The sequence below is a fragment of the Macaca thibetana genome, chromosome 10 (assembly GCF_024542745.1).
Source record: "Macaca thibetana thibetana isolate TM-01 chromosome 10, ASM2454274v1, whole genome shotgun sequence".
Classification (NCBI taxonomy): Eukaryota; Metazoa; Chordata; class Mammalia; order Primates; family Cercopithecidae; genus Macaca; species Macaca thibetana.
In genome coordinates this window covers 11,722,391-11,793,263 of record NC_065587.1, presented here as the reverse complement: position 1 = coordinate 11,793,263, position 70,873 = coordinate 11,722,391, and the positions used below count along the sequence as shown (strand labels likewise).

The following is a 70,873-nucleotide window of genomic DNA, read 5'->3' as shown; positions in this document are numbered from 1 at the left end:
GTGAGCCATCATGCTTGGCCTTGATCTCTTAATTAAAAAATAAATTTACTGGAATAACAGACTTTTATTTTTCTTTTATCATGCAGGACGGAGATGAGTAAAGTCTCAATGATCCTCTTCAGGGTTGACACAGCCCCCTTTTTAAGTATTTAAGTGCTTAAGGAATATACAAAGATGTTGATTACAATATTATTACCAGGAAATATAACTATCAATTAGAACTGTAGGCTTCTTCTCAAAGGTTAAGATTATTTTCATACTGAGGTAGTTCAGCAGGGCTGGTTTCACAGGATACAGATCACAAGGACTGCCTGATAAAACAGGATGCGGTAAAGAGGCCGGGGCCAAACTTGTCAAATCCTCTGATCATCCTCACCGCTCATTATGTGCTAATTATAATTAATTCTCGTGCAAAAAGGCTACCGCTACCACCAGTGCCTTGACAGTTTTACAAATGCCATGGCAACATCTGTACCTTACCCTATATGGTCTGAAATGGGAAAGAGTCCTCAGTTCGGGGAATCCCCCACCCACTACCCAAAAAATTCATTAGTAATTGAATGAATAACTGTTGATAACCTTCGAGTCACATTTAACTGTAAGCAGGCTTCCAAAGTAATCCGCCTTGGGAGCGGTAACCCAGCCTATGCTACAACAATCATAAGATGTTTGTTACTTATTTTCCTCTCTGTTCTTTTCTTCCTCCACGTGCGGTCATTTAAGTAGAGGGTGTTCACCAATTCACTAATAATTGATTAACTTCACATTCTGCCCCCTGGAGGCTGCCCACAAGATTAATGAACTTGTTTTACTTCTAAAGAACGAAGATCCTGAGGTCATGCGACCTCCTTGGCGATGTCCAGAAGTTTGACTGGCGAAGGGATGCAAGCAGCTTTGATCATGGGGGACTCTCACCTCCCACCCTACCCACCTTACAAAGGCAGGTCAGATTCCAGAGTTTGGCTCTCCCATCCTCAGGCTGTGGCCAAACTGAATAAACCTTTCTCTGCTCCTAAGCTCCCATGTGTCAGTGTTTGACTTACAGCGTGTCAGGCACTCAAACCTACCCTTTGGGGTTCTGCAACAGTCTTTTGACGCGATGGTGACATTCTGTCTCCAACTAAAGAATCTTATAAATTTCTCAAATGACTGATGTACTGATTAGTGTGTAACCTGCAGACACTAAATAGGACACTAATTTCTTTTAAGGTGAGCTGAAGTCTGAAGTTCAACTGACTGTCTTGTGTGTAGACATTCTTAGCCTGTATGATGTCATCTGTACCCCATGAGGGTAACCTCTGTATTGTACCCTCTAAGGAAAGGACTCCCCCGTGTTGTTTTTTGTTGCAGTTGTTTTGTTTTTTTGAGATGTATTTTTGTTCGTGACACACCCAGGCTGTGGTACAGTGGCACAATCTCTGCTCACTGCAACCTCCACCTCCTGGGTTCAAGCGATTCTCCTGCCTCAGCCTCCCAAGTAGCTGGGATTACAAGCAGGCACCACCGTGCCTGGCTAATTTTTTTTGTATTTTTAGTATGGACGGGGTTTCATCATGTCGGTCAGGCTGGTCTTGAATTCCTGACCTCAGGTGATCCACCCACCTCGGCCTCCCAAATTGTTGGGATTACAGGCGTGAGCCATTGCGCCCAGCTCCTCCTCCCTTCTTTTAAACTTTCCTTAAAAAACCTTGTGACAGACTCTGAAATACCCCAAACCCTATTGATGTGTCTTCCTGGGTCGATCCTCACATTTGGCTTCCAACAAACCTTTATCAAATTATTTCTGCCTCAACAGCCTTAATTTTGGTGGACACGCTGGACTGCTTAATAAATGGTGCTGACACAACTGGCTATCCATTTGGAAGAAAATTGAGTCCTTTTTCATACCATATGCAAAAATAAATTCCAGATGGCTCAAAGCTTCAATGTAAAAAATTAAAATCTTAGAAGAAAATCCAGAAGACATGTACAAAACAGAAATTAGGAAAATCCTTGTAATTAAAAGAGAGAATCCAGAGACATTCAACAAAAATATAGATCTATTTGATTACATAAAATCTAAAATGTTTGTATGGGAAAAGATATAAATAGACCAACTAGGCCAGGCATGGTGGCTCACACCTGTAATCTCAACACTTTAGGAAGCCAAAGCAGGTGGATCACTTGAGGTCAGGAGTTCGAGACCAGCCTAGCCAACATGGCGATACCCCATCTCTACTAAAAATACAAAAATGAGCTGGGTGTGGTGGCGTGTGCCTGTAATCGCAGCTACTCAGGAGGCTGACGCAGGAGAATCGCTTGAACCCAGGAGGCCGAGGTTGCAATGAGCCGAGATTACCCCACTGCACTCCAGCTTGGGCAACTCTGTCTCAAAAAAAAAAAAAAAAATCTGCATGTGACTTTTTTTTTTTATTAAAGAGAGTCTCACTATGTTGTCCAGGCTGGTCTTGAACTCCTGGGCTCAAGCAATCCTCCTGCCTCGGCCTCCCAGAGATGTGGGATTACATGCATAAGCCACCATGCCTGGCCTTTTTTCTTTTCTTTCTTTCTTTTTTTGAGAAGGAATTTTGCTCTTGTTGCCCAGGCTGAAGTGCAATGGTGTGATCTCTGCTCACCACAACCTCTGCCTCCTGGGTTCAAGCGATTCTCCTGCCTCAGCCTCCTGGGTATCTGGGATTACAGGCATGGGCCACCAAGCCCGGCTAATTTTTGTATTTTTAGTAGAGATGGGATTTCTCCATGTTGGTCAGGCTGGTCTCAAACTCCTCACCTCAGGTGGTCCACCCGCCTCAACCTCCCAAAGTGCTGGGATTACAGGCGTAAACCACTGCACCTGGCTCTTTCTTTCTTTCTTTTTTTTTTTAATGGGAGAAGGAGCCAATGCAATGGCTAGTCTTTATTGGAAAGAAGAAACTTTGCAGCACATTTTGAGTAACTTGGTGCAGGCACACGTGTCGCTGGTGGGGCACCAGCTTGTCACGGATTCCATAGCTGGGGCATCGCTAGGTCTCGCCTTTGTGCACCCCAAAGCAGGTGATGGTACTGTTGTCCTCTACACAGATGCAGCCCACTATTCTCTTGTTGGTGATGGAGAGGACTAAATTAGGGTCTTCTCTGGTGTCTGAAGCTGCCTTTGGGAGTAGTATATTGTATGAGTTCAGTCCCTTCTTTGCAGCCATGATGACCTCCCTCTCCAACGCAGTTGCCTGCTTGTCATCAGTAGGAACACCACCTTCAGATGCCATGGAGCACACCGTAACCGTGCCACTGGGACTGGGAGCCCTCAGGACCTGCACCGCCAGCGCTCCAGCTCTGCGGAGTAACCTTGAAGCCATCATATCCATAGGCCTTTTTCTTTCTTTTTTTTTTTTTTGCAACAGAATCTCGCTCTGTTTCCTAGGCTGGAGTGCAGTGGGGTAATCTCAGCTCCCACCTCGGCCTCCCGGAGTTCAAGCGATTCTCCTACCTCAGCCTCCTGAGTAGCTGGGACTGTAGGCATACGTCAGCATGCCCAGCTAATTTTTGTATTTTTAGTAGAGACAGGGTTTCACTATGTTAGCCAGGCTGGTCTTGAACTCCTGACCTCGTGATCTGCCCGCCTCAGCCTCCCAAAGTGCTGGGATTACAGGCGTGAGCCACCGCACCTGGCCTCCTTTTTACTTTGTTTTGTTTTGTTTTGTTTTGAAATGGAGTCTCCCTCTGCCACCCAGGCTGGAGTGCAGTGGTGAGATCTTGGCTCACTGCAACCTCTTCCTCCCAGGTTCAAACTATTCTCCTGCCTCAGCCTCCTGAGTAGCTGGGATTACAGGCACCCACCACCACACCCGGGTAATTTCTGTATTTTTAGTAGAGATGTGGGTTCACCATGTTGGTCAGGCTGATCTCGAACTCCTGACCTCAGGTGATCTGCCCTCCTCAGCCTCTCCAAGTGCTGGGATTACAGGTTTGAGCCACCGCACCCGGCCTCCTTTTTACTTTCTATAGAGATGTGTATATAACTTTTGACTCTCCCCAAACTCAACTACTAATAGTCTACTGTTGACCGGAAGCCTTCCTGATACCATAAACAGTGGATGAACATATATTTCGTATGCTATATGTATTATATAGTGTATTCTTACAATAAAGTAAGCTAGAGGAAAGAAAATGTTATTAAGAAAATCATAAGGAAGAGAAAACATATTTACTATTCATTAAGTGGAAGCGGATCATCATAAAGGTTTTCAGCTTCATCATCTTCAGGTTGAGTAGGATGAGGAGGAGGAGGGAGAGGAGGGGTGGGTTTTGGCTGTCTCAGGGGTGGCGGAGGCAGGAGGGGAAGCAGGAGAACCTGGCACACTTGGTGTAACTTTTATGCAAAAGAATAGCTGGGCACGGTGGCTCACGCCTGTAATCCCAACACTTTGGGAGGCTGAAGTGGACAGATCACTTGAGGTCAGGATTTTGAGACCAGGCTGGCCAACATGGTGAAACCCTGTCTCCATTAAAAATACAACAATTAGTTGGGTGTGGTGGCAGGCAACTGTAATCCCAGCTACTCAGGAGGCTGGGGCAGGAGACTCACTTGAACCCTGGAGGCAGGGGTTGCAGTGAGCTGAGATCGCGCCACTGCACTCTAGTGTGGGTGAAAGGGCGAAATTCAATCTCAAAAAAAAGAAATCTGTGTAAGCGGACCCGCTCAGTTCAAACCCAAGTTATGGAACTGGTAACTATAATGATAATGCATTGCTGGCAAGCGTGCAGGGAAAAGGAAACTTCCAGAATTCTGCTGATGTACATTGTTATGAACTTTTTTGGAAAGGAATTAGAAATATCTATTAAAGTCAAAATTATAGATGTCCTTTGACCCAGCAATCCCACTACTGAAGGAATCTGGTTCACAGGCGTAAGCACTAGTACTAAAGATATATCTACAAAGAGGCTGTTGAAATGCTGTTTGCAGGGTAAATAAATTGGAAATAAAGTGAATTCCCACTGGTGGATGAATGTGTAATTTATGGTACATTCACACCATTGACTAGTATACAGCCAAAATTTCTACAAGAAATTATTGAGAAAAGAGACAGAATGATGTGTATAATCATGTGTGATGGTTAATACCAAGTGTCAACTTGATTGGATTGAAGGATGTAAAGTACCGATCCTGGGCATGTCTGAGAGGGTGCTGCCAAAGGAAATTAACATTTAAGTCAAGGGCTGGGAAAGGCAGACCCACCTTTAATCTGGGTGGGCACCATCTAATCAGCTGCCAGCGCGGCCAGAATATAAAACAGGCGGAAAAAGTGAAAAGGCCAGACTGGCTCAGCCTCCCAGCCTACATCTTTCTCCCGTGCTGGATGCTGCCTGCCTTCCAACGTCGGACTCCAAGTCCTTCAGCTTTGGGACTTGGACTGGCTTCCTTGCTCTTCAGCTTGCAGGTGGCCTATTGTAGGACCTTGTGATCGTGTGAGTTAATGCTCCTTAATAAACCCCCCTTCAGATAGATAGATAGATAGGTAAGTAGATAGATAGATAGATAGATAGATAGACAGATAGATAGATAGATAGATAGATAGATCCTATTAGTTCTGGCCCTCTAGATAATCCTAATGCATCATGTGATCTTGTTTTTATAACACAGTGAAAAAACCTACTTATGCTCATGCATAAGTACCTATGTTCCTTTGTAATTCTATGAGCATGGAGAATATTTCTGAAGGTTGTACTCCAAATCATTTACATGAGTTACCTGAAGAGCAGTGTGAAGTGAGAGAGAAGAAACAAGGGATGGGGGAAGCAGGGAGCAGTAAACCAAAAAGAAGGCTGGGCAAGGTGGCTCACGCCTGTAATCCCAGCACTTTGGGAGGCTGAGGCGGGTGGATCACAAAGTCAGGAGTTTGAGACTAGCCTGACCAACATGGTGAAACCCCAGCTCTACTAAAATACAAAAATTAGCCGGGTGTGGTGATGCATGCCTGTAATCCCAGCTACTCAGGAGGCTGAGGCAGGAGAATCGCTTGAACCCAGGAGGTGGAGGTTGCAGTGAGCCAAGATGGTGCCACTGCACTCCAGCCTGGGCGACAGAGCGAGACTCCGTCTGAAAACAAAAAAAGAAAGAAAGAAAGAAAAGAAAAGCCAAAAAGAAATAAACTGCATTCAAAAAAAGAAATTATACACAATATATTTTCATTTGTTCATTTAAGTGAGAGAGAGAGAGAGAGAATGGTCAGTAAAACAACAACATATTTAGGTAGGACGATGTAAAAAGTCAAGTCAGAGGTATATTTATATACTTAGAAATGCTTTTCTGCTCTGCCACCAAAAATAATAATAACTAAGAAGAAGAATCAATTTTAGGCTGGGCACAGTGGCTCGCGCCTGTAATCCCAGCACTTTGGGAGGTAGACGTTGGAGGATCACTTGAGGCCAGGAGTGTGAGACCAGCCTGGGCAACATGGAGAGACCGTAGCTCTATTTTGTAAAAATTAAAAATAAATAAATAAATATACAGAATAAATTTTAGGGGCCCTCTAGTGGCTGCACATCATTTTCCTCCACTCTGACAGGTACCCCAATAGCACTTCTATAACAAAGAGAAACTTAGTCCCGGATGCCACAAATAAACATTGTTATCATGATTTAAAGAGACTCAGCCTAATGACGAAAGGTCTCCGTTTAAGTCTCCTTGGTTTGTGCATCTCTGTAAAGAATCAATCGTTAGATTGCTCAGATCCCACCAGCCATCTCGATCAGTCTGAAATACTGTATTTGTGTGTGTCTGGCCTGCTAGTTAAGACGTCTGGAGTGTTCAAAAGAATCAGTCTAGATTTACAATACTAGATTTATAATTAATCAAATTAATAATGTTTACATGCTTAAGGAAAATTGATTTTCAGAGTTATATTACTTGAATAAATTGGGTAATAAAGTACCAATGTTAATGAGTGTTACTCTCCATACACAAAAATATCTTGAATAAAGCAACTATTTAACAATCTATTTTATTACTTAAAATTAAGATTGCCTGCAAGTAACTAAAGCCTCAAAGCCAGAGGCCGAAACCAGACAGAAGCAGGCCCTCCGAGGATGGCCAGGCATTTGTTCACCTTATAACCCCAGGTGAACCGGACATGCACAGTGTCGGCTGCATGATCAGGCAGACAGGGAAAAAGCGAGCCCCCAAATGGGCAGGTGAGAGGCATAGGCTCTTCCTCTCCCGCAAGGCGCCCTCCCTCCAGCAACGCAGGGACAATGGCCTGCACTCCTGCTGGCCTGACTACCCTGGCCTGGCCATGAACCGGAACCTGGCCCTCCTTCTCCAGAGGAGACTTCCCGCATCCCCCCAGCCACGTGGCTTCCTTGAAAGATTCCTGCCTCCTGTCTGTGGTGGGCAGGGGCCCAAATCCCACCACACCCTCCCAAAGTCAGAATGGACCCAGTGAGGCCAGGCGAGGTGGCTCATACCTGTAATCCCAGCACTTTGGGAGGCTGAAGTGAGCAGATCGCTTGAGCTCAGGAGTTCGAGACCAGACTGGGCAACATGGTGAAACCGCATCTCTACCAAAAATACAAAAAAATAGCCAGCGTGGTGGTGCAGCCCGTAGTCCTAGCTACTTGGGAGACTGAGGTGGGAAGATCACCTGAGCCCAGGAGGTCAAGGCCATAGTGAGCAAAAAAGGTGCCAACCAGAGTAATATTCTGCCTCAATAAATAAATAAATAAATAAATAAAATAATAAGAACGGACCCAGTGAGGTGAGAAAGCACCGAACAAGCGGAGGAGCACCGGGAGGAAGGAGGCAGGGGGTGCAGGGACAGGCGGGGCAGGGACAGGCGCGGCTCAGACCCCCATCGGATTCCATCCAAAAGGCAGGGCCCAAAGGTGCAGTCAAGAGGAGGACTGGGAGGTCCTGGGGGTCCCGGGGTCGGGCAGCTTCTTCCCCACTTTCCCATGGGATTTATTTTCAGGACAGTTGGGCTCTGTGGAGAGCAGGGAAGGCGGCACCTGCCCCATCCTAGGCCAGCCAGGCTGCCTCACTCCCCCGCTCCACCTTCCTGGGGTGCTGCTCTTCCTTTCCCTCTCGCTTTCAGGGCACCCGGTCCTTTGGGCCTGCATCCTCTGTGCTTCCTCCCTCTAAGGACAGTGGAAGAGGCGTCCGCCTTCCCCTGCCCCCAGCGCCGCCGTCCCCTCCTCCCCTCCCCCCCCCGCACCCCGTGCCTTCATTCCTTCCTCTTTCCTTCTGCAGCTTTTCCCTCTCGCCCCCTCCCCTCCCCTCCAGCTTCACAGGAACTTTCCCGGGCCTGCTTTCCTTCATATGCTGTATGGCTTTTCCTTCCAGGAGGCATCCAGAACCGAACGGTGAAGCGGCAGGGGGTGGGGAAGTGGGGGGAGGGGCGGGAGAGGGGGCGGTGAAGCGAGGGGGCGCGGTAGGGCGTGAAGCGGGGCGCTGACAGGCAATCTCCAGGCAAGGAGCTCTCCCAGGGCACCGGCCAGAAGCCACGCCTTCCAGGAGTGGACCACCGACGGCCTCAGGTGGCTGGCTGTGGCCACCTGCCCAGGCAGAGCTACAGGGAAGAAGGCTGTGGCTCCCAAATGTGTCCCCAGCCTTTTCAGGGCCTGCAAGGTCCAAGGTTCTCATCATTATGTTTAAGATGTTGTTTGTCTTCCCACTCTCATGTTCTCACAATGAAGAGCGGAATTTTCCAGAGGCTGCATGCCATGCAATATTGCAACAGGTTTAACGCAGGAGATATGAGAATCCACCTTCCTATTAAGCCAAACAAAAAAGAGGCAACAGGGGGTTGGCGGGGGGACACGGTGGGGGAGTAAAGCAACACCAACTCTCCTCACTGAATCTTTTTGTTTTGGAAAATATATTTGTCATAAAATACGTTACTTATGTTAATAGGTAATGGCTTCAGGCCCAGTGCGGTGGCTCACCGTCTGTAATCCCAGCACTTTGGGAGGCTCAGGTGGATCACCTGAGGTCGGGAGTTTGAGACCAGCCTGGCCAACATGGTGAAACACCATCTCTACTAAAAACACAAAAATTAGCTGGGTGTGGTGGCGTACACCTGTATTCCCAGCTATTCGGGAGGCTGAGGCAGGAGAATGGCTTGAACCCAGGAGGCAGAGGTTGCAGTAAGCCGAGATCATGCCACTGCACTCCAGCCTGGGCAACAGAGCAAGGCTGTCTCCAAAAAAAAAAAAAAAAAAAAAAAAAAATTCATATATATATATATATGAAATAAAAACTGAGAAATTTAAAAATATCTAATTCATTAAAAAATAATGAAGCCATTACCTTTTTTTTTTTTTTTTCCTGAGAGAGAATCTCGATCTTGTTGCCCAGGCTGGAGTACAGTGGCGCCATCTCAGCTCACTGCAACCTCCACCTCCTCGGTTCAAGTGAATCTCCTGGCTCAGCCTCCCAAGTAGCTGGGATTACAGGTGCCTGCCACCATGCCCAGCTAATTTTTGTATTTAAAAATTGGTCAGGCAAGCCTGTAATCCCAGCACTTTGGGAGGCCGAGACGGGCGGATCACGAGGTCAGGAGATCGAGACCATCCTGGCTAACACGGTGAAACCCCGTCTCTACTAAAAAATACAAAAAATTAGCCGGGCGCGGTGGTGGGCGCCTGTAGTCCCAGCTACTCGGGAGGCTGAGGCAGGAGAATGGCGTAAACCCGGGAGGCGGAGCTTGCAGTGAGCTGAAATCCGGCCACTGCACTCCAGCCTGGGCGACAGAGCAAGACTCTGTCTCAAAAAATAAATAAATAAATAAATAAATAAATAAATAAAAATTGGTCAGGCTGGTCTCGAACTCTTGACCTCAGGTGATCCACCTGCCTCAGCCTCCCAAAGTGATGGGATTACAGGCATGAGCCACCGCACCTGGCCTCTAATATGATAAATATTGATAGCTATAACCCACATACACAAAAGCTCTCTGGGGTTCTTAATAGTTTTTAAGAATGTAAATGGACTCAGCAACCAAAAAGTTTGAGAACTGCTGTAGAAAGATTAGTCGTGAGGTGTCTGGTGCCAGATACAGGTTCAAATCCCTGCTCTGCTACATCCTAGCCATGTAGCCTTGAAAAACTAACCACAGCCTCTCTAACCACTTGTCTCCAGTCACAGAAACAGATGCAACAATAGTACCTACCTCAGAGTCATCGTCAGCATGCAGGTAACATACACGAGAGCTATACTGAGCACGTGGACCAGGGCAATTCTGAGACTTTTCTTGTTTTTCTTTTTTTCCTTTGAGACATGATCTCACTCTGTCGCCCAGGCTGGAGTCCAATGGCATGATCATAGCTCACTACAGTCTTGACCTCCTGGACTCAAGCAAACCTCCTGTTTCAGCCTCCAGTGTAGCTGGGACTACAGGTGCCACCACACCCAGCTAATTTTTTCTATTTTTCATAGATACGGGGTCTCGCTATGTTGCCCAGGCTGCTTTCCAACTCCAGGCCTTAAGTGATCCACCCGCCTTGGCCTCCCAAAACACTGGGATTACAGGCTTGAGCCACCACACCCAGCCATGACATGTTCTTGGGGATTCAGAATTTGGGTTATTTGGGTTAAGGCTTAAAGCTAAAGACAAAGCATGCTGAGTGTCCCACTATTTTATTTTATTTTTTATTTTATTTTATTTTATAGACGGAGTCTTGTTCTGTCACCCAGGTTGGGGTACAGTGTCAAAATCTCGGCTCACTGCAGGCTCCACCTCACAGGCTCAAGTGATTCTCCTGTCTCAGCCTCCTGAGTAGCTGGGACTACAGGCGCATGCCACCACGCCCAGATAATTTTTATGCTTTTAGTAAAGATGGGGTTTCCCCAAGTTGGCCAGGCTGGTCTCAAACTCCTGACCACAGGTGATCCACCCGCCTCAGCCTCCCAAAGTGCTGGGATTACATTACAGGCATGAGTCACTGCGCCCAGCCCTGAGTGCTCCACTTCCTAAAGGAAATCACCAAGGAGTTGCCAGCAAGCGACTAGAGCCAGACTCTACCCTCAGTGCAGGAAACTAGGAGGAGGCAGAATCAGCCCTAGTGTTACTACCTGTGAGCATACACACGCGCGTGCGCACGAGTGTGCTATAGGAAAACAGCAAGAGTGACGCCACCTTGAAGTGTAACCGCCGTGAGGACCGGTGTCTAACCCTGCATACCAATGTGTCCTGCAGCAAGGTCTTTAAACAATACCCATCACGTAGATGACCCCTCGTAAAGATGCTTACCCAATCTCCCCAGTGCTCATGAGTCTTGAAAACAAAGTCTGAAGATGTGACCAGCTGCACATTTCACCCTAAAAGCTTGCTATATAAAGAATACTTTCTGGAGGGCGGCTACAGGGATCTGCCATCTCTCAGCTGCCAGCGACACGGCCTCTGTTCCTAAGTCCCCACTAAATGTTTCTTTCTCAGAAATTGGATTTGTCAACCTCTGTCTTTGGTCTCTTGGCTCCCTTGGTCTTGGGGGCAGGCATGCATAGATCTGCCCACCACCAAACATGGACACATCACCTTCTTCCTCCTCTGACCCTTCCCCCACCCCTGCGGCTTTATCTACCACTATGTGCCCAGGCCCCAGCCTCTGCATCCCAGCAAGTGTGGGGTAGCACTGAGGATGGTGGAGTCTGGGTGAGTGGTGCATAAGGGTCTTTATATTGCTGTCTCTACATTTGCATGTTTGGATTTTTTCATAATAACAAGTTTAGGCCAGGCGCGGTGGCTCACGCCTATAACCCTAGCACTTTGGGAGGCCGAGGCAGGTGGATCACGAGGTCAGGAGTTCAAGACCAGTCTGGCCAAGATGGTGAAACCCTCTCTCTACTAAAAATACGAATATTAGCTGGGCTTGGTGGCATGCACCTGTAATCTCAGCTACTTGGGAGGCTCAGGCAGAGAACTGCTTGAACCTGGGAGGCAGAGGTTGCAGTGAGCCAAGATCATGTCAGCGTACTCCAGCCTGGGCAACAGAGCAAGACTCTGTCTCAAAAAAAAAAAAAAAAAAAGGGCATGCGCAGTGGCTCATGCCTATTAGCACTTTGGGAGGCCGAGGCAGGTGGATCACAAGGTCAGGAGATTGAGACCATGTTGACTAACATGGTGAAACCCCGTCTCTACTAAAAAAATATAAAAAATTAGCCAGGCATGGTGGCAGGCACCTGTAGTCCCAGCTACTCGGGAGGCTGAGGCAGAATGGCATGAACCCAGGAGACAGAGTTGCAGTGAGCCAAGATTGCACCACTGCACTCTAGTCTGGGCGACAGAGCGAGACTTCGTCTCAAAAAGAAAAAAAAAAAGTTTAAAAAATAAGAATTCTACCAAATGTGTTTTTCTCCTCTAAGCTTCAGAACTCTTTGTGAACTGCTTGTGGGACCACTCTACCTGAACACCTGTATCATGGACTGAATGTTTGTGTGTGTGTCCACCGTCCCACTCCCCACTGCAAATTCTCCGTTGAAGCCTTAGGCCCCAGTGTGATGGTATTTGGAGGTGGGGCCTTTGAGAGGTCTTTAGATTTATTTGAGGCCATGAGGGTGGAGCCCCCATGATGGGATTAGCATCTTTAGAAAAAAAGAAAGAGACACCAAAGCATCCTCTCTCTGCCAGGTAAAGACACAGTGAGAAGTGGCCCTCGCCAAACACTGTATCTGCCGGCATCCTGGTCTTGGACTTCCCGGCCCCCAGAACTGTGAGAAATGAATGTCTGTGTTCTGGTGTATGGCACTGTGTTACAGCCGCCTGTACTGCCAACCTACACACACTCTGAACTTGGTGAAACCAGCCTGGCCACTCCTTCCTCTGCCAGGTGTTTCCACTTGCTCAGCTCTTGCCCTGCCATTCTCATCTCTGCCTTTAGCCATGGCCAGGGTCCTGTCTTCACTTTCTGCCTGGTGGGGTAATCTGGATGCCGGGTGGGAGCGCCTTGGCCTCTGCATGGACACAGCTGAGAAGTGTAGGAAGTCAACACCCCAGAGCAGCTTCAGCAATGGGATGGGGAGGATGGGAGGGGGCTATATGTTTCTATCCCCAGCTGGACAGATGATTTCGGGAGGTGTTTCAAACTCTTCCCCGAAAGTCCAGGTGGAATCGAGCTCCCGTTCCCATAGCACCTACCTCAATAATGTGCCCTTACCCAGGTTTTCCCTCCTTCCTGGCCCTGTCTCAACTCTTGCTTCCTAGAACCACCCCCAAATAAACTACCTGCACCCAAGTCCCGGCCTTAGACTCTGTTCTCATGGACGCTGCGTCAGCTTGCTGTGGCTGCTGTAATAAGCTCCCACAGACTAGGAGGCTTAAACAACAGAAATGTATCCTCTCACAGTTAGGAGGCTGAAGTCCAGGATCAAGGGTCAGCAGGATTGGTTCCTTCTGAGCTTGGAAAGAAGGCTCTGATGTAGGCCTCTCCTCCTGGCTTATGGATGGCGTCTTCTCTGTCTTCACACAGTCATCTCACAGCATGCGTCCGTGTCCAAATCACCCCCCTACCTTTTTTTTTTTTTTTTTTCCAAGATGTAGTCTCCAGGCTGGAGTGCAGTGGCGATCTTGGCTCAGCTGCAACCTCCACCTCCCGGGTTCAAGAGATTCTCCTGCCTCAGCCTCCGGAGTAGCTGGGATTATAGGTGCCCACCACCACGCCCAGCTAATTTTTGTATTTTTAGTAGAGATGGGGTTTCACCATATAGGTCAGGCTGGTCTCCAACTCCTGACCTCAGGTGATCCGCTCACCTCAGCCTCCCAAAGTGCTGGGATTACAGGTGTGAGCCACTGCCCCAGGCCTCTGGCATATTCTTGATTCCTCCCTTGCATCAAATCAGTGGCCACATCTTGACACTTCCACCACCTAAATCTATCCCCAGTCTATCTGTTTCTCTCTTTCACTGACACGTCCACAGTTGCGGCCACCATCCCCCTCCACCTGCACGGCTGCAACAGTCTCTTAACTCTTCTCCCCACAATCAGCCCTGCCTGCTCCGGCCCAGCCTCCGTCCTGCAGCCCGTGATGCACTGAAATGCGGACGTGCTCCCAGGACTTGCCCTTGGCTCTGACCACCTGTCTCAACGTTCAGACGTGTGTGCTAAGCCTGGCCGAACACATAGTAGGTGAGCGTTAGCCTCACGACAGTTGTGCGATCCAGAACCTGCAGTTGCAGAGACCTGGGATGCTCACCACTCCAAGGTTCTGGAACAGAGGACTCGAGGGGAAGCAGATAAAAGGTGCCAGAAGCACTTCCAGGCCTCTGATGACACACTACGGGCCACGGCGATGGCCTCGCCCAGAGACACTCCACAGTTTCCTCTTCCCGTCACCTCAGTGAATTCTCTGTCCATCTGGGGGGCTCAGCGAAGGGAAAGACTTGTCCGAGATCATGGTCAGTGACCAGCAGACCTGGGACCTAAACCCCAGGCGTCGCCAGGGACTGGAGCTCTTTCCTCAGCACAGTGGGGACACCACTGTCAGGCCTCTGAGCTGAAGCTCAGCCCTTGTAATCCCTGTGACCTGCACGTATACGTCCAGATGGCCTGCAGGAGCCAAGAAGCCTGGGGCAGCCCAAAAGCACAAAAGAAGTGAAACAGCCAGCTCCTGTCTTAACTGATTGACCAACCTTACGACATTCCATTATTGCTTGCTCCTGCCCTGCCCCAACTGATGGATCGATCAATCGACCTGGTGACATTCTTTTTCTGGACAATGAGTATTATGATCTCCCCACCAGGCATTTTGTGACCCCCTCCACTGCTGACAATAGATAACCACCTTTCACTGTAACTTTCCACTGCTTACCCCAGTCCTACAATACTGCCCACCCCATATCCCTTGGCTGACTCTCTTTTCAGACTCAGCCCACTTGCACCCAAGTGAAATAAACAGCCTTGTTGCTCACACAAAGCCTGTTGGTGGACAGATGCGCTTGACAACCACCAGAAGGAATGACCAGATGCCCAGGAACTTTCTTTTCTTTAATCATCTTTAATGTATTTTTAATAATTTTTTTTGCCTCATTTACCAGATAAATCATCTAAATAAATAGATGCTATACAGTCTCTTACCAATGTCAGTACAAAAATAAAACCGCGCTCTACATCCACTCTGATCTCCCAGCGCACACACACTCAGCAAAGGCATGTGTTTGGAGCCAGCTCGTGCCCCCGACCCCTCCCAGATACATTCATTTAGTCTGAACAAAGCTCGAAGCTCATTCTGTGCAAAGGAAGCGCTCTTGTGCTGAGACCTGGTGGCCGCGGCTGGCCACTTATGAAGCAAAAGCTAAACCACCTCACAGAAGCACAGCGCCTGCCCCCAGAACAAGGGGAGAGGAGGAGCTTGGCAACGAGGTCATCACCCTAACAGCAGTGATAGTCCTGCATTCCAGGCGGCCGTGCCAGGGGTAGGGGTACATCCTCCACACCCCCCACCACAAAAGGAAAAGTGCCCGCAGGTCTCTACATTCAAAGCGGGTGCGGGCTGGGGGAAAGAAAGGCAGGTGAGCAAATGCTTTCTAAACCCTCCCCCCACCCCCAAGAGTACTGGCCTTTTAAGGGGGCTGCGGGGGTGGAGGTCACTGTCTGCCTTACTCTACTGGGCCACTCTGGGCTGGAAGGAGGCCTGCCCGGCCACAGCCATAGGGTGACCTCATAGAGGTCACCTGTCCTGGAGGATGGTCCTAATGGTCCACAGCCTTTTCCCCAGGGAGCTGGCTCACTGCAGCCCCTGAGCCATGTGGCTGCCCTGAGCTGGGCACCTCAGGCACCACCTGTCCCAGGTCACGCCCCTGGAGTTCAGCTCTCCCTGAGCCACAGAGTTCCCCATGGGCCATAAAGGGCTGAGTAAGAGGAAAGACGTGTCTTGCTGCTGCAGACAAAAGCAACTGCAGCGCCCACACAGAAAGCCCCGTGAATCCACAGACCCAAAGATTGCGCAAATAGTTCTTTGAAAGTGACCAGGAAGCAGGAAAAAGGCCCCATGTCCCCTGGGGGATGGGGAGCGTGACTTCTGCTGGAAGCTGCCAGCCATGTTCCAAAGCCATGGGCCAAAACATTCAACCAGAGACCCCCCCACACCCCTCTATCACCTTCACCTCCGCTGGGCACCCCTCTCCTGGAAGAGTTCCCTCTGAACCCCAAGCTTCCCCTTCCCCTCCACAGGGCCCACAGCTGGAGATGGGTGGTGATTCCTGCCACCCCTTGTCCAGACCCACCCCACGTATTCCTCTAGATTCCATTCCCTGGGCTGGAGGTGAATCAGGTCACCCCGGAGGGGACTGTCCCCCAATGGAAGCACTGAATTGACCGTGGACAACTAAAGATCGAGAAGGAAGGAAAGAGAGACTCAGGGATCTGGGAAGCCTGTCAACAGAGCACCCCAAGCAGAAAGGGCTGCAGGCTGTCTTTGGTTTGGGAACTAGGGAAGAAGGGATCTGGGGAAAGAATCACCCTCTCCTCGCCTCCGTAGACTCTGTGACTTCCTGAGGACCCAGAGCAGAGCTGTGGGGAGGGCGGGCGGGTTTCAAACTCGCCGACCACACTCCACTCTTGGTGTGTGTCACCCTGACTATGACAGCCAAGGAAAACCAGGGAAGCCAGCCTTTTCCACGCCTCCCTCGGGCCCCCCAATCTGGCTTTTTCTCCCCTACAGAACTGGAAGAGAGGGAGAAGTCACTCCTCACTGGCAGGGAAGCCACTGGCCCCCAGGACACCTTGTACAAGCCACAAAACAAGTGCACCTTGCCAGGGGGTGGGCTGGGGCAAAGCCTGCCCATCACACAGCGCAGCCTGACCTCAGAGAGGCGTGGCAGAGGTCCCTCCACAGAAACACAGCTCAGCCCCAGCTGTGGCATTTAGGTTGGATGGGGAGGGGATGCAGAATGGAAGGAGGAAGGGGCTTAGGAGCCAAGGGCTGCCCTGAGAACGTGGTGGGACACCCCCTCCCTCCCTGACTGCCCACACCTGGACTGGCTGAGTTGGAGGGGAGGGCAGAGAAAGAGGGGAATTGGAAGGGCTGAAAAGTCACCTGAGTCAGAAAGAACAAGAACCCTTCGGGGGAGGAAGGACAGGGTCCAGATGTCTCAAAGCCTGTGCTGATACATCATACAACTTAGACGCCTGCACACCCGCAGCCTGAGAAACCACATCTGCATGCCTGGAGCATGGGGTGCCATCACACCTGTGCCAGACCCCTGCCCTCCGCTGAAAGCTGCAAGCACGTAGCAAGGTGCATGCAAGGTGGGGTAAGTGCAGGCATGGTGGTGAGTTCTTTTGTGCTGTGAACCACCCCACGTTCGCCTGGCCAGGGTTTCTAAACCAGGTTCGCAAGGCCCATGTGGACACATCTGTAGACACACATGCGTTCACGGGGCACATGGGAACGTACACGCGAAGGGTAACGCGTGCACACCTGTGCAGCCGGGTGTACGTGAGCGTTTCTGCACAGGCCAGGTGATGGGGGGAGGGCAGAGCTCTCAGCAGAAGGGTCTCAGCGGCGCCTCCTCCCTGGGAAGGGTAGAAGCCTCTCTGAAGGGGAAGGGACTTGCCCCAGCAACCTCAACCCTTCCTCCTGCCCCTTGCTCCCGCCCCACTCACTTTTGGTCAAAACCAGCCTCCACAGCCCACTGCAAAGCCAGAGAGGAAAGTTCAAGGTAAAGACCCAATCGAAATAAAAAGAAAAGAGGAAAACCAGCCAACCAGGCTGCGGTGGGCCGCTCAAGGGAGAGGGTTTGGGCCTTCCAATGCTCCGTTAACCCCCAGAACCAGCTGCTGCGTCACTAGAGGAGAATGATAACGGTGGTGTCCTGGGCAGGTGACCCTGTCCCCCTCCTGCCCTGGGGGTGGTGCCCCAACTCCCAGAGCAACTCTCTCCATCCCCAGCCTGAGGCCTCGTGGTAAACGTCCCTCAGAGAAAGGGCAGGTGGTGGGAGAGTAGTGGGATCTTCTCCCCTTTTGCTGCTTGGTATTTTTTTAAATAAAATAATTACCCCGCCCCCAACCCATCCTTATCTCTGGAAGTCCCACCCCAAACCCAAAAGAAAACAGTTTAAGAAGAGTAAAAATGGTGACTCAGAACTTCCCGCTGCGGTCTCGGAAGAAGCCCTCAGCCGCCTGGGCCTCACGGAAGGTGACGGTGATGGAGTTGGCGGTGATGTCGGTCACGGTCACCTCACTTGAGGGGAGCGCAGGTGTCCAGGGAGGGGGCCCCTCAGCCAGGTCGGCATCTGCTGCAGCGTGAGACACACAGACAGACGGGGGCAGCGTTGACAAGGTTGGAAGCTACGCAGACCACCCAACCCCATCCCAACTGCAGCTCTTCCTTTCTGCGTCTTCAGTCAGCTCAGGGCCTCACACAGGGCTGGACACCTGGGAGGAGGCAACGGGGTGCATCTTCCCCACCTGGACAAGAGCTCAGCCAGAGCGGGACGACAGGAGGAGCCCTGGGCTAGTGCTGGACCCTGAGCCCAGACCCGACTATCCCCACAAAGCACTACGGGCCCTCTTTCGACATTGAATCAGTTGGACCTGATGACCCACAGGGCCCTTTCCAGCTCTGAGGGTCTCTGGGCCGGGGCCGCCTTACCCTCCTCTTCGGGGGGCTGCGCAGCAGGCTCCCACTCGCCGGCCGCCTGCAGGACGTCTGGGGCCGGTGGCTCCTGCAGGAAGAGCTCCCGTCGATGGCTGTGGCTCTCCAGGTTGGGCCCGCGGGGCGGGAACTTCTTGCGTGAGAGCCGCAGGTACTTGTGGGCCTTTCGGGGCTTGCGGAGCGGGAAGGGCAGGGTGGGCACCAAGGGGCCCTTGTCCACCAGCTCAGGTGCCCCCGCCTTGACCACCCCCTCGGGGCTCCCGCTGCCGAGTGGGCACGTCAGGGAGAAGCAGAGCTTCTCCTTGCCCTTGGCCTTGTGGGAGCTCCGCAGGTCCATGCTGTACAGCCGCTGCGGGGGCAAGCCAGGGCAGCGCGGGTCAGCCCCACCCTCCCGCCCGCCATACCTCTGCTCATGCTGCTCCTCCCACCCAGAGTGCCCTTCCCACATCTGCCCACCCAACTCCTCCCCATGCCATGGCCGGCCGTCACCCCACCGCACCCCACCCCAGCCCAGAGAGTGGGCCCCAACAAGCCCCAGGCTCTGCCAGTTCGGCCTCGCCTCTGGGCCCCACAGAGCACTCTCACCTCCCCAGGGTTTACTTCTTTGATACCCAGCAGAGAAGCATACAAGAAGGACACATTGAAAACTGACCAAGAGAAACAAATCTGGATGCATTCAAGAGTTAGCCTTCGTTTTAGGAAAGGTATCTTTGCGTGCCAGAGCACCTCCAAAACCGACACTGCCAGCTCGCCCAGGAGACCGTGGAGGCAGAGGGCAAAGGTGTGCTCTTGGAGTTGCTTGGGGCAAAGCCAGGCAAGCAGCACACACAGCACCGGATGCCCATGCCACCTAGCCGAAGGGACAGGGCTCCACCTGGCCTGCAGATGCACCCCGACCCCTCCAGGGAGCTCCTGGGCTCTGCGAGCTGCCTCCTGCAGCTCCCCCTGCTGACTGCCTGCAACACCTCTGGAGCTGGAGGGCAAGTTCCTCCACCCCTGGAGTTTATAATTTCGGGATTTTTCTTATTTATTTGGGGAGAATTTACATGCATCTACAAAAGATCCATGGTGCCAAGATGTTGGGAGACTCGGGATCACTGGGACAGTACCTTCTCCTGCCACCTGACACCAGAGGCCAAGAGCTCCCAGGAGAATGCAGCCATCAGATGGGACCTGTGAGGTCAAACACCTCCAAGCTGAGGGAAGAGATGACATACGCAGGCCCTGCTCACAGTCATGCCTGCCAACGGCATCACATGTCCTGAGGCGCGGGCTGCCGCAGTGATGGGAGGAGGGCTGAACTGGGAGGGGACTGGGAAAATACTGCCGTGGCTGGGAGGCACGTCCTATAGGCAGCTGACTCAAAACCCACTCCTCCCAGTGGCCTCACAGGCCATCAGAAGCCCAGTACGGGCCGGGCGCGGTGGCTCACACCTGTAATCCCAACACTTTGGGAGGCCGAGGCGGCTGGATCACCTGAGATCAGGAGTTCAAGACCAGCCTGGCCAACATGGTGAAATCCCGTCTCTACTAAAAATACAAAAATTAGCTGGGTGTGGTGGTGGGCACCTGTAATCGCAGCTACTTGGGAGGCTAAGGCAGGAGAATCATTTGAACCCAGGAGGCGGAGGTTGCAGTGAGCCGAGATCACATCACTGCACTCCAGCCTGGGAGACAGAGCGAGACTCTGAAAAAAAAAAAAAAAAAAAAAAAGAATCCCAGTACATTCCACCATTCTGCGAGGCAGGTTTTTCTTCGTCCTTGGCAACCTCATCACGAAAGAACTACAGCGACTAGGGTCCCAACAGTCAGTCCTGGGGAAGCTACCAGCCTCCCTGGGCCTCAGTTTCTTTCTCAGCAAAACAGTGAAGAGACTGTAGGAGCCAGCCTCCGAGGAAGGCCCCAACCACACCCGCCTCCTGGCATTCACACCTACGCGCAGTCCATTCCCACCCCCAGTGCTGTGGTGTGTGACTTCCCAGGCCAGAACATAAGACACTGTGGCTTCTTCCCTGCTTTCTCTCTCGGGCCACCCACTCTGGGAAGCTGGTGGCTGCACTGTAAGGGCACTCAAGCAGCCCTCTGGAGATGTCCACACGGTGAGAAACAGTCCCTGTCAACGCCCAGCCCTGACTCCCCGACACGTGAGCTGCCCCCTCGGAGGCAGATCCCGCAGCCCTGGTCAAGCTTGCAGATGACTGCAGCCCAGACTAGAACCACTGAAGAACCAGCTAGCACATTCCCAAATTCCTGACCCCCAGAAGCCATGAGAAATAATCAGTGTGTATTGCTTTGAGTTGCCACGTTAGAGGGGAAGAGATAACGAACACACCTGCCCTGTAGGCTTAGTATGTGGATGGAGTGTGTTCATCTGTGAGGCACGCCAGGCACAGAGCCTGGCACACGGACGTCCGGGAGATGTTACTTTCCTTCCTAGGCTCAATTCATGCCAAACCCAATGGAACATGCCCACTGCATGAAGGGAGGCCCACCCGCTCTGGGGAAAGCCTCCGTGGGCTATAATCAGGAGTGGCCAGGACGCTTGATGTAGACCCCATGCAAATGAACCAAGAATCCTGACTTTCTGGCTTCCAATATCCTGCCTGGTGGCTCTTATTACATTAAGGAGGGTGGGTATTCTCTTCATCCACAACCACACACAGGCAGAGTATTCCTTGTCCAAAATGCTTGGAACCAGAAGTGTTTCAGACTTCGAACTTTTTTAGGATTTTGGAATATTTGCATTACATTTACTGGCTGGGCATCCCTAATCCAAAAATCTGAAATTTAGAATGCTCCAATGAGCACTTCTTTTGAACATCATGTTGGTGCTCAAAACGTTTTGGATTCTGGAGCATTTCAGATTTTGTGGTTTTTTTTGGTGGGGAGGGACAGAGTTTCACTCTTGTTACCCAGGCTGGAGTGCAATGGCATGATCTTGGCTCCCTGCAACCTCTACCTCCTGGGTTCAAGTGACTCTCCTGTCTCAGCCCCCTGAGTAGCTGGGATTACAAGCATCCGCCACCATCCCCAGCTAATTTTTGTATTTTTAGTAGAGATGGGGTTTCACCATGTTGGCCAGGCTGGTTTTGAACTCCTGACCTCAGGTGATCTACCCGCCTCAGCCTCCCAAAGTGTTGGGATAACAGGCATGAGACACCGCACCTGGCTGCATTTTGGATTTTGGATCAGGGAGACTCAACCTGTGACTGCACTGCTCCAAGATCCACTCGCCTGTCACTGCAAAGCACTGAGGTCAGCAAAGGCCCCCAAGACCTATGAAGCAGGTACTCCGGCATGCTGCAGAGACTTGGGTCCCCACCTGACTGAAGGCTGTAAGTTTCTTCCCACTCAAAAATGACACACTTTTAAGAGTCTGACATTCCAAGGCTGTAGTTCTACAATTCTAAGATTCTGTTTCTGGGCGGGCACGGTGGCTCCCGCCAGTAATCCCAGTACTTTGGGAGGCCGAGGTGGGCGGACCATGAGGTCAGGAGATCAAGACCATCCTGGCTAACATGGTGAAACCCCGTCTCTACTAAAAATACAAAATTAGCCAAGCGTGGTGGTGGGCACCTGTAGTCCCAGCTACTGGGGAGGCTGAGGAAAGAGAATGGCGTGAACCTGGGAGGTGGAGTTTGCAGTGAGCCAAGACTGCACCACTGCACTCCAGCCTGGGCAACACAGCGAGACTCTGTCTCACAAAAAAAAAAAGATTCTGTTTCTTGGATTCTGAAATTCCAGCCTCTCATGTTTCCTCAATTCTAACATTTATGTTTCTGAGGTTCTCAATGATAATTTTGTTCAGGGATTCTGAGCATCGAAAGGCTCAAAGCTTTCAAGCCTTCCTTACAGCAAGATTCTAAGCTTTGAGAATTCTAGGAGTCCACTGGCCATATGCCTACCCTCCCTCCCATGTGGCACCTCTCACCCAGGCTGTCTTCCCTGGGCACCAGCCCCACAGGCAGGCTTTTCCCAACTCCTCCCATCAAAACTTACCCAAGTGCCCCACCCCACAGTGCCCTGGGTGGTACAGAGGAGGGGACGCAGATCAGTTCAACCAGCCAGTACAAATGCACCAAGGGGCAGAGGGGACTTGCAGTTGGGCAGGGGAGAAAGGAGGCACAAAGGCAGGCTGGTTACCTGCAGCAGAAGCCGCTTGGGTTTCGGACCTCTCTTCCTATACCCCGATGCTCGGTCTCTCTCCTCCCTGGGGCGTGAAGCAGGTGGCAAAAGAAAAGGAAATACTGGTGACATCTAAGGGAAGGTAAGGCGTCGCTTCGCCCACCCTCTGCTGCCTGTCAGGGAGGGGACACTCCCCACAGGCCTGCCCACCAATCCTCCCCATTGCCTGGCTGGGGCCATAACAATGGGGTCAGATGTTCAACTCCCAGGGCCAAGGTCTTCCCATCTGACAAATGGGGAGGGTAACTGCTGAGGGAGGACTCGCAGCATCTCCAAAAACAGTGGGTCCTTATGGGGCTCCAGGGCCATGTGAGGGCTCTGCTCTACATGCTCCTAAGGAGCCCCTAAACACGTGGCTCAGTTTTTCCTGCTAGGGGAATGATACAGAAGCCTGTCAATCCAATCTGCCTTGAATGTCCCAGGAGAGCTGAAGGGAATGGCGAGTCCCTCCGTAAGTAAAGCTCCGCACAGACTGCCCCGCACTTGGGATCTCTGTGAACCCAGGAGAGCGGACCAGCTCCTACCCTGTCTGTCCCATCTTGTCCAGGGACAGGATGAAAACCAGTCTGTTCTGAGTGCCCAGCGGATGCCTTCCCATGTATCAAACACACACACAAAGCACAACTTAGGCCGGGTGTGGTGGCTCACGCCTGTAATCCCAGCACTTTGGGAGGCTGAGGTGGGCGGATCACTTGAGCTCAAGAGTTTGAGACCAGCCTGGGCAACACGGCAAAACCCCATCTACCAAAAATATAAAAATTAGCCGGGCGCAGTGGCACACACCTGTGGCCCCAACTATTCAGGAGGCTGAGGAGAACTGCTTGACCTGGGAGGCAGAGGTTGCAGTGAGCCAAGATTGCGCCACGGCCTGGGAGACAGAGTGAGACCCCGTCTCGAAAAAAAAAGCACGACTTCACAGTGCCACGAAGCTACACATGACACACAAGACAACACAATCAGAGACTCCACACAACTGCCGAAAGTAGTGGGGAGATTTAAAGTCATTTCATCCTGCCTCCCACTTCAGTTCTCTCCATCCACACTCTCTGCGGCCCCCAGTACAGAGGCCACGTGGACAGCAGAAAGAACGTGGAGGCCAGGAGCTCATCCCTTCTCCCCTTCCTGGTCGTGTGACCTTGGGCCAGGCTCTTACTCTGAGCTCAGCACACACCAGGAACCCCACGGCATCTATTGCAAATGTCTGACCATCCACTGAGCATCCATCCCCAGCAGGACACCCATGGGCCAAAGGGAAAGGGCCTCTGGCGGACGACTGGAATCCAGGCCTTTGATACCTGCCCACTGCTCTCCTTACCACGCTCCACAGGATTCCCAAGTGTTGCACCCTGTTGGACCAAGGACCCACCACACACCTGGGAGACAGAAAGAAACCCTGCGACAGGAACACCCTGATTTTAAAAGGAAAGAACAATAAAATGTGTCCTTTGAATCCCTGGCAGGAAACCTCCTGGAGGAGGAACCACGAGAATCCAGCAACGAGGGGCAACAGAAAAGCCCCCACCCGGAGGCAGCAGCCCTGGCCAGGTCCTTGCTCTGAGGCTCTAGGTAGCAGCCTTGGTTTCCTTCTCTGACAAACAAAACCCTCACTCCTGCCTCAGCAGGTTGCCATAGGGACCAAATACAAATGATTTTGTGAAATGGCGCCACGCCGCACAAGGCAGGTGGGCTGGGAGTGGCAGGGGACCTGGGCTGCCTGCTGGTGGGGAGGGTGGCCAGAGAGGGCACACAGAACAGTCGGGCGTGCTCAGAATCCCTGAGAGGCACTGGCAGAGGTGGCAGACTGACTTTGCCCGGGCCACTTGGACAGGAGGTGGCAGGGGAACAGGCCACAACTCAGAAATCCCAGTCCCAAAGCCCATGCTCCTGCCCCGACTTCCATGAGCTTCATCAGACGCTCCTTGTAGCCCTAAGAGGTCCTCTAGAGACACTGTCTCTGATCTGTCACCCCCGCACAAGTGGCAGTGCCGCCCCCTGGCACACAGGGCATCTTTGTGAAGCATTTTAACATTCTTCACTGGAACAGAAACCTCTTACAGCCCCTCTGAGGTTTCACCCTGGGAAATCGGGGTGTTCTTCAGGATGGCCCATTTTACAGCAGAGAGACTGAGGCCCGGGTGGGTAAGGGAAGTGACCAAAATCGCCCAACAACAGGAAAGGGACCCAGGGTCCTCAGCTGCCCTGGGACTCAGTGCCCACCACTTCCACCCAGCTGTAGGCTGGGCTGCCCTGTCCCATCAGACACCCCCGCCCTGCCCCAAAAACCCCTGCCAAGCCAGCAGCAGGCTCCTGAGGAGCCTCTGGGCTGGCCCTAAGCCCCACCCGGCGGCGCCAAGGACACCGTACTTCTCCTCGTAGGCCATGACGAGGCGGGGGTCCAAAATGTGCTCTTCTGGCTCCCACGTGCTGTACCTGGGGAGAGGAACAAAAGGTCAGAGTCAGCACTGGGTGCAGTGGCTCATGCCTGTAATCTCAGCACTTTGGGAGGCCGAGGTGGGCGGATCACCTGAGGTCAGGAGTTCAAGACCAGGCTGGCCAACATGGCAAAACCCCGTCTCCACTAAAAATACAAAAATTAGCCATGCGTGATGGTGCATACCTGTAGTCCCAGCTACTCAGGAGGCTGAGACAGGAGAGTCGCTTGAACCCAAGAGGCGGAGGTTGCAGTGAGCCAAGATCGCGCCACTGCACTCCAGCCTGGGTGACAGAAGGAGACTCTGTCTCAAAAAAAAAAAAAAAAGAAAGAAAGGTCAGAGCCATCGCTTCTACTGGGCAGGTACACCAGCAGAGGCCACCACTGCTGACCCAGGGCCCACTGCAAGTGTGCCTTCACCCTGTCCTGGTGTCATTGTCACCTACTTCAAGGACAGACCCAGTCTGGGCCTCCTGAGGGTTCCAGCGACACCAGAGCTGCCCTCGTTCATATCACACTACAATGTGACTGGGTCCAACTCCTTGTTAGACTCCACAATCACCGGAGACCCTCAGCTGCCAGGAGGAGAGAGGGCCCCTGTAAGCCCCAGGACACCCTTCCCACACCAGGCAAGAGAGGGTGAAAAGGAGCCAGAGCTCCAGGGACATGCTCGCAGCCTGGGTTCAAGTCCAGCTCTGCCCCTAGCTAGCTGTGTGACCTTGAGCAACTTCCTGAACAGCTCTGTACCTCAATGTCCCCATCTGTAAAGGACTCTTGTGCTGATGAGATGTGTCATCCAAGTGTTTAGAGGGTGTTACAAGACTAACAGCATGCCTGATGTGTTGTCCGTGCACTGTGTTTGCTGCTGTGGCTGTTTCTCCCTGCCCTCCAAGCCCAGAATGGTCTCCCTCCTCAGTGCACTCCACCCAGAACACAGCCAGGTCTGAAGTTCCTTTGTTTCTGGGCCTGGCACACAGCAGGTGTTTGGTAAATGTCTACTGGCTGAATGGTTCAGCAGGCCTAGCACAGGCCCCCTTGGTAATGCTACAGGGGATCTTCTACCCTCGCCACCCAGCCAGGGAGCACCCTCCTGCTGGGGCAGACCCTGTGATGTCAGCACAGCGGCTCCAGAGCTCACCTATCTGTAGAACCACCGTGGTGACACCCGCCACGCCCTCGTTCCACTAGCACTCCTGTTTACTTTGTATCTGCCTTTAGAGCAGCTTTTTTGGTTTAAATTATTTTAAAAGCAAACTATGCCTTCCATAAATGGAAAAACCAGTATCACTCACCATCGATGCAAACATAAAAACTTTTCCATTAAAAACAATATATGTACAGTCATGTGCCAAATAACAACGTTTCTGTCCATGACGGCCTGCACATGTGATGGTGGACCCGTAAAATTACAAAGGAGCTGAAAAATTCCTATCATCTAGTGACGTCTTGATGATCCTGACCCTGCGCAGGCCTAGGCCAACGTGTGTGTTTGTGTCTTAGGTTTTAAAAACAGAGCTTTAAGGCCAGTGTCGCCGGGCGCGGTGGCTCAAGCCTGTAATCCCAGCACTTTGGGAGGCCGAGATGGGCGGATCACGAGGTCAGGAGATCGAGACCATCCTGGCTAACACAGTGAAACCCCGTCTCTACTAAAAATACAAAAAACTTAGCCGGGCGAGGTGGCAGGCGCCTGTAGTCCCAGCTACTCGGGAGGCTGAGGCAGGAGAATGGCGTAAACCCGGGAGGCGGAGCTTGCGGTGAGCTGAGATCCGGCACTGCACTCCAGCCTGGGTGACAGAGCGAGACTCCGTCTCAAAAAAAAAAAAAAAAAAAAAAAGGCCAGTGTCTTAGGTTTTAAAAATAAAGTTTTAAGGCTGGGCACAGTGGCTCACGCCTGTAATTCCAGCACTTTGGGTGGCCAGATCACTTGAGGTCAGGAGTTTGAGACCAGCCTGGCCAACATGGAGAAACCCCATCTCTACTAAAAATACAAAAATTAGCCAGACATGCGGGCACCTGTAATCCCAGCTACTCGGGAGGCTGAGGCAGAAGAATCACTTGAACCCAGGAGGCAGAGGTTGCAGTGAGCCGGGATTGTGCCATTGCACTCCAGCCTGGGTGGCAGAGCAAGACTCTATCTCAAAAACAATGAAAATAGAAATAAAAAAATTTTTTTTTTTTTTTTTTTGAGGCAGAAAGCGCCTGGGAGACCCCCCCACCCTGCCGCCTCCGTAGAGCTGCGGCCTCTACCTTACGCTATCCTGGGAACTACCTAACGCTAGTTCACAGTCCCAAAATGCTCCCCAAGGACAGAATGCTTGCCTCCTTGCTTCCTCTAACACTCTGGCACACCCACTTAGTGTCAGGCCTCTGTGGGCTCGCTGTGAAGCCCTGAGCCTGGGCTGCCCCTTCCCATGTGCCCCCTGCCAGCCGGCCCTCCCTCCCCTTTGGGTGCCCCATCCCTACAGTCAACTCCTAGCTGACTCTTAAGAGTCAGGTATTTGTAGCCTTCCCTGACATCCCTCCCAGGCTGCCCCACTGCCAGCAGGACGAGCCTGCCCCTCCTCCACCCTCCTTACAGCTATACCTGGCCCTGGCCATAATCACTAATGGACCAGGAAACACCCTGGCCGGCAGAGCCCCGCAGAGTGGCCCGCTCAGGGCTCTGGGAAGGGCTGGGGAGCCCCTGCAGAACGCCGAAAGCGAAACTACAGCAGAAACCACCACAGGCTGGCAGACACTCTAACCCTTCCTCCCCCCGGAAAAGGCTGAATCTCCTCAGCTCTAACTGGTAGGAAGGGGAATTTTGTGCTCCTCTCTCTACAGCGTGCTCCTCCGCACCGCCCTGCCCATTGCTTGCTGATGTCCCTGCTGTGTAGATCCTGGCAAGTCCCTACCCTTCTCTGAACTTCAGTTTCCTCATCTCAAGAATAATGACCACTACGGTAACAGCAGGTGTGCCACCAGGACCACCAGGACCGCACCCATCCTCAAAAGAAGCTGGTGAGGTAGGTGCTTAGTTCTTACCCCCATTTTACAGGTGGAGAAACTGAGACACGGAGGTTGGGCAGCCAGCCCAGCGTCACTGAGCCAGTCAGTGGCTGGCCCGTGTTGGCCCTCAGCCACACTCCACCTTCAGGCTCCTCACAGGCCACCGCGTCTGGGACCCCCGACTGTGCTGACCGCGGGAGGGGGCGTCGCCCGCCCCCGGTCCTCAGCGTCCGACCGCTGGGCGCGGCGCACAGCGGGCGCCCCGAAAGGCTCCGCTGGATGAAGAAGGGGTGGTTGCCGGCCCGGGCAGCCGGGTCTGAGATAACAGGGTCACGCTTGGCGGCCAAATGCAGCCTCAAGCTGCGGGCAGGGGCGGCACCAGCGTCTTAACCGCTTGGACCCAGCCGTTAAGGGGGACGCCGCGCCGCACCGCGCCCTCCGCAGTGCAGGAGCCCAGAGGCGCCTAGGGGAATGCGCTTCCGAAGAGCTGGGCGCTGGCAACCCAGGAGCGCGCCACCAGCGTGGGCGCCGCGGATCAATGGGCTTAGATCCCATGATCACCGGAGACCCTCGAGTGCCTGGAGGAAAGCGGGCTCCCGTAAGCCCCAGGACACCCTTCCCACACCAGGGGAGGAACGGTGGAAAGGAGCCAGGGCTCTGGGGACACGCTCGTTGCCTGCGCTGCGCGGACCGCGGCGTGTACGCTGGGGAACTGCAAGGGTCTGCATTAGGCTTGCGGCGCCCGCTGGGCGGGAACCCATCACCCCGTGGGAGGGGGCGGAGCGCTTAGGCCCCGCCCCCGCAGCCGGCGGTCACGCGCACGCACGGGGAGGGGCGCGCGCCGGGATTACCGGCAAACCGAGGGGGCGGGGGCGGGGACAGAGACGGCGCGCGCCGGCTCCGAGATAAACACGGCCACGTGACCGCCCCGCCCCGCCCCACGGCCCGGTAAACAAGCCCTGGCGGCCCAGCCTGAGCTCCGCCGCGCAGGGCTCGCCCTACTGCGGTGAGGGCACGGAGTGGGAAGGGGCGCAGCGGATGCAGGACCCCCGCCCCCCGCCGACCTTTCCCGGGGGGTAGGGGGAAGCGGGGTTTGGGGGCGCTGCTGAGCTGTGACGCAGGCAGCCTTGGGGCAGGTGGAACCACCCGGATCCCCGCAGAGCCAGGCCAACCCCCAAGTCCCAGTCCCCACTCCGATTTAAAGCTGCTCCACAGGAGAAATAGCATGGGCTCTGGTCCAGACTGCGGGGTGCGGCCTCGTTCAGGAGACGCCACCGCTCTGGGGCCTCATCCTAAAGTGGGCCCACCAGTAACCCCAGTCGTATAGGGCTGTTGTGAAGATTAGATGTGTTAAGCCACGGAAAGCATTTCGATCAGTGTGGTACACAGCGAAGGCAAATCAGCCTGGTTAAATCAATGAAAAGCCCAGGGAGCGTAAAAGTCTGCGGCTCCTAACTCCAGTCTCCCCAGCCTGGATGGAGACATTAGCTCCCACTCTGCCCCTGGCAGGGTGTTAATGAATCTTATCTTGTCTCAGGCAATCTTCAGCAGGGCCCAGGGAGGTTAGGCACAGAGAGGTTGAGGGCTTTGCCCTGGGTCACGCAGCTGTAAATCTCCACAACTAGAGTTCAGAAGCGCAAAGGCTCAGCACTTCCCACTGAACTGGCCCAAAGGCCAGCAGCCAAGAGTCCTAGTCACCTCTAGTGAAGCTGCCTGTGTTATCAGGCAGCCTGTAGTTCACATCTTCCCAGCTCTATGACCCTCGGCAAGGCCTCTTTGCTGTAGGCTTCTGTCTCTCCATCTGTAAAATGGGTTGCTATGAGTGGTTCAACGAGTCAATGCCTGATTCATAATAGGGGCTTATTAATTGACAGCCTGGCCATGGCTGTGACCACTGATATCATTCCTAAAACTCCATAGAGCCACTCCCTCCAAAACGATGCAGAACCATTCACAAGTTGGGAAGAAAGGAAGGCATTCTGGAAGGGGGAACAGCAGGGCCCCGGACAGGCTGAAATGTTATCTGGAGGCCTCAGGCACAGCTGGTATCTGTACCTAACAATGTCACATTCCCTGCCCGGGGCCCCGAGCCCCTCCCTGTGCCATTTGCTGTGCTTTCCAGAAGCAAGAGAGCCCCTCTACCACACTTGTTTGCTGGGGAGATAAATCAGGCAAGGCATGTAGTGGCTTAGCATGGGCCTGGCACAGAGCGTCCACTTTTTTTGGGGGCGGGGTGGAGGGACGGAGTCTCACTGTGTTGCCCAGGCTGGAGTGCAGTGACACGATCTCGGCCCACTGCAAACTCCACCTCCCAGGTTCAAGTGATTCTCCTGTCTGAGCCTCCCAAGTAGTTGGGATTACAGGCGCAAACCACCATGCCTGGCTAATTTATTATGCTTTGGTAGAGACGGGGTTTTTGCCATGTTGGCCAGGCTGGTCTCGAACTCCTGACCTCAAGTGATCTGCCCACCTCAATCTCCCAAAGTGCTGGGATTATAGGCTTGAGCCACCATGCCCGTCCCAGAGTGTCCACTTAAATGATGGTTCCTGTTACTGCGAATGTAAGTCTCCCCACCCAGAGGGCAGATGCTGAGCAGGAGATTGACTACCCCCACCCAGGCTGGCACTGCCCTGCCAAGGCTCCCAGGCCTCGGGGACACAGCCTGCCTAACTCCCCACCCCCCACCCTCTTTCTCAGCTTTTTCTCCAAGCAAGGCCCCCTGAGGAGGGGAAGACAGAGCTGGCTCCCCTGCTTCTCCCCAGAGTGAACCTGTTTCCCCCAAGTGAGGTGGGGATGGTTAACAGCCATACCTGCCTCACACCCAGACCGCGGTGGCACTGTGGATGGCATGAAGTGGGCACCACAGTGCATGGGGTTGGCAGTTATATTTTGTAAGGACCAACCCTCTCTGGGCCTCAGTTTCCCCATCTGAAAAATGACGGGACTGGCCTAAGAGATTTCTAAGGATACTTTGAGCTCCTGAGAAGAATGGAATCCCCTAGGTCCCTTTCCTGCCTGGGGAAAACAAAAAGAACAGCTAGGCTATCTGTCTATCTAATTTAGTCTTAAAACCAAATGTTTACTAAAGCACTTGGACTGGGCTGAACACACATTCACTAACTTACATCCACCCTCTCACCCTCACAGCAGCCTGCAAAGGAGGCTTCACTATCTCAACTGAAAGATAAGGAAGCAGAGACCCAGCCATGGTGGACCCCTGCCCCAGGGCTCATGGCTGTCAGGTGGGCAGCCAGGCCTAGAACCCAGGACCAAAGTGGAGGGGGGTGAGAAGAGGCAGCCATGAGGGCCCATCTGGTGGCCTCGGCATGTTAAGAAACAAATGGGTGCCCGGGCCAGGGGCACAGCACAACAGAGGCATTGAGGGCCTCTGCTCTGGGAGCCTCGTTCCTTCCCTCCTGACGAGCTGCAGTGGGCAGATGGATTCACATCCAGGATCAAAGTGGGGGAAGGAACTTTTCATTCATAACGGCCTCTGTTTACAGAAGAGAATCTTCCAAAGAGTGGAGTCTCCAGAGGAGGAAAAATAGCCAATAGTGTCCTGAAGGCTAACAGCTGGTGGCCACAGCTTCCCAGTGCGAAGCGAGAGAGGCAGGGGTGTGCGCGCCCAGGAAGGCGATGCTCCTGCTGCCCACTCTGGGCATTGTCACTCCCTTTACTGCCCCCTTCACTCAGGCCGGAAGCCCACCTTCTAGCAGCCCAATGCAGGGGCAGGGGGTAGGGATTCTCTTTCAGCCCTCAGAATATCTGGGAAGGGAGAACAGGACTGGGGGTTGGAGTGAGGGGTGGAGTGTATTCTCTGCCTGCCAGTTCCCAACCCCCATCATCAGGATAGCCGCAGGTCACCCAGAACATGCGCCCAGGCCTTTCATCCTACAGGGCCACCAAGCCTGTGAGATGAGTGCATGGCCTGGGTTTCTGAACCCATTTTGCAGAGAGGGAAGCTGAGGCACTGTGGGCTGTCTTCCTCTCCGCTGTCTCTCCCCACCATCACCCCAGAATGCCCACAGGACCCAATACCAGGTCAGCCCCCACCAGTACAGCAGAAAGTCCCTGCCCAACAGCAGCAGCTCTGGGCAGAGGGGGTTTCCAGGAGTCAGTCTCTGCCAGGCGGAGCAGGGGGTGGGGCACCCACAGACCAATGGGGAGGCTCCACGACTAGCTCATTCGCTCCCCCTCCCAACAACTCCCTGCTGGAGGGCATTGGTGGGTCCTGATAGGGCCTCAGCAGGAGAGGTGGAGCTGCTGGGAGGTCTTAGATGCAGCTCCCTGCCTCCCAACTCTGAGAGGGGAGGCTGGGAAGGCACAGAGGCGGCTCCTGAAAAGGAGAAGGCCTAGTTCAAGTCCCAACTCTGCCTCCACTTGCTGTGTGACCTAAGGCAAGCTGCTTACCCTCTCTGAGCCTGTTTCATCACCTTGAGAGAACCTGATCACACCTACCTTCCAAATCTGTATGGGAACCTGCTCTGTAGACTGGAAAGTGCCGTCCAGAGGCGAAGGAGATTCAGGCTCTGCCCCTGGCCACACAGCACTGAGGATTCATGCAGCACTGTGCTTAAAGCGGCTGGGGGCCCCTCCTCCTGTCCAGCAGCCATCTCCAGTAGCTCAGATGCTGGGCCTTCACCTCCCAGTTGCCAAGAAAAGCCAGAGGGAGGGGAGGAGGGAGAGGAGAAGCTCCAACCAGCAGAGGAGCTCAACACTTAGGAGGGCAGGGTGAGAAGAGAAGCTGGAGACACACCTTGACCCTCCTGTGGTCCAAGGGGAAACTGAGGCCCAGAGAAGATGATGATTAAATCAAGGTCAGCTGTCCAGTTACAAGAGTAGCTGGAGCTAAAAGCTAGGCAGGGGAGGGGGCAAAAGGCAGGTAGAGGAATGCACCGGTCGGTAGGCAGACAGACAGACACACACACACGAAGGAGCTTACTTTGGGGGCCATCCTTTCCACTTCACCAGATACTCGACTTTACCCTGAGAAGAGAGAGAAGCAGACACAGTGAGTCTCATGGTTGCCCCTCCAGCCACTCGGAAGGACAGTTAAGGCCCAAAGGATCCCAGCTCCAAATCCCCTCTGCAGACACATGTCTCCCCAACACACAAACACAATCCAGGAACTGTCCACCAGATCCTCACCAACCTGTATAACCCTGGCTGCTACATGATCACCCCATACTGCCCTCCCTAGGACAGCACAGGAGTGCCTCTGGCTCCAGACACCTCTGAGGCTCCTGAGGCTCCTGAGGCCCAAGCCCAGGGCTCATGTCACACATGGGGAACTGAGACTGCATGGAGGTGTGCATGCGTGGCCAAAGACCCACAGTGTCTAGAGCCCCAGTGCACAGGTCGGAATGCTTACTTTCTTTTTTAGATTGGAAGTCTCCAAATTCAAGAACATTCCTCTCTGGGGTAGTCCTCACGCTCCTCCCCCATCTGCCGAGTCTCCTCTCAGTCTCTGAGGAGCTGCCGCTGGCTCCCAGGTAATGGGCCAGTGACTTGAGGACTCTCAACTCAAAAGACCCTGGCAGGACCCCATGGAAGACTGGCAAACTCTCCACCTTCAGAAGGGGTGGTCAGCCCTGCGGTTGTTAGAGCCAGGCCCCTCCCTTCCTCACAGGCTTTAAAAGTTTACAGTTACGGTGGCTCATGCCTGTCATCCCAACACTTTGGAAGGCTGACGCTGGAAGATGGCTTGAGCCCAGGAAGGAGTTTGAGACCAGCCTGGGCAACACGGTGAGACTCCCGTCTCTGAAGAAAGGAAATTAGTCGGGCATGGTGGCAGTTGTCTGTGGTCCCAGCTACACAGGAGGCTGAGGCAGGAGGATCGTTTGAGCCGGGGAGGTTGAGGCTGCAGTGAGCCATGTTCATGCCACTGCACTGCAGCCTGGGTGACAAGAGTGAGGTCTTGGTGCCAAAAACAAAAAAGTTTACAGTCCAACCCCATTCAGTGAGTGAAGCCCCTCCACTCCAGAACTTTACAACCAAAATATGATACCTCCTCATAGAGGCTTTCCCTGATGGCCCTCTCCCATGCTGTCTCCACTGGCACCTTGCAGTTCCATTTCTGCAGAGCAAACAGCTCCATCTGAGGGCATCTGTCTGTATCTCCTCACTCACTGTGTGCCACCTCTGCAGAATGCCAGCTCCCTGAGGGAAGGGATGGATCCCTGGGGCTTAGACTGGTGCCTGGTACCTGACAGATCCTCAATAAATATTTTGAGTGACTGGCTGAAGGAATGATGGTCTCGCACTCTTGTGCTACTCTGCGAGCTCCATCGTAGAGGGGGTTAGTGCTGTGCCTGCTTCAGGCTACACAGCACGAAAAGCACTGAGCTTTGTGGAATAAATTAATTATCTTTTAAGTGGAGGAAACCCTAGGAAAAAGGAGAAGAAGGAGGAACAGCTGCCTCAATCAGAAGAGTAAAACCCCAAGTACAGCTAGAGGAAGAAAAGATGCTCTGACCACCTTGACCTTCACCCTTGGCCCAAGATGACAGGACTGAGTTTTCTCTATGGAGAAAGAAGATGGGCTGGCAATCAGCCCAGGTGAGCTCCTGCTCTACCTCTAACTCACTGGGTGACCTTGAGCAGGTCACTTCCTCTGCCTGGGCCTCAGTTTTTGTCTCTGTTAAATGGGAGTAGGTGACCCCCCTAAGGCCCCTCCCAGTCGGCCTGGAGCCTCCCAAAGGGCTGCAGGGAGGAGGAGACAAAAGGAGGACAGTAGTGAATACCAGGAGAGGAACTTCTCCCCAAGGATTTCCCCAGCCTTAGGCGGGGAAACAAGTGCACGGGAGGTGTAGACACCAGGCCGGGACAAAGTCCAGCCCCAAAGTGTGGGGTTCTGAAACCAGCAGAACAGACACCTCCTTAAATTGCAGGGTGTATGTTTTGAAGGAGAAGGCAGATGGGGTAGGAGACTAGGGGATGCCCTAGCGCAGGGGGCGGGCTTCAGAGCCCTGGACTGGGCTAGGAGTTGAGGTGGGGGTGGGGGCAGGAAAGAGGGATGTGCTTGGGTAGGGGTAGAGGGGGCGGGATCGGAAAAGGCCAAAGTCCAGCAGGAAAACTTCACAGGCTGGAGACTTTTCCAAAGCTGCACTTACAACTTGAAAGGACTTGGTGCCAAGCGTCCAGAGTCCCGAGTTCAAGACCCAGCTCTGACGCTAACGCGCTAGGCAAGTCCTTTCAACTTGGACCTCAGTCTCCCCATATTTATAATAAAAGGGGAGTGAGGCGGGATGGAGCTCAGGATCCCTATGTCCGATCCTAATCTCCAGCTCAGGCAGGCTCGGCCGGCACTAGCATCCCGGAGCGACAACTTTGATTCTACTCGCCCTACACGGTGGCAGGGAAACTGAGGCACGGGCTGGGGAGACGGGCCCAACAGCGCAGGGCTGCCGGGGCCCCCGCGCCCCGCTTTCCCCTTCAGCCCCAGCGTGGAGGGAGCGGTGCTGGGAACGGGAGGGACCCCACCGGGGTCCTGGGAGCCGCCCCCGGGCAGCCTCACCTTCCGCACGCGCTTCTTCCGGATGCTCTCCACGGCGAACACCTGCTCGCCGATGGCTGACAGCTCCATGCGGGGCGGCGGGCGAGCGGGCCCGGGGCCGGGCCGGGCCGGGGGCGGAGCTGCGGGGCCGCGGCTGCGGCGCGCGATGCTAGGGCTGGCGGGGTCCCCGTCACCCTCGTCCGGGCGCGCACGCGCACGCGCACGCGCGCACACCCCCTCGCGCTCCCTCACGCCGCCGACGTTCCATTTTTGAACCTGCGCAACGTTTTCCTCGGCGCCAGCGAGCGAGCGCGCGCAAGGAGGGGGCGGGGCGGGAGCGCGCGGCCCGGCCGCGGGGCTCAGCTCGCGCCCTGCGGGTCAGCCCCGCCCCAAGCCCCGCCTCCGCCTGAGCCCCACCCCCGAGATCCGCCCCCTCCGGGTTGCGATTGGGCCGCGAGCCGCGAGCGCGGCCGCGGGACTTATTTGGCTGGGGTCCCGGCTGGGGCGGGGCGGAGGCTCGCGAGCACCCTCTCGCTGTGGCGCCGCGGCGGACGTGATCCTTAATACCCAGGCGGGCGCCTCACAGCCTCCCGGCGACTGCCAGGGGCCAAAGTGGCAGGGCCCAGTGGAGCCGACGACAAAGTCGAGGCTCAGAGCGGGGAGGCCATTTGCCCATCTCTCGCAGCGGAGGAGACCGGGCCGAGGCGCAGCCCCTCGAGTTGCAGGAGACGCAGGACCCAAAAGGCTTCCCACCGTGTCCGGACGTCGCGGGGCCGAAGTCTCCCTCATCCGGCCTTGGCCGCGGCGCAGTTTGCCTGGTGTCCCCACGTCCGTCCACCGAGCCCTCCATCCGCCTTCCATTTGTCCATCCCCCCGACCCTCGATGGTCGGTACCGAGACGCGCGGGTCAGACGCGGGCGCTGCCTCGGGAGCTCCCGGGCCGGGCCCTCGTTCGCGGCAGGAGCGGCCGCCGTGGAGCTGAGGTCCCCCGGGGACGGATTTTGCCGCCGCGCTGCCCCAGCCTTCCCCAGCCCCGCGTGCACTGGGCGATCGGTGCGTAGTGGGGGCTCAGCCATTTGTGGCATGAGGTCCGAGACGAACTCTTGATTCCTCACCCCCCTTCCTTTTTCGCTAACGCGTCTCCATTCCTCGCTGGGAGCCCGGAGTCGTCCCTGCTCCTTCCTGCACTGACCCCAACTCCTGTCGCTCCAGCCTCCCCTCGGGGACTCGGGTCTGCCTGCCCTCACTGCACCCACCGCCCGAGTTCGCCCCGTCTTTTCTCTGGACCATAGCAGAGACCTCGCGGAGCTGCCGTCTCTCCGATCTTAGTGCCAGAGTGTGCTTCTCAAATGCAGATCTGACGGGGGTCACCCTGTGCTTAAAAATTTTCCTCCTATTCCCCTCAGAATAAAATCCAACACCTCTTTCTGGCACACAGAAAAAGAGAGTAATAGATTCACACCTGACTTCATCAAGAGCAACGGAAGCCAGAGATATGCCATCATCTTAGAATTACATTTTCAGTGAAATTATCTTTCAAGAATTATGTAGCCAGTATGAGGTATATGTATCCAGAACGTAGATGAAATCATAACACGAATACAAAAACTTAAGAGTTTGCCACTGGCACACCCTCCGGAGGGAGATTCCAAAGCGGGAACTTCAGGCAGGAGAACGATGATCCCAGACAGAGGTCTGATGCAACAGGGAATAAAGAAAAATGAATGACATTGATAGTGTGAAACAATAACAATGTCTTCTGGATAAAAACAGATGTAAAATACGTAACAGTGATGGCATATACTTGGGTGAGTGGAGTTAAAGTGTTCTAAGATCCTTATATTCTTCAGGAGGAGGGTGAAGATAGATACCAAATACACTTTGACGAATTTAAGAATCCAGATTGTCATTACTGGAATAAACACTGTAGGACTGGAAATGCAGTGTATAGTTATCCAAATTATTGGAGGAGGAAAAAGAATGATCAAATCAACCCGAACAACCGTAAAGCAGGCAAGAATGGAGAGAGAAATAAATACAAGACGGGGCAGGGAGGGGACAAATAGACGATAGCTATAAATTCTAATATTCTGTGATTCAATAAATGTAACTAAATATTGCAGTTAAGATACAAAGATTATCAGAATGCATAAATTGCTAGATGCAGTTTACAAGAGAAACCCACAAGAGACACTTCCAAAACATAAAGCTAGTGAAGGTCAAAAGTAAACACATGGGGTAAAAATACCATGCAAATGCTAACAAAAAGAAGGCTGGTGCAGTTATTCTAACATCTAGGGAAAAACATCACTAGAGATAAGGTCATTTCACAATGAAAAGTGTCCAATTCGCCAGAAAAATAGAACAATTTCACATTTGTATGCAAATACCAGTCTTAAAATATAAGAAACATGAAGAAGAGAACTAGATGGAGAGACAGACAAATCCGCAATTATAGTGGGAGATTTTTACACTCATCCCTCCATAATTGGTAGGAGAAGAAAAATATTCAATAGTATATAGGAGATAGGCGACTCGAACATGATTAATAAACTTAACTAATAGACTTATAGCACACTGTTATCTACAATGGTAAAATACTCCCCTTTTCAAGACATATGGAATACTTACAAAAACAGTTAATTTCAATAAATTTCAAAAGTCAGAAATAACAGAATACATTCTCTGACCACAACACATGTAAGCTAGAGATGAATAACAAAAAGTTCGCTTCAAAAGCCCCATGTTTGGAAAGTAAGAAGTATGGGTTTGTTGTTGTTGTTGTTTTCGTTGTATTTATTTATTTATTTTGAGACGGAGTTTTGCTCTTTCACCTAGGCTGGAGTGAAGTGGCGTGATCTCAGCTCACTACAACCTCTGCCTCCGGGGTTCAAGCGATTCTCCTGCCTCAGCCTCCCAAGTAGCTGGGATTACAGATACCCGCCACCACCCCCGGCTAATTTTTGTCTTTTTAGTAGAGATGGGGAAGGGGAAGGGGAAGGGGGAAAATAATGAAATGGGATCAGCAAAGCCAAACATTATTTCTGTGAAAAGACTAATGGTATGGACAACCCCTGTTGAAATTGATCAAGAAGAGAGCAGACACAATTAACTAATATCAGTAATTAAAAGTTAAAGAACCTGTAGACATTTTAAAAAGGAAAGTAAAAGAGGATATTATGAATAATCTCATTACAATAGCTTAAAAATTTAAATGAAAGGGGCAAGTTCCTAGGAAAATATACCTTACCAAAATGGGCGCAAGATAAAGAGAAAGCCCGAATGAGTAGCATCCCTAGTCATAGTACCAAATTATGAAATACTTTCATAGCCAGTTACTGACCATTTAAAACACTTTCCAGCCTGCACACGAAGCAGGATCCAGAAGGCTATCCACGCACTAATTCCATGATTTATGTGTCATCAAAAGGTTTGGGGGATCTGGGGCATCCCTGGAAGAGTCATTGTACTTAGGAGGTTGATCGTAGCAGCTACATGCCAATTGGTATGAAATTATTTTGGAACTTGAGCAGTCTGAAATCCTATAGCACCAGCTGGACATCAGACCTCCCCATAATGATTAAAGGAACTGAATCAGTAATGCTTCCACAAAGAAAGCTCAGACTCAGAAGACGTCACCTACAAGCTATTGAAATAAACTCATTTCAGTGCTACCCCCAACTTTTCACATAATAGAAAGAGAGAGACTGCTTCCCAATCCTTCATGTGACAAGTACAGCACAAGAGAAAATTACAGGACAATGTCGCTTATGAATATAGATAACAACATCCTAAATACAACATCAGCAAATCAAATTGGGCAGTATGTAAAAATGATACTACATCATGGTAAAATTGAGTCTAATCCAGAAATGCAAGGTTGGTTTAACATTTGAAAACCAATCAATATAATTTGCCTCATTAAAAAAATTAAAGGAGAATGAGCTAGGCATGGTGGTGGGTACCTGTAATCCCAGCTACTCCAGAGGCTGAGGCAGGAGAATCACTTGAACCTGGGAGGCAGATGTTGCAGTGAACTGAGGTCATGTCATTGTACTCCAGCCTGGGCAACAAGAGCAAACGCCATCTCAAAAAATAAATAAATACATGAATAAAATTAAAAAATAAAGGAGGGAGACATGTGATCATCTCAGTATATGCAGGAACAGTTCAACATTTGTTTGTTTTAAAACTTGTAGCAAACTATCAACACAAGGGAATGTCTTTATCCTGGTAAAGGTCTCTACAAAAAACCTACAGCAAATATCTTAATTAATGATGAAATGTGGAAAACATTCCCTTGAGATCGGTTACAAGGCAAGATTGGATGAATCCCCATTTCCATTAAACATCACACTGGATATCCTGAATCTTTATTGGCCACATGTGACTGTCAGTCATTTGAAGTGTGACTAGTTCAAACTCAGACATAAGAATAAAATTAGATACATGCCAGATTTCAAAGCTTTAGTACCCAAAACCTGTAAAATGTCTCATTAATAAGTTGATATTTATTTCATATAGAAATGATAATATTTTGATACATTGGGTTAAGTAAAATGTTACAATTTTTTTTTTTTTTTTTTTTTTTTGAGATGGAGTTTCGCTCTTGTTGCCCAGGCTGGAGTGCAATGGCACGATCTCAGCTCACTGCAACATCCGCCTCCCGGGTTCAAGCGATTCTCCTGCCTCAGCCTCCCGAGTAGCTGGGATTATAGGCATGCGCCACCATGCCTGGCTAATTTTGTATTTTTAGAAGAGATGGGGTTTCTCCATGTTGGCCAGGGTGGTCTCGACCTCAGGTGATCCACCCGCCTCGGCCTCCCAAAGTGCTGGAATTACAGGCGTGAGCCACCACTCCAAGCCTACAAACTAATTCTTAATGAGGATTTTAGAAAATTTTAAATTACAGTTGATCCTTGAGCAACACAGGTATGAACCATATGGGTCCACTTATTCATGAGTCTTCTTCCACCTCTGCCACCTGGGAGACGGCAAGACCCACCCCTCCTCTTCCTCCTCCTCAGCCTACAAAGCATGAAGACGAAGCGATGAAGACCTTTATGATGATCTGCTTCCACTTAATGAAGAATAAATGTATTTTCTCTTCCTTATGGTTTTCTTAATAACATTTTCTTTTCTCTGGCTTACTTTATCGTAAGAACACAGTATATAATACACATAGCATACAAAATATGCGTTCATTGACTGTTTATGTTATCAGTAAGGCTTCCAATCAACAGCAGGTTATTAGTAGTTAAGTTTTGGGAGAGTCAAAAGTTATATGAGGCCAGGCGGAGTGGCTCACTCCTGTAATCCCAGCACTTTGAGAGGCCAAGGTGGGTGGATCACCTTAGGTCAGGAACTCAAGGCCACCCTGGTCAACATGGTGAAACCCCGTCTCTACTGAAAAAACAAAAATTAGCCAGGTGTGGTGGCAGTTGCCTGTAGTCCCAGCTACTTGGGAAGCTGAGGCAGGGGAATTGCTTGAACCTGGGAGGCAGAGGTTGCAGTGAGCTGAGATGGCACCACTACACTCCAGCATGAGCTACAGAGCAAGACTCCGTCAAAAAAGAAAGAAAGCGAGAGAGAGAGGGAGGGAATCATTATTTTCAGATTCATGTAGAATATTTTTAAAATATTCAGAATTTTTATTATAATTAATAAGAAAATTTAGCAAAATTGTTGGATAAAATATTAACAGACAAAAACCTATGGTGTTTTGTGTTTCCATATGCCAGTAGTAATTAGAAAATGAAGTAAAACATTATTTGTATTATAATAAAAATATGTAAGATATCTAATGAAAATGTGCAAGGTCCTTATGGAATAAAATCATAAAATTACATTGCAAGACATTAAAGAAGATCTAAATTTATTTTTTTGGCCAGGCACAGTGGCTCACGCCTATGATTCCAGCACTTTAGGAGGCCAAGGCAGGAGGATCACTTGAGGTCAGGAGTTCGAGACCAGTCTGGCCAACATGGGAAAACCCCATCTTTGCTAAAAATACAAAATTTAGTTAGGCATGGTGGCATGTGCCTGTCTGTGATCCCAGCTCTTCTTGAGGCTAAGGTAGGAGGATCGCTTGAGCCCGGGAGGTCCAGGCTGCAGTAAGCCACGATTGCAACACTGCACTCCAGCCTGGGTGACAGAGTGAGACTCTGTCTCAAAAAAAAAAAATCAAGACATAAAGCTGAAGCAAATAAGACGATGTCCTATTGTTGCAAGAATAGACAAACAGAAAAAAAAGGAATAACAATGACAGCCTAGAAAAAGAGAGGAGCGAGAGAGACTAAAATTGCAGTCACTGAGTAAAGAATAAACTTTTTCATAATGTTGGTAGTTATTCATACAGGAAAAATATGAAATTAGACCATTAGACCTCCTGCCTGGCAAAAATTGACTCCATCCGACTTCAAAACCTACATGTAAAAGACAAAAACTTTTAGAAGATGATATTTTAAAATATCTTTATCTTTATGATCATGAAGTAGGGAATCGTTTTTTAAACAAGAAACCAGGAACGTAAGTCATATAGGAAACAATTGATAACTTGAGCTTTCTTTATAAAAACACGTATAAAGTCAGCCAGCGACTTGAAAAGCTGAGGCAAGAGAACTGCTTGAACCTGGCGGGTGGAGGTTGCAGTAAGCCAAGATCACGCCACTGCACTCCAGCCTGGGCAACAAGAGTTAAACTCTGTTTCCAAACAAACAAACAAAAAGAGCCGGGCGCAGTGGCTCACGCCTGTAATCCCAGCACTTTGGGAGGCCGAATGGATGGATCACCTGAGGTCAGGAGTTCAAACCAGCCTGGCCAACATGGCAAAACCCTATCTCTACTTACAAATACAAAAATTAGCCGGGCGTGGCGGCAGGTGCCTGTAATTCTAGCTACATGGGAGGCTGAGGCAGGGAGAATTGCTTGAACCCAGGAGGTAGAGATTGTAGTGAGCTGAGGTAGCACCACTGTACTCCAGCCTGGGCAACAGAGTGAGACTCCGTCTCAAAAAAAAAAAAAAAAAAAAAAAAAAGAAAAAGAAAAAAAAATGTATATAAAGTGAACAGAAAAGAAAAATATTTAAAACACTCATAAATGGACAAAGGAGGTGATGTAAAGAGTCCCTGTCAATCAAGTGGGAAGATGGACAATCAGCTGTAGTAAAATACAAGAGTGCAGAATGTGGCAAAGACTCGGACAGGCAAAGAGAGGAATCACCAGTGGCCAACAGTTGTGAAAAGTTGTTCAAGCTCAGGAGTAACGCACATAAAATCCCACAATGAGCTACAACTGATTAGCAACACTTTTAAAGTCCGATTTAAAAATTATTGCAAGCAGGCTAGGCGTGGTGGCTCACACCTGTAAACCCAATGCTCTGGGAGGCTGAAGTGGGAGGATTGCTTGAGCCCAGGAGTTCGAGATCAGCTTGTGCAATATAGCAAGACCCTTGTCTCTACAAAAAAAATCAGAAATTAGCCAGGTATGGTGGTGTATGCCTGTACTCCCAGCTACTCAGGAGGCTGAGATGGGAGGATCACTTGAGCCCAGGAGTTCAAGGCTGCAGTGAGCTATGATCATGTCACTGCACTCCAGCCTGGGTGACAGCGAGAGACCCTGTCTCAGGAAAAAAAAAAAAAAAATCTTGCAAGCACGGGCAAGAATGTGCACCAAGTCTTCTTCTTCTTCTTCTTCTTTCTGTTTTTTTTTTAGACGGAGTCTTGCTCTGTTACCCAGGCTGGAGTGCAGTAGTGTGATCCCGGCTTACTGCAGCCTCCACTTCCCGGGTTCAAGTGATACTCCTGTCCCAGCCTCCTGAGTAGCTGGGATTACAGGTGCCTGCCACCACACCTGGTTAATTTTTTTGTATTTTTAGTAGAGATGAGGTTTTACCATGTGGGCCAGGCTGGTCTGGAACTCCTGACCTCAGGTGATCCACCCACCTCGGCCTCCCAAAGTACTAGGATTACAGGTGTGAGCCACCGCACCCGGCCTAATTTTTGTATTTTTAGTAGAGACAGGGTTTCACTATGTTGGTTAGGCTGGTCTCAAATTCCTGACCTTGTGATCGACCCACCTCAGCCTCTCAAAGTGCTGGGATTACAGGCGTGAGCCACTGTGCCTGGCCTATGTATGGTAACCATTTTTTTTTTTTTTTTCCTTTTGGGACGGACTCTTGCTCTTGTTGCCCAGGCTGCAGTGCAGTGGCGTGATCTTGGCTCACTGCAACCTCTGTCTCCCCGGTTCAAGCAATTCTCCTGCCTCAGCCTCCGAGTAACTGGGATTACAGGCATGCACCACCATGCCCAGCTAATTTTTGTATTTTTAGTAGAGGCAGAGTTTCTCCATGTTGGTCAGGCTGGTCTCGAACCCCTGACCTCAGGTGATCCACCCACGTCAGCCTCCCAAAGTGCTGGGATTACAGGCGTGAGCCACCGTGCCTGGCCTTTTTCTTTCCTTTTTTTTTTTTTTTTTTTGAGACGGGGTTTTTATCTTGTTGCTCAGGCTGGAGTGCAATGGCGTGATCTTGGCTCACCAAAACCTCTGCCTCCTGGGTTCAAGCAATTCTCCTGCCTCAGCCTCCCGAGTAGTTGGGATTACAGGCATGTACCACCATACCGGCTAATTTTATAGTTTTAGTAGAGATGGTGTTTCTTCATGTTGGTCAGGCTGGTCTCGAACTCCTGACCTCAGGTGATCTGCCCGCTTCGGACTCCCAAAGTGCTGGGATTTCAGGTGTAAGCCATGGCACCTGGCCATGTATGGTAACTTTTAAAGAAAATTCCAAACTGTTTTCTAATGTAGCTGTGCTATTTTGCATTTCCACCAACACTATTTGAGAGTTCCAGTTGCTCCACATCCTCACCAACACTTGATATTGTCAGTCTTCAATTTTAGCTATTTATTGCCCATATACTGACTGAATGTAGAGAATTTGCATTTCTCTAATGGCTAATTATGTTAAGGACCCTGTCAAGGGCTTATTTGCCATTCATATATCCTCTTTGGTGAAATGTGTTTTCAAATATTTTGCCCATTTTAAAAATCAAGTCATCTTCTTAGTCTTGAGTTACAAGAATTCTTGGCCAGGCATGGTGGCTCACACCTGTAATCCCAGCACTTTGGGAGGCCGAGGCAGGCAGATACTTGAGGTCAGGAGTTTGAGACCAGCCTGACCAACATGGTGAGACCCCTGTCTCAACTAAAAATACAAAAATTAACTGGGCATGGTGGTGTGTGCCTGTAATCCCAGCTACTTGAGAGGCTGAGACAGGAGAATCACTTGAGCCCAGGAGGTGGAGGTTGCAGTGAGCTAAAATGGCACCACTGCACTCCAGCCTGGGCAAATGGACGGAGACTCCATCTCAAAAAAAAAAAAAAAAAAAAGAATTCTTTATACAAATATTTTCACCAAGACTGGTTTGCCTTTTAATTTCTTTCTTTCTTCCTTTCTTTTTCCTTTTTCTTTCTTTCTTTTTTTTTTTTTTTTTTTTTTTTTTTGAGATAGGGCCTTGCTCTGTCACCCATGCTGGAGTGCAATGGCATGATCATGGCTCACTGCACCCTTGACCTCCCAGGCTCAGGTAATTCTCCCACCTCAGTCTCCTAAGTAGCTGGGACTATAGGTGCACACCACCATGCCCAGCTAATTTTTGCATTTTTTGTAGAGATAGGGTTTGGCCCTATTGCCCAGGCTGGTCTCGAACTCTTGAACTCAAGCAATCCACCTGCCTTGGCGTCTCACAGTGCTGGGATTATAGGCATAAGCCGCTGCATCTGGCCACCTTTTAATTTTTTAAATGATGTCTTTCAAAGAACAAAAGCTCTTACATTGAAGAATATGATCCATTTTGAGTTAATTTTGTATATGATGTGGGGTGAGGATCAAGAATCATTTTTTTCCATATGGTTAATCAATTGTTCCAGCACCTTTTGTTGGAAAGACTGTACTTTTCCTCACTGAATTGCCTTAACACATTTGTCAAGTCAATTGCTCTTATGTGCATGGATTAAATTCTGACCTCTCAAGTCTGTTCCTTGATCACCTGGGCTCAAGTGATCCTTCCCCCTCAGCCTCCTGAGTAGCAGGGACCACAGGTGTGTGCCACAATGCCTGACTAATTTAAAAAAAAAAAAATATAGAGATGGGGTCTCACTATGTTGCTCAGGCTGGTCTCCAACTACCAGCCTCAAACGATCCTCTCACCTTGGCCTCCTAAAGTGTTGGGATTACAGGCATCAGTCACCATGCCCAGCCCTATAATAAGTCTTAAAATCAGGTAGTCTAAGTTCCCTAACTTTATTCTTTTTTTTTTTTTTTTGGCTTTTCTAGGTCCTTTGCCCTTTCATATAAAGGGCAAAGGGCACATTGTCAATTTCTACCAAAAAGATAAAAGACTATTGATATTTTTATTGGGATTATTTTGCATCTATAGATCAATTTGGAAATAATTTACATCATAACAGTATTGAATTTTCCAACCCATGAAAACATTCTATCTCTTCATTATTTAGGTTCTGCTTAGTTTCTATAAGCTATGTTCTACAGTTTGGGGGTACAGTTGCAGTTTCACATCTTTACCAGGTTATCCCTAAGTGTTTCATTGCCATTGTAAGTGGTGTTTCTAATTTTCAATTTTAATTGTTCATGACTAGTTTATACAACTGAATTGTATTTCTTTATATTGGCCTTGTATTTGACAACATTGCAAAACTCGCTTGTTAGTTCCACTAGCTTTTTTGTAAATTCCATTCACTTTTCTTTTCTTTTCTTTTCTTTTTTTTTGAGATGAAGGCTTGCTCTGTCGCCCAGGCTGGAGTGCAGTGGCGCCATCTCGGCTCACTGCAACCTCTGCCTCCTGGGCTCAAGGTATTCTCTTGCCTCAGCCTCCCTAGTAGCTGGAATTACAGGTGTGCACAACCATGCCCACCTGATTTTTGATATTTTTAGTAGAGACGGGGTTTCACCAAGTTGGCCAGACTGGTCTTGAACTCCTGACCTCAGGTGATCTGCCTCCCTCGGTCTCCCAAAGTGCTGGGATTACTGATATGAGTCAGGGTGCCTGGCCCAGTTTTCTTTTTTCTTTTTTTTTTTTTTTGATATGAAGTTTTTTGCTCTTGTCACCCAGGCTGGAGTGCAATGGCACAATCTTGACTCACTGCAACCTCCACCTCCTGGATTCAAGTGATTCTTCTGCCTCAGCCTCCCGAGTAGCTGGGATTATAGGCATCAGGCACCACACCCAGCTAATTTTTGTATTTTTAGTACAGACAGGGTTTCACCATGTTGGCCAGGCTAGCCTCGAACTACTGACCTCAAGTGATCTGCCTATCTCAGCCTCCCAAAGTGCTGGGATTACTGGTATGAGCCATGGTGCCTGTCCCAGTTTTTTATATAGATGATAATGTCTGTGAATAACGACAGCTTTAATTTATTTCTAATCCGTATGCCTTTCTTTTTCTTGCCTTTTTATTGCAGTGGCTAAGACCTTCAGTACAATGTTGAGTAGAAATATTGATAGTAAATATACTTGCTTTCTTCCTGATCTTAGGGAGATAGCACTCAGATTTTTACCAGTATTTATGATGTCAGCTATAGATTTGTGTAGACACCCTTTATTGGATTGAGAAAGTGCAGTGGCTCACACCTGTAATCCCAGCACTTTGGGAGGCTGAGGTGAGCAGATCACGAGGTCAGGAGTTCGAGACCATCCTGACCAACACAGTGAAACCCTGTCTCTACTAAAAATACAAAAATTAGCCCGGCATGGTGGCACACACCTGTAGTCCCAGCTACTCAGGAGGCTGAGGCAGGAGAATCACTTGAACCCAGGAGGTGGAGGTTGCAGTGAGCCGAGATCACGTCACTGTACTCCAGCCTGGGTGACAATGCGAGATTCTGTCTCAAAAATAAATAAATAAGTAAATAAATAAATAAATAACCAATGGGTCATATACAAAAATGATGACCCAGAATGGCTTCAGACTGCTCAGAGACAGTAGAAGTAGGAGGACGATAGAGGAATCCCGTCACATTCCTGAAAAAGCATCATTTCAACTTAGGATTCTATACCTAACCAAACTACCAATGAAGTATGAGGAGGGACACAGAAACATTTCAGACACACAAAGTCTCCAAAATTTTATTGCCCATGCACTCTTTCTCAGGAAGGTACTGCGGGATTTTTGCCACCAAAAAGATGGAGTAGAACAAATAAGAAGTCATGGGAGGCTGGGTGCAGTGGCTCACAACTATTATCCCAGCACCCTGGGAGGCCGAGGTGGGCAGATCACCTGAGGTCAGGAGTTCGAGACCAGCTTGGCCAACATGGCAAAACCCTGTCTCTACTAAAAATACAAAAATTAGTCAGGCGTGGTGGTGGGCGCTTGTAATTTCAGCTACTCAGGAGGCTGAGGCAAGAGAATTGATTCAACCCAGGAGGTGAAGGTTGCAGTGAGCCAAGATCACACCACTGCACTCCAGCCTGGGTGACAGAGCGAGCCTCTGTCTCAAAAAAACAAAGCAACAGCAACAACAAAAAGAAGTCATGAGAGCCAGGGGAAAATGAGAGAACTGAAGGAGATTTCCAGAACAACAGGTATAGCCTAGGTGCAGAGGAGAGTCTGTTCAGATGACAGCAAGTTAGGACGCACTGGGAGAGCTGCCTTCCGGAAGATGAAATTGATGGAAGAGCTGATGGGCCCAAAAGCATTGAGATGGTTTAGGTAACTGGCAGGATGTCTGGAATCAAACTAGTAATAAGCACATTTTTAAAAATGAAGCAGTCCGGGTCCAGTGACTCATGCCTGTAATCCCAGCACTTTGGGAAGCTGAGGCAGGAGGAACACCTGCATACAGGAGTTCAAGACCAGCCTGGGCAACACAGTGAGACCCAGTCTCTACAAAATATCACAGATTAGCTGGGTGTGGTGGCATGCACCTGTAGTCCCAGTTACTCAGAAGGCTGAGGCGGGAGGATGGCTTGAGCTCACGGGGTTGAGGGTGCAGCGAGCTGTGATTGATCACACTACTGCACTCCAGCCTTGGTAACAGAGTGAGACCCTGTCTCAAAATAAATAAAACAAAATAAAATAAAGTGAAGCAACATAAAAGACAAATAGAAAGTCCAGAAAAAGTGCAGTTAATTTTGAGAAAGTGAAAGTAGTCATAGCACACCATGTGGCTCAGCTATGACGCACACTGACATGATCTTAATGATATCATACTGGATATTGCTGTAACCAAAAGGACAATGTCATTCTGCTGGGAGAATGGAGGGAAAGGAGGAGCAGAGGAGAGCCATACCCACCCACTCTATAGTGGCCATCAATAGGTAATGTCAAACACCGAAAGATCCAGAAGTGGCGCATCGCAAGCAGGTTTCATGGTTTACACAAAAGAACCAGCGAAAGGAACTGAAATGGTTGCCTCTGGAAAGAGGTAAAGCAGGGTGGGGAATATCATTTTTCTCAATGAACCTTGCAGAGGGCCAGGAGCAGTGGCTTATGCCTGTAATCCCAGCACTTTGGGAGGCTAAGGCGGGCAAATCACAAGGTCAGGAGTTTGAGACCAGCCTGACCAACATGGTGAAACCCCGCCTCTACTAAAAACTAGCCAGGGTGGGTGGCATGCACCTGTAATCCCAGCTACTCAGGAGGCTGAGGCAGGTGAATCACTTGAACCCAGGAGGTGGAGGTTGCAGTGAGCCAGGATCGCACCACTGCACTCCAGCCTGGGCGACAGAACAAGACTCTGTCTCAAAAAAAAAAAAAAAAAAAAAAGAACCTTGCAGAACTATATCATATGTGTGTATATATACACACTATAAATACAAATTATATGCATGTATAATAATGTGTGTATCCATATAATAAGAAAATATATATACATTACACAGGTATAATTTTGATGTGTAAATACCAAAAAAAGGGGCCCTGAATATAATCTCTAAGGGAAGGCAGTCAGGGGGCCTCTGCAACTGCCTATGGTGGACCTTAGCTGGAGGGAAACAGGATTGAGGCTACTCAGGAAGCCTCTGCATGGCCCAGCAAAGGCAAGAGCATGGCCCAGACTATGGCCCTGCAGCAGAATGGAGACAGGTAACCAGATTAGAGACAGAGAGAGAAGATGGGGTGAAATAACTGGGGTACCGGGCAGGTGGAAGGTCAGTTTGGATGCCCCAGTCTGGGAAAGCGTAGTGCCCTCCACTGAGCTGAGCCTTCTCCTTTCAGAGGGGGAAACAGATGTCATCAGAGGAGAAGCCCCTCACCTTCCTGCCTCAAACCCCTGCCCCAGAGGGACCACCTTCATGGGCAGGTGGTCCATCAGTCACACAGGGCTTCCCTCCTCAAAGGGGCAGGCATGCGGCTTAATGCTCTGCTGTCTTGAAATTCATAACAATTGTTGAACAAAGGTCCCCGTGTTTTCATTCTGCATGGGACTCCACAAGTTATGCAGCCACCCCCAGTATGTCTATACCCACATCTGGCTTGCCTTACCTGCTCAGGCATCAAAATTACCTGTAGAGCTTGTAAAAACCCAAACTCTCAGACCCACCTCCACCTCTATTGGGTTCCTGATCTCAAGAACAATGGCCACCATCCTCTAAGTGTCTTAGGTCTTCTGTCCTCAAAGTGTGGTCTGAGACCTGCAGCATCAACCTCACTTGGGAGCTTGTCAGAAATGCAGATTCCCAGGCTCCGCACCACACCCACCGAGTCAGAACCTGCAGTGTAGCAGGACCCCCAGGGGACTCACGTGCACGTTCATTTGTGAGAAGCACTGTCTTAGGCTATATCAAGGGAACATTCTAGACTTTTCCTCCCTAATTCACAGGTCACCAGGTACTGTGAGTTCTTCCCTAGTTACATCACACGTCCCGCTGCAACTGCCCCCAGGATGGCTCCTCTTGGAAGCCCCATGATCTTTCAGACTGAACATACCCAGACCTGAGCACCCTGACCTCTTCTTCCCCCAGGTCACCTCTTCCTCCCACACCCCCTTCTCCTCCCTTTTTCCAGTACCTGTCCAGGTGAACTGAGCCAGCCAAGCCAGGTACCCAAGGAGTGTTTCAGGTCCTTCTCTGGCTCACCTCGCTCTGCCTCTCACTATCCCCTTCTCCCAGTCTCTATAGCCATGACCCCCGACCCTCCAAGACGTAGCCACCAGCACCCCTCACTTCAGCCACCTCCACCATCTCGCACTGGCAGTGGACTGACCACGTCACTCCCTAGAACAACCCCTCGGTGGCTCTCAGCTCGGGGCCATTCTGCACTGGCACACCTCCCCACCTGCTCTCTGCTTACTAAACGCTTCCACTATCACTATTGCTTCCAGCTTTCAAATCGAAGCCCGATCAGCTCCTCCTCCACAGCCTCCCCTGGCTACCCTTCTGCCTGCCCCCACCAAAACTTCTGGGCTCCCCTCAGCCCCAGCCCTGGTCCTGCTGTGGTCTGTGTGTCTCCCCCAGCAGCCTGGGAGCTCCTCTGGGAGGGACAGGGAACTGCCTGATTCAATCACCATCCTGATGCTCTGCCTGGGGCCACGCACACAACAGGGGTCCTGTGTTTGAGTAGATAAAGGCCCAGTGAGCAAGCCACAGGGAGAGGGCAGAAGATGGGGTTACACAGCGGGAGTGGGGAAAGCTGTTACAAAGGTGCCCTTGTAGACCCAGCTACAGGTGGGAGGATTGCTTGAGCCTAGTTCAAGACCAGACAGGGCAACATAGCAAGACTCCATCCCTTAAAAAAATTACATTTAAAATTTATTTTATTTTATTTATTTTTAGACGGCGTTTCACCCTGTTGCCCAGGCTGGAGCGCAGTGACGTGATCTCGGCTCACTGCAACTTCTGCCTCCCAGATTCAAGCGATTCTCCTGCCTCAGCCTCCCTAGTAGCTGGGATTAGTGCGCACTACCATGCCTGGCTAATTTTTGTGTTTTTAGTAGAGACGGGGTTTCACCTTGTTGGTCAGGCTGGTCTCAAATTCCTGACATCAGGTGATCCACCCGCCTCGGCCTCCCAAAGTGCTGGGATTACAGGCGTGAGCCACCACGCCTGGCCAAAAAATTAAATTTAAAATCTTAAAAAGGTCGGCCCCAGTTGAATAAAAAGCAGAGAGGGATGGCTGCAGGATGCCTGGTGCCCAGTTCTCGTCCAGAGCACTGGAGGACAGCAGGACTCTTTCTGCCCACCAGGTGGCGCCAGGACTCCGGCGTCCGGCTGCCCAGCGCTCGGTCCCCGCTTCCCCGAGTGTTGGGTGGATGGGGCACCAGGGAAGCAAGAGGCAAAGCCTGCAGGACCCACAGCAGGTCCTAGAGGGGACATTCCCCATCTGCTTTCCTTGCCTGAGCGTCCACCATCAGCACCCTCTACAGTACAGGGAGAAGGGCTGTGGATGATGGCTGTGTCACGAGAAAATGGAAGAGAACGCTGAGCATCTCGCAAAGCCACTCAGCAGCTATCGGGTGATGGAGCCAGACATTTGCACACCTGCAGGCTGGGTCACATCCTGTTTTTTGAAGACGCTCACCATGAGGCCTGTCTGCGCGGCCACCGGAGCCAGGATCGAGCCCAGACAGTCCAGTCCCAAACAGACCCACACTCTTAAGCACTGGGCTTCCCTGGGGCCCCTCCCTGGGGTCAGATCTCCTCCTGTTACAGATGAGGAAACTGAGGCCCAGAGAGGGGAATCGCTTGCTGAGGATCCCACTCCTCGTGTGGAGCAGAACCAAAATGAGGGTCCCTGCCTGGTGGCTCCGAGGCCAGCACCCCTTCCTCCGCCATCGTGGAGACCCCTTATCCCTTCCTGTCCAAGGAGCCCCGGCTCCCCTCCCGTGGGCTTTTCCCAGGAGCCTCCCTGTTCTGCCCAGCTCCCCGCTCCTCCCTTGCTCCAGACCCAAGCCACCCACAGACTACAACCCTTCCTACATCCCCTTTCAACAGCCCCCGAGAGGATTTCCACCAGGGATTGGAAGAGGTCCTCATCCCTCCCACCCCCGGGCCGGATAGGGGCTGGAGGGGCAGGTGCGCGAGCGGCGCCGGATGGAGGATAGAAGGGCAGGAGGAGGTGTGGGCAGGCATGTCTTTTCCGGGTCCCACCTGAGGCTCCAGGTGCAGCCCCCTTGCACCATCCCCCGTCTGCTTGTGTTTGGGACTCGGAGCTGCGGCCGAGATCCATTTCCTCCCAGCCCCTGACCACCTGCTCCTGCCTCTCAGCATGTCTGCTTCTCCCCTCATCCCCTTACCAAGCCCTGGCCTCTGCTCCTTTCCTGCAAGCTCCCCACGGTTATCCTGCCTCTTCTCAGGGCACCCTTCCCTTCCTCCCCGTCTCAGTCTTGTCTTCCCCCAGCTGGGCCCAGGGCAACCCCTTCCCTGAGCACTCCTCCACCAGCTCTCAGTCCACAGCTGGGAAAACTGAGGCCTCTAATCTGGGGCCTACTCAGGCACATGGTTGGAGCTTGGTTATCTGTGTGTCCCCAAGGCCTTGCACAGAGCCCAGCACTGGGGTAGACTCTGCAGTGGGAGATGGTGGGTGGGTTCAGCTAAGCTGGAATCTGGCTCCACCACAGCATGCTGTGCAGCCTGGAGCAGGTCCCTTAACCTCTCTGAACCTCCATTTTCTCATTTGTAAAACCAGGAAGAATGAGGCCGATTTCTTAGGGTTGTAGTGAGAACTGACAAGACAATGTATGCAAAATAAATATCACAGTATAAGGTGGTTGCTATTCATTCATTCTATAAATATTGATTGAACACTTTTTTTTTTTTCAGATGGAGTTTCACTCTTGTTGCCCAGGCTGGAGTGCACTGGTGTGACCTCAGCTCACTGCAACGTCCGCCTTCTAGGTCCAAGCAATTCTCTTGCCTCAGCCTCCCAAATAGCTGGGATTACAGACGTACGCCACCATACCTGGCTAATTTTGCACTTTTTTTTTTTTTTTACTAGAGACGGGATTTCACCATCTTGGTCAGGCTGGTCTCGAACTCCTGACCTCAGGTGATCTGCCTGCTTCAGCCTCCCAAAGTGCTGAGATTACAAGTGTGAGCCACTGCGCCCAGCCTGATTGAACATCTATTATGTCTCATTATTATTAAGTTCAAAAGAAAAGAAGCCAATCCAGCAGACCGCAGATTCCCTGACCTCCCATCCTATGCTGTTTCCTGGTGCATCCTCCACTCCTAATCCACACAGAGGCATCACCCTAAATTAGCTGGCTGCACATATCACTACCCTGGTCAAAAGCCCCCAGCAGTTCCCCGTTGCCTAAGGCGTCAGCTCCTGACTGCTGGCAGTGACACTCAAGACTCTCTGAGATCTGGCTCCAACCTCTTTTCCATGGGATCTCTTTATTTTGTGACACCGACTTCGACTACAGGTACGTGGATCTGGGTCCCATGGCCAGAACACCTTGGGCTTTCTCACTGCCACACCTGTGCTCCTGCTATGCCCTTGAGTGGAACAGCTACCATCTTTGTCCTTACCCAACAAAGTCCCATCCGCATTTTCTGGCCCATTTCCCCCACGTGGCCTCTCTGACCACCTGGAGCCAGGCTCTGAACCTCAGTCAGCCTCCTCGCCTAAGCATCCCGTCCCCCACTCCTCAGCCGGGCCCTGCAAGGCTTGCTCTATCACCAACCATTTGCAGGAACCACTGGGCCAACAGGAGGTGCTGGACCGATATATGGCAGGGGATGGCCTGACTTGCCCGTGTGGTCAGAGTCCAGCTCTGCCACTGTCCCATGGGGATCATTCTTTTTTTTTTTTTTTTTTTTTTTTTTTTTTTTTTTTTTGAGACGGAGTCTGGCTCTGTCGCCCGGGCTGGAGTGCAGTGGCCGGATCTCAGCTCACTGCAAGCTCCGCCTCCCGGGTTTATGCCATTCTCCTGCCTCAGCCTCCCGAGTAGCTGGGACTACAGGCGCCCGCCACCTCGCCCGGCTAGTTTTTTGTATTTTTTAGTAGAGACGGGGTTTCACCGTGTTAGCCAGTATGGTCTCGATCTCCTGACCTCGTGATCCGCCCGTCTCGGCCTCCCAAAGTGCTGGGATTACAGGCTTGAGCCACCGCCCCGGCCTCCATGGGGATCATTCTTACCCATCACATTCCTAAATGGACTAGAATGGTGGCCTCCTCTGCCCCAGGGCCCTACTCTCTCCAGGCAATGGAGAAAGAGCCAGGGGTCCCACCACCACCAATGGCCCCTCTGACACTGTAGGATATGTTCCCACAGTCACGGTGCAGGCATCAACCAGATACCAGACTAAATGGGATTATCCAGACGGGACCACTGGGCCAGAGCCTTCTGCTGGAGGGAGGGAGCTTTGCTCCTCCCCTACACCCTCCCTGTTCCAGGGCTCAGTCCCTTCTACAAGGTCCCACCAAGCCGTCACAAGCCTGCCCCATCTAGCGACGGGGATCCCCATACCCACTGGGGCATCTTGTCCATCTCTGATGGTTGGTTCAGAGCTGACCTAGCTGCCTCCACGGAATTTCTGCCCCATTCATTCATCCTCCATGAGTTCCTTCTGCACACATTGAGCACCTACTGGGTGCTGCACACATTGAGCACCTACTGGGTGCTAGTTGATGTGCCAGCTCACCTGAGGTTTGCAACACCTCTATGAGGTGTGAAGGCGGATACTGATAACGGTGATGGTTGCAAAACCAATGAGGAAAGTGAGTGAGGTGCAAGAGAGATCGCCACTGCACAGAATCTCACGATCAGGCAGCGGCTGGGCCAGGAGTAGATTTTCCATCTGGGTGACCCAGGAGCCCGTTCTCTTTCTTCCACTGAACTGAATATGTCCCCTAGCAGGACTTGGGAGGTGTAATACTTGGGAAGGTGGGGGCAGGACTAGCCCATCCAGTCCCCCAAAGCCTTCAGTAGAGGGCACAGAGCTGGACCTGGGTTGGGGTTACCAAGGGTAGCCAAGAGTAGCTTTGGAGGCCTCAGCAGAGGAGCTGCTGCAGCCGCTGCTCACCCCCAGGAGCCTCCTTCTGAGAAGGAAGTATTATTGAGCCTACATTGTGCCGGGAGGGAAAACGTGGGGTCCTTGGAGCCCTGCCAACCCCTTGCCTTCAGGCTGTTTGGCTTTGTTTGTTTTTTTGGTCTTTTTTTTTTTTTCCTTTTTCTTTGGGCTGATTGTTCTCATTAAATCTTTTTGTCCTGTTTTGTTTTTTATGGGGCTGACAATGCTGCTCAGTGCTTAGCGCGGCTTCCTGTGTTTCTGCCCCAGCGCAGGCCTCCATGGGGCCGTGCTTCCTGTTGTGAGCCGTCGCCATGGCAACTGGAGGCCCGGTGGGCTCCATGAGGGTGTGGGGAGGGGTGACATCAGTGACGTCAGCGGGTGAGAAGGCAAGGGGCAGGGGTCCGAGGGGGTTGCATGGGGGAGGGGCAGCCAGCAGCCAGCCCGCGCATTGCTGAGAGCTGACTCACGGCCCGGGAAGGGGAAGAATGCCCTCACATTCCTTTGGGAGGTAAACAAGGTCAGGGAATGCGGCTGGGATCCTGTTTACCTGACCCTGGCCCCCCGGGGGACCCGAAGCCCTACAGGACAACACAGTGGAACAGAACCAGCCAGAATTGGGGGGCTAGGGAAGCAGGGGAGAAGGGAGGGACCGTCAGGGGCCCCCGGGTGGGGGCCAGAGACAGAAAGACCAGGATTCCAATCACAGCTCCACTAGGTGACAGCTCTATGACTTTGAGCAAGCCACATGGCCTCCCGTGCCTCAGTTTCCCCTATTTCTAAATGAGGAGAACTTCTCGTGTAGATGGTCCCTTAGTCTCCAATCACTTTGGGCTGGTTTCAGGGGTGGCGAGGGTGGCAGCACAGCCCATGCCTCTGCATTTTCTCCGTTCTCTACCTGCCAAGGGCCTGATCCAAGGCTGGGTCTACACGTCTCTGGCTGCACCTGACCCCACTAGGGTAATGCCCCAGACCTGTAGCAAAACCAAAGGGCCGAGGCGGGCTGGCCTCGAAGGGAGGTGATGGGCGTGCAGCCCAGGGCAGGGCGCAGCACCTCTAGGATCCCAGGGCTGGAGTCAGTGCAGCTAGCCCCGCTGGCTTCCCACACCTGTGTCCCCCCTTCAGCTCTCTCAGAGCCCCACCTCTTATCCCTGGACCCCCAGAGTAACCGCCTCCCCTGCTCGTCAGGGAGGGTCCAGAGGAGCCCCTCCTGGTGCCAATGGTCTGTATCCTAATCAAACTCTGGGATTCCATGGTGCTGAGATCTGCAAGAACAGCCCTGCATCTCTACGACAAACCTTTGCCACCTTTGAAACGGACCAGCTGGGAATAACATGCCCTTCCCCCACAGGTGCCATGTGAGGGTGCAGGCCATGCCCCCATGGCCACAGTTGAGTTGGGGCCGCCTGGCCTATGCTGAGAGTCTGGGTATCAGAGTCAGACTGGCTTTGCCGTTTGCTAGCTGGGGCCTTCGGGCAAGCTCCTTAGCCTCTGCAAGCCTCAGTTTCCTGATCTGCAAAGCAGAAGCTCCCAGGTTGATGTGAGACTGAGTGAGTTAATTCACATGAAGCCCTTAGCACATAGTAGGCCCTCAAGTGTGCTGAACCCACACAGAGCCAGCCCTACAGACTCCGGCATCCTCCGCAGCAGCACCCGATGCCCCCGTCTCTGAGGTCTCCCCTGTGTTGAACACCCGTCCCAGTGCAGGAACAGTGTCCACCAGGTGCCCCATGGTTTTCCCATAAAGGGACCGGACTTGGGTTTCCCTGGACAGGGAATATCCTGTTCTGGGCTGGCGGTGGGGGGAGGAAGAGGAGCGGGAAGGACACGGCCGCTCCGCATTCCTGGCATTCTTGGCGGCTGCCCTGTCCAGCTGCCTCGGCGCTGCCGGGGGCCCTGGCCTATTGCCAGCCTGGCCCGACACGGCACTGCAGCACCCTGCTTGGGGCGCCCCTTGGACTTGGGGTGATAGGGGACCCATCCTGTGCCAGTCCCACCCAGCCCAGACTATCGCAGAAGTAAATGAACCCCAATCCTGGAAGCAGAGATTCCAGGGCTCTGGGAGGAGTCAGTTAACAGAGGAGGGGTTTCTGCTCTCAGTTCTATCTTATGGAGCTCCCTAGCCCACCTACCGTCCCCAGGGAAGCTCTGGGGTTCAGGGCCTGAAGAGGGGAGAGGTAGAAGGCTCCTGGGTTCTAGTCTCCAGTGCCTGGACGGCCATGTCCCCTCTCTGGGACTCAGTATCTCTATCTGCAAGATGGGAGGTTTTGATCCCTTCCTTGGGCAACCCCTGTATCGCTGCCCTTGTCATGCTCTGTGACATCATCACTGCCTCTCTGCAGATCCTGTGCCTTTGACCAAGGGCAGGAGCCAATCCCTTCTCCGCACTGGGCCAGGCCTGGTGGGTTACAGCGGCTCCCACCGCCACACAGCCATGGTCTGCAGGATTCGAACATTCAGAGGGGAGGGCCTGGGCATGGTCAGGCTCTGGAGCCCTCGCCCTGGGAGTGCCTTTGGGGTCCTAGGAGGAAGGGGGTCGTTGTCCAAGATCCCACAGCTAGCTCGGTCAAGCTGACCTGGGAATCCAGGGACTTGCTGTTCCGCAAAACCACCAAAACTAGGGTAATTCTTTTCCATGTTTTTCTGCAAACGCCCCCTAGTTTCAGGCCCAGAGCAGTCTGGGGAGAAGCTGGGAGCTGGCGGCTTCAGAGACCTCCCCTCCGCAGGAGACCAAGCCTGCTCCCCGTGCTGCCCTCTGCCCTTGGAGAGCCTGGAGGGGTCTTCCGGGGGCCCGGACGGGACAAGCAGGAGGGGCTGCAGTGGGGTGGATGCATGTAGGCTGCCAGTCTCTGGCCTCCCACCCTCTCCCTCCCCTCTCTTGCTGGCTCGAGGACCACCCCAAGCCCCTGCCCAGTCCTGGGAACTCCAACTCCATCTGCACTGCAGGCCCCGTTTCCCACTTCAACAGCTCACGTGGCTCTGGGGACAGAGACCAGAGCAACCTGGTCCAGGCCACAGCGAGAGGCAGGAGCAGCTCTTCGCTGGAGTCAGGAGCCCTGAGAAGTCCCTGGGCCTCTGTACCTCCACTTGACCATCACAGGGTTAGAGGATGTGGTCTCCGGGGCCAGCCCCATCAGTCTTCTGTGGTCCCAGGATTCTGAAATTCAACTTTATGGTTCTGAGACCATCAATTACCACCTTCTGCATGCCCTTAGGAGGATTAAGCAGAGGGAACTCCTCCCTGTTACCTGCCCTTCTCTAGAGCTCACCCCACAGAGCTCAGCTCCCCTCCAGGCCAGGACCCTGCTCCCAACGACCCCATCTCCCCTGCCACTTGACCCCCCACAAAAGGCCAAACACCCCCAACGCTATTGTCTCCACCTTCCCCTGGTGCCTCCCGCCTGCCTGTCCCACCCGCCTGTCCTGTCTGCCTGTCTGGCTGGCTGGCCATCTGTCTGTCTCTCTGTCTGTCTGAGGGACAGTAGGAGGAAAAGGCTGGAACCCCACCCTGCTGGGTCCACATGTCCAGGGCATTGTTCAGCCTCCCCTGGGAAATCACCTCAATTGTGAGGCTTGGGGGCCACTGCGGCTCGGCGGGTGTGTTTACAGACACGGGGGCGGGCAGGGGTTGTGTCTGTGGAGGAGGATGGGCACAGGGGGCGTCATGATCATCTGTGTGTGGCACGCTTGATTAAATAATGATAAAATGACGAAATGGAATATTATGCAGCCATCAAATACGATGCCTTTGAAGAACGGTGAGGACATAAGAAAGTGTCACAATTTAAGGTTTACTAAAAGGGAAAACGCACAATGAGAAGAAGTCAAAGTGACTCGAATGCTAATCACAGTGATCTTTGTTGCCAAATCATGAGGAATTTCCTATTTCCTGTGTATTTACAGTGTATTTTCAATGTTTTCGGCAATGAGCACGTAGCTTTATAATCAGAGAAAGGAGAATAAGTGTTGTAAAAATCAAATTAAAGATGAACTAGAAAACAAATGAACATGATTAAAATAAAATAAACTCACTGGGCATGGTGGCTCACACCTGTAATCCCAGTTCCTCAGCAGGCTGAGGCAGGAGGATCTCTTAAGCCTGAGAGTTTGAGACCAGCCTGGGCAACATAGTGAGACCCTGTCCCAAAAACAAAACAAAACAAAACAACGAAATAAAATAAGGCCAACAGAAAAGACTAAACATAAAACTAAGGCAAATGTTCAACTCTAGTTAGCAAACACTGAGTGGGTGCCTACTGTGTGCTGAGGCTGTGCTGAGTGCCGGGGTTACAGACATGAAGGAGACGGAGACCCTGGCGAGTTAACTGTCTGTCAGGAGGGTGGGAGAGTTACCAGTCATAAGGCCCACAGACACAGGTAGGACATGGTCCCCCTCAGGAGGGCACCTGAGAAAGAGAGGGAGACATGGAGGAATCAGGAGGCCTTCAGAGAGGAGGTGACTACTCACACAGAGGCTGGGGAGAGGGAATGTGGTCCTGGTGGGAAATACGGCAGGTGGTTGGAGGGGCCGCTGGTGGCAGGAGCACGGTTTAAGTATAGCGCGGGGAAGATAGGCTGGCTTCAACTCACTACAAGTCTGGAGTGCCGGCTGGAGAGAGATTCTTAGCCAAGTGGGCATTCCCCAGGAAAGAACACAGAGATTGGTCAGCGATTCGTTCACTCATTCATTTATTCAATTCAACAACTACTACTTGAATACCAACCACATGCTAGGCACCGTGCAGCTTCCATTCAAATACAGGGAAACAGGCAGGAAGACAACCGATGAGTAAAGGGAATAGAAGTCAGTGCCGTGAGGAAGGATGGGGCAGGATCCAGAGGTGGTAGTGGTTTGATGTGGGGTGGCCAGGGAGGGCCTCACAGATTAAAGGCAGTGAGGGAGTGAGCCCACCGAGGTCGGGCTCTGCAGGAGGAGGGCTGTCGGCAGAGGGGGCCCAAGCAGACGGAGTCAGGGTAAAACCCCATAGGTCCTCGCGGGCCTTTGTAAGGACCTGAGCTGAGGCTATGAGCGAGGCCCGGAGCAGGAGCTGGGGAGGGTCTGAGTAGAGAAACGCATGATCTGACTTAGGCTTAAGCAGCCTGCAGGAGGGGGGCTGGTGTGGCTAGGCTGGGCCAGCAGCCGTGGAGAGGGCGAGGAACAGAAGGCGGAGCCAACAGCAGTGCGGCCTATTTGATGAAGGGTGGTGGTAAAGGAAAGAGAAGGTCAAGGCCTGTTCCAAGGTTTGGACCCTAGCACTTGGAAGGATGGAGCTACTGAAACTGTTGGGGCCAGCTGGAGAGGGCAGGTTTGGGGTGGGATGGAGCAGGGAGAACAGGCGCTGAGGCTGGACAGGTCGAGGTTGTGATGCCCAGTGATAAATCCAAGACTTCCACAGAGCAGAACTGAGCAGGCAGGGGCCAGCTGGAGACACTCGTTGGGTGTCACTGGCTCGTGGGTGGGGATCAGCCCCTAGAGCAGAATGAGACCACCCTGGGGAAGGAGGTGGACAAAGAGGAGCTCCAAGGATTGAGCCCTGGGCACCCCTAACATTTAGAGATGAGGGGGGCAGGCAGGGGAGCCTGAGAAGGAGCATCAGGGAGGAGGGAGGCCCAGGAGGGCGGGGTCTCAGCCAAGGTGCCTGCAGGCAGCAGATGGAACAGCCACAAATGAGGCTCCCACAGAGCCATAGGTGACAGCCTGATGGGGAGGGAGACTTGCAAAAAGGACAGGAGAGAGGACATTAAAAGGCAAGGAGGGCCGGGCATGGTGGCTCATGCCTGTAATTCCAGCACTTTGGGAGGCCGAGGCAGGTGGATCGCCTGAGCCCTGGAGTTCCAGACCAGCCTGGCCAACATGGTGAAACCCCATCTCTACTAAAAATACAAAAAAGTTATCCGAGCATGGTGGCACATGCCTATAATCCCAGCTACTCAGGAGGCTGAGGCAGGAGAATCGCTTGAACCCGGGAGACGGAGGTTGCAGTGAGCAGAGATCGCGCCATCACACTCCAGCCTGGGAGATGAGCGAAAACCCATCTCAAAAAAAAAAAAAAAAAAGGGCCAGGAGAAAGAACCCTCCCCTCAGAGACTCAAGGGCCCCACCCTCGTCCCCGATGGCTCCCCCTTTCAAGGGTGACCAAGAGGTGGCTGTTTGCTGCAGGGATAAGGGTGATGGGCAGAGCTTGGTCTGGGTGCTCATGCAGCAGTGCTCCAGGCCATTCAAGGTGTGGATGAGAGCTGGGGGGCAGAAAAGAAGGGGGGTGCTGTGGAGCAGGGCCAAGGCCAAGGCTGGCTCTTCCCACAAACCCAGGTCCCAGGAGCCGGAGAATTCTAAATCCAGCCCTCATTGAGAAGATGTACTTAGCGAGTAGGAAGAAGGCGTACTTGATTTAACAGTTTGTTCGCATATTTATAACATCTTGATATTTAGCCTCAGATCGCGCAGGCCTCCGTCTGCGCTCTGGGCCCGAGCCCTGCGGGTGTTAGGGTTGAGCTGGGAGCAGACAGCTTGAGGGGAGAGGTGAAGGAAGACGATTGTCTTTTTGCTTCGGTTCAGTTTTTAATGGTTGCTGGTTTTTGTTGTTGTTGTTGCCTGTTTGTTTGTTTGAGACGGAGTCTCACTCTGTCGCCCAGGCTGGAGGGCATGGCGTAATCTCAGCTCACTGCAGCCTCCATTTCCCAGGTTCAAGCTATTCTCCTGCCTCAGCCTCCCAAGTAACCGGGATTACAAGGGCCAGCCATGATGCCTGGCTAATTTTTTGTATTTTTGGTAGAGACGAGGCTTTACCATGTTGGCCAGGATGGTCTCGAACTCCTGACCTCAGGAGATCCACCCACCTCAGCCTCCTAAAATGCTGGGATTACAGGCGTGAGCCACTGTGCCCAGCCAGTGGTTGCTGTTTTTAAGAAGAAAGAAGAATGAGCATTCTCCCTCGGGGAATGATCCTGAAGAGTAGACACTGGGGAAGGAGGACATTGGGGAAGGGGTGTACACGGCAGGAGGGATGGGTCCACCCGCCTTGACACACAGACCCTCCATCATACTGGGAGCAGGAGGCAGCGTCAGTGGACGCAGGGGGATGGTGTGAGCACAGGGAGGTTCCCCAGGACCCCTTCTGCTTTCTCAGTGAAAGGCAGCAAGGCCCTGGAGGTCTGAGGGATAAGGAGAAGGTGTGGAAGAGCCCTCTCGGAGGGGAGCGTGCAGATCGGGAGATGCAGCGGCGTTGCCCAGCAACACTCTGGCAGATTGCATTTTCCAAGATGCCTGCAACAACATCTCCCACTCCACAAGTTATTCCAGAACCTTTCACTCCTCCACCAAGAGGTAGAGTCTAATTTCGCCTCCCCTAGAACCTAAGCAGGCTTGTGACTCACTGTGCTACCAATGGACTGCAGCAGAAGTGACACTGCATCACTTTTGAGGCTAGGTTATCAAAGCTTCTGCCATATGGAGTGCTCAGGCTGGCGCCTTGAGCCGCCATGCTGTGAGGAAGCCCAACCAGCCCCTGCACATGGAAGGGCTCTGGGAGTACCTGGAGATGCTCCAGCCACCACCTGTCTGTCACCCTGTGAGACCCTGAACAACCCAGCTGACCCTCTCCCAAGTTCATGACCCACAGAATCCATGAGAGATAATAAAAATATTGTTGTCTTAAGTCTTTATTATGCAGAAATAGCTCATTGGAATAAATGCCAAGGACTAAACTGAGATTTGTGGTTGTGAATTTAAAGTGACACTCCTTTTTAGCCAACTGATATCTAAGGCATTTCTGCAGGGACAAGAGGCTGCACAGTCACTGCAGGTTTCCCCTCCTTGCTGCAAGGGAGGAGAGAGAGAATGGAGGAGGAAAGGTAGAGGGGATTGAGCCTAAGGTGTCAGGCTAAGTTGTGTGAACTGGACCCTGTAGGTAACCGGGAGCTACTGAGAGTCCCTTGGTGAGAGCTGTTACATTCCGTGCATAGGCTGGGCTCACTTTGGACTTAGCAATACAGAATACAGCCTGCATCCTCGGATGAACTGGGGTATGAGGAGGAGAGAGGTCTCCCCAGAAAGCCTGGCCATAGGTCAAAGGCCTGGGGACTCTGGGCATAGCTGGACCTTCAGCCCCTTCTGTATCTGCCTGTTCCTTAGACATACAGCCAACTAGGAGAGGGGTGGAGAGTGGTGACCCTCAGTGTTCCCACCTGAAAAATGGGCGCATTGGACTTCAGGTCTCTAAGTGGGCTTCTGGCACTGAGACTACAGACAGGAAAGAGACGTTCTGGTCGTATTTCCACACACACGTTGCTTGTGGTTGGGACAGATGCTGGGCTGAGCCCTGGGCTCCATCCTGGTGGCCGGAGATGCAGGAAGAGGCCTGGCCCTCATTATACAATAGGTTCTGCTCAGGATTCTTAGGTTCAAAAGAAGAGAAAACCCAACTCATGGTGGCTTTAACAACTGGAATGTGGCCAGGCATGGTGGCTCACGCTTATAATCCCAGCACTTTAGGAGGCCGAGGTGGGTGGATCACCTGAGGTCAGGAGTTCGAGACCAGCCTGACCAACATGGTGAAACCCCACCTCTACTAAAAATACAAAATTAGTCAGGCGTGGTGGTGCATGCCTGTAATCCCAGCTACTCGGGAGCCTGAGGCAGGAGAATCGCTTGAATCCAGGAGGCGGAGGTTGCAGTGAGCCGAGATCGTGCCATTGAACTCCAGCCTGGGCAAGAAGAGCGAAAGCCCGTCTCAAAGCAAAACAAAACAAAAAAGCAAACAACTGGAATGTATGAGCTACTGAGGATCTGAGCTACTGAACAACCAAAAAGCATGGGGGTATTTGAGGGTTCAAGCAAAACTTGATCCAGCCATGAAACAGGGTGACAGGACCCATTTCTCTGCCTCCCTCTCTTGGCTTCTCTCCTGGGTTGGCTCTCCCATGGGGGTCTCAGATGGCTCCCAATCGGTCTAGATCTTTTTGTTTTCTTTTGTTGGAGATGGAGTCTTGCTCTGTCACCAGACTGGAGTGCCGTGGCGAGATCTCAGCTTACTGCAACCTCCGCCTTCCGGGTTCAAGCAATTCTCCTGCCTCAGCCTCCCAAATAGTTGGGACTATGGGCGTGTGCCACCACGCCCAGCTAATTTTTGTAGTTTTAGTAAAGACGGGGTTTTACCATGTTGGCTAGGATAGTCTTGATCTCTTGGCCTGGTGATCCGCCCGCCTTGGCCTCCCAAAGTGCTGGGATTACAGGCGTGAGCCACTGCGCCCAGCCTCTTTTTTGTTTTTTTTCTAGAGACAGGGTCTCTCTGTCACCCGGGCTGGAGTGCAGTGACATGATCTCGGCCCACTACAACCTCTGCCTTCCAGGCTCAAGCGATTCTCCTGCCTCAGCCTCCAGAGTAGCTGGGGCTATAGGCTCAGGCCACAGCGCCTGGCTAATTTTTCTGTAGAGACAGGGTTTCGCCATGTTGCCCAGGATCCAATCCAGGTCTAGATGTTCTGCTTCTCTCCATGTTCAGTGCAGAGAGAGAAAGACAGTCTTCTTCCCGGGGAGCTCAGATATCTTTGCTCTGATTGGCCTGACTTCAGCCTTGTAGCCATCCTTGAACCAATTGCAGTGGCCACCAGATGGGATATAGTAACTGTCTTAGGCCAATGAGGGCCCACCTGAGGCGGGGAAGAATCTACCCCACCCTGGGCTGGGAGACACCGGGTCCTGTTGGGAAAGAGGAAGGGATGGAAGAAGACCCAAAGCATGGCCTTGGCTCCACCCAGTAGAACCTTCTGGAGACTCTGTGCTCTGTCAGAGAGGAAGTGGTTGAGCACCAGAACGGGGGCAGTCTCCCCATCAGAGCTACTTCCAGCCACCAGTACCAGCTGCCCCTCTGGCCCAGCCTGGAGTCCCGGGATGCGGGCAGTCACCCTTGGCAGGAACCCAGAGCCTGCTCGGGACGCTTGGGCAGCTGGAGACTGATTAAGCTGGGAAAAGTGCAGGCGGGAGAGGACCGGGACGGGGAAGTGATCCGACTCTTCCTTAACACCAAAAAAGGGAACAGAAAGGGTCAACCTAGGCGCCAGGAGGAATCCAAACAAGTAGCACATAACAAAAGCAGATGACCCTTCCGTTTGAGCCTGGCTGTGTTCCACGTCTGCACGCTTCCTCCCCCACTACCCTCCAGAGCACGGCTCTGTAGGGATGACTCCCTTACTATGACAGGGAGGCTGAGGCCCTGAGAAAAGTGACTCACCCAAGGTCACCGTGAGGTGGGGCAAAGCCGGGGTATCAGCCTGAGCTCTCCCAGGACCCCCACTCCAAGGCAGCAGAGCTGAGCCACACCTGTGCCCACACCTGCGGCAAGGTGATGGTGACGGTGAAGCTCCTGTCACCACCACTGGGGAGGACATTCCAATCCCTCACGGCGCCCATTATTGGAGAGGCAGGGAAGTGCACAGGAAAGGGGCTGCCAGGTCCAACTGGCCCAAGTTCAAGTCCTGCCTGCCCTACTCTGGTGAACTTGGGCAAGTCAGCATCCTCATTTTCGAAATGAAGAAACCGATGCTTCCTTTAGCAAGAATGCTCAGGAGCGAATGCAGGAAGCGACTGACATCACACGCGGAAAACAGCTAGCACACCGGGCACAGGGAAAACACAGCATTTCCCGTATGAAGGGAGGCAGGTGTTTGAGGCTTAGTTACCACACCATGGCAGAAACACTACAGCACACGTGTGAGCCCGATGCTGTGGGGTGCAGAGGTTTGGTGGACCCTTTCAAATAAGTGCTGAAAACCAGAGGAGGGGTGGAGGGTGTTTCCCAAGAAATAACCCAGGGCGCTGGAATTTCAGTGCTGTTCCTGCCACTCAGCAGGGACCCAGGCACTCCAGAACCTGCTCCCACACTTTCCCCAGGCACCGGAACAGAACTCCCATCCCCTGAGCCTGGGCTCAGCAGGGGCAAGGAGGCTGCAGACAGGAGGTCATTGTCCAGCCTGACTGTGTCCAGATCCCACAGATGCCAACCCATCTGGGGGACAGGGTCTTCTGGGGACCCGCCTGCCATGGGGGAGGCTATTTGTGCCCCAGTTGCCACGGGAGACTTAGATTCAATACTGGGCACTCTCCAGTGTCCTGACGGTGACCCCAGAGCATCTCCACCAGCAGGCCTGGGTGGGGCCTGCATAGACAAAGCGGCCTTTGGTTGCCAGCGGCCGGGTGGCAGAGCGTGCGTCAGCTCAGCAGCCAGCCAGAGAGGCCTGGAAGTCAGCCTTGCTGCCCCCCTCCCTTGTCACCACGTACATCTTGTTTCTTGTCATGACACGACGTGGCAGATGTTTCTTGTCAGCTCTGCCGCTGGTCCCTTCTGTCCACCCCCATAGCTGCTGCCCTGGTCACCCCCACCACCCCTTCCTGGTCTCACAGTCAGTCTGTGCTGCACACCGCAGCCAGAGGGAGCTTTCAGATACGCAGTTCAACCGCATCAATCCCTGGTTTAGAATCCTCCTGTGAATATTTGCAAAACGAGTACCTGACAAAGTATTCATATCCCAAATATGTAAAGAACTTCTACAAATCAATAAGAAAAACAGAGGCAACCAGTAGAAAGGAGGAAAGAGACTTTGAGCAGGCCATTCACAAAAGAGGTTCTCCAGGCTGGGCGCAGTGGCTCACACCTATAATCCCAGCACTTTCGGAGGTGGAGGCAGGCAGATCACTTGAGGTCAGGAGTTTGAGACCAGACTGGCCAACATAGTGAAACCCCATCTCTACTAAAAATACAAAAACTAGCCGGGCCTGGTGGTGCACGCCTGTAATCCTCGCTACTCAGGAGGCTGAGGCAGGGAGAATTGCTTGAACCTAGGAGGTAGAGGTTGCAATGAGCTGAGATCACACCACTGCACTCCAGCCTGAGCAACAGAATGAGACTTCATCTAAAAAAATTTTAAAAAGTTTATAAATATGTAAAAGTGTTATCATTCATCAGAAGAAGGTAAAATAAAGCCACAATGAGATACCACTGCACACCCACTAAAATTGCTCAAACGAAAATCATAAAAAATGTCAAGTGTTGGTGGGAATATGGAGCAACTGGAACTCTCAAACCACTGCTGCTGAAGGGAGTGCAAATTGATGCAACCACTTTGGAAAATTATTCGGCATTATCTACTAAAGCAGAAGATGTGCCCAGCCTGTATTCAGCAATTCCACTGCTGGGTAGATATCCAACAGAAATACTTGCATATGTCCACCCAAAGACATGCACAGGAACACTGACAGCAGCTTCATTCATACCAGCCAACAACTAGGAACAACCACATCTCCATCAGTAGTAGAATGGATTGAGAATGAGTGAGATCTGTGAGGTGCAGGTGCACACAGTGACATGGGTGCATCTCGCATTGTGTCAAGAGGAAGAAACTACACATGAGGTGCTGTGGTTTGGATGTGTGTCCCCTCCAAATCTCACATTGAAATGTAATCCTTGGCTGGGCTCAGTGGCTCACACCTGTAATCCCGGCACTTTGGGAGGCTGAGGCAGGGGGATCACTTGAGGCCAGGAGTTTGAGGCCAGCCTGACCAACATGGCTAAACTTTGTATCTACTAAAAATACAAAAATTAGCCAGGCATGGTGGCAAATGCCTATAATCCCAGCTACTCAAGAGACTAAGGCAGGAGAATCGCTTGAGCCCAGGAGGCAGAGGTTGTAGTGAGCTGTGATTGTGCCATTGCACTCCAGCCTAGGTGACAGAGGGAAACACTGTCTCAAAAAAAATTAAGCAACAAAAAAAAAGAAATGTAATCCCCAACGTTGGAGGTGGGGCCTGGTGGAAGGTGATTGGATTGTGGGGGAGATCCTTCATGAAGGTGCTTAGCACCGTCCTTTCGGTACTAAGTGGGTCCTTGCTCTGAGTTCATGTGAGATCTTGTTGTTTAAAAGTGTGTGGCACCTCCCCACTCTCTCTTGCTCCCTGTCTGGCCATGTGACACGCTGGCCCTGGCTTTGCCTTCCACCGCGAGTAAAAGCTCCCCGAGGCCTCACCAGAAGCTGAGGAGGGCCAGGCAACTGTGGCTCATGCAGGAAATCCCAGCACTTTTGGAGGCCAAGGAGGGAGGATCTCTTGAGGGTGGGAGTTCAAAACCAGCCTGGCCAATATAGTGAGATTCCATCTCTACAAAAAACTTAAGAATTAGCCAGTCATGTTGGCATGGCACATGCCTGTGATCCCAGCTACTTGGGAGGCTGAGCGGGGAGAATCACTGGAACTCAGGAGTTCAAGATGACAGTGAGCTATGATCACACCACTGCACTCCAGCTTGGGCAACAGAGCAAGACCTTGTCTCAAAAAGTAAAAATAGGCCGGGCGCAGTGGCTCATGCTTGTAATCCCAGCACTTTGGGAGGCCAAGGCACGCAGATCACGAGGTCAGGAGATCGAGACCATCCTGGCTAACACGGTGAAACCTCGTCTCTACTAAAAATACAAAAAAAAATTAGCCGGGCGCAGTGGCGGGCACCTGCAGTCCTAGCCACACAAGAGGCTAAGGCAGGGGAATGGCGTGAACCCGGGAGGCGGAGCTTGCAGTGAGTCGAGATCGTGCCACTGCACTCCAGCCTGGGCGACAGAGCGAGACTCCGTCTCAAAAAAAAAAAAAAAAAAAAGTAAAAATAACAAAAGAAGCCGAGCAGATGCCAGCACCATGCCGGTATAGCCTGCAGAACTGTGAGCCAATTAAACTTCTTTATAAATTATCCAGCCTCAGGTATTTCTTTTCTTTTTTCCTTCCCTTCTTTCCTTCCTCCCTTCCTTCCTTCCTTCCTTCCTTCCTTCCTTCCTTCCTTCCTTCCTTTTTTGACAACGTCTCACTCTGTCACCCAGTCTGGAGTGCAGAAGCACAAACATGGCTCTCTGCAGCCTCGACCTCCTGGGCTCAAGGAGTCCTCCTGCCTCAGCCTCCTGAGTAGCTGAGACTATAGGCACACACCACCATATCCAGCTCAATTTTGTATTTTTTGTAGAGACAGTTCTCACTTTGTTGCTCAGGCTGGTCTCCAGATCCTGGGTTCAAGCGATCCTCCTGCCTTGGCCTCCCTAAGTGCTGGGATTACAGGCATGAGTCATGGCACCCGGCCTGGGTATTTCTTTATAGTGACACAACAGACTAACAAAGAAAATTGCGCACATTGTATGATTCCATTTATATGAACTTCAAAAACAGACAAAGTCAGGATAGTGCTTATTTTTGGGGCGAAAGGAGGAATTACGCCTGAGGAGGCATGGGAGGATTTCTTAGGGACTAGTACCATCCTGCCTCTTGACCTGGGCACTGGTTACCCAGCTGAGTTTAACTGGTGAAAATTCATCAAGCTGGAGACACGATATGACTACTCTTCTTTGCATATGTTACATTTTTTTTTTTTTTTTTTTTTTTGAGATGGAGTCTTGCTCTGTTACCCAGGCTAGAGTACAGTGGTGCCATCTCGGCTCACTGCAACCTCGGCCTCCCAGGTTCAAGCGATTCCCCTGCCTCAGCCTCCCCAGTAGCTGGGACTACAGGCACCCGCCACCACACCCGGCTAATTTTGTATTTTTATTAGAGACGGGGTTTCACCATGTTGGTCAGGCTGGTCTCAAACTCCTCACCTCAGGTGATCAGTCCGCCTCAGTTTCCCAAAGTGCTGGGATTACAGGTGTGAGCCATTGTGCCCGGTCACATATGTTACTCTTTAAAAAAAAAAAAAAAAAAAGCCTACTTGGCCCAGTGTAATTTCTCAACAGCTTATCTTCAACATCGTCATATCCACACACCTTCCAGCACTACTGCCAGTTCCCTGGACATGCCGTGCAATTCCTTCTGCCTGGAACCTCCTTATCCAGTTGGCAATCTGCTCTGGGGTCGCTGCCACCAGGAAGCCCTCCCTTCTGGTCCCAGACAGAAGTGTGGTCACTCTCTCCTTGGGAAGCCATATGCACCTCACTGCAGCCCTTATTCATCTGACAGTCAGTCTGCCAGGATTCAGTGAGTGCTGGTTTTATGCCAGACACATGCAGTTGTGAATAAACAGTCATTTGACAAATTAAATTTAAACAATTTAAAATATCACAAAAATAAATAGATACTGACAAATTGTGATAAAGGCTCCAAAAGCAAAGTCCAGGCAATCCGCTGGAGGAGAAGGCAGGGTACAGGGAGGTGGAAGGTGCTGGTTTATGCTGGAAGATCAGGGTGAGCCCCCGGTGCAGAGACCCAGGGATCAAAGAGGAAC

General features: G+C 51.8%; 1 protein-coding gene across 1 annotated transcript; it reads right to left on the bottom strand.

The window, feature by feature from the left end:
• Positions 1-14,956: 14,956 nt before the first annotated feature.
• Positions 14,957-63,441, bottom strand: CBX7 (chromobox 7). Its single transcript, XM_050806345.1, has 7 exons — positions 63,438-63,441; positions 35,686-35,971; positions 33,112-33,155; positions 25,114-25,179; positions 22,708-22,774; positions 18,562-18,913; positions 14,957-18,205 (listed from the first exon to the last, which is right to left on the bottom strand). The coding sequence occupies exons 2-7, from the start codon at positions 35,752-35,754 to the stop codon at positions 18,048-18,050; spliced, it is 756 nt and encodes a 251-aa protein (XP_050662302.1). The 5' UTR covers positions 35,755-35,971; positions 63,438-63,441; the 3' UTR covers positions 14,957-18,047.
• Between the last annotated feature and the right edge of the window lie 7,432 nt (positions 63,442-70,873).

Bases quoted from the DNA above. Each gene is read 5' to 3' on its own strand.
- CBX7 (XM_050806345.1), bottom strand. From the start codon at position 35,754: ATGGAGCTGTCAGCCATCGGCGAGCAGGTGTTCGCCGTGGAGAGCATC. The intron at 25,180-33,111 runs GTAAGCTCCTTC...TCCTCTCCCCAG, and splicing joins TGGAAAGGATGGCCCCCAAA to GTACAGCACGTGGGAGCCAG. The intron at 22,775-25,113 runs GTACGGTGTCCT...TTCACGCCCCAG, and splicing joins GTCATGGCCTACGAGGAGAA to GGAGGAGAGAGACCGAGCAT.